Source organism: Amphiura filiformis, chromosome 14, assembly GCF_039555335.1.
Source record: "Amphiura filiformis chromosome 14, Afil_fr2py, whole genome shotgun sequence".
In the NCBI taxonomy this organism is placed as follows: domain Eukaryota; kingdom Metazoa; phylum Echinodermata; class Ophiuroidea; order Amphilepidida; family Amphiuridae; genus Amphiura; species Amphiura filiformis.
This window is the reverse complement of record NC_092641.1, coordinates 56324043-56380569: the sequence shown is the minus strand read 5'-3', so window position 1 is coordinate 56380569 and position 56527 is coordinate 56324043. Positions and strand designations below refer to the sequence as shown.

The window sequence follows — 56527 nt, the reverse complement described above, 5'->3', positions numbered from 1 at the left end:
ACACAAGCACGTGTCAAAATCGATATAATGTATTGTCCATATAGACGCCCAGTTATCATGCTTATCGTTGGATTTTTTGTATAAAACACGCAGTTAACAACAATTGAGCGCTAATAATACACATAAATGTTTTTATTTGAAATAAAATTCCAAAATATGGTACGTTTTCTGCCTATGTTGAAGTTGCGATTATATCTTCAAATAAGTTTCAAATGAATTCCAACAAGACAAGTGGACGAGTGGTCTAAGGCGCTGGATTCATAGTGTGGCCAAAGCAGTCCGCCGCCGTGAGTTCGAACCCCGCCTCCGCCAATTTTTAATGAAGTAAAATTAAAATTAAAATTTTACTTTAAAAAAATTTCATATTGGGGAAATGTGACTGGCAGAATTTATGTATGGCGTGGAGTGGTGTGGACTAGAGGTGTATCTCAATTCTCGCTATTCGCAATAAGGGCGCCGCCAGCGGTTTGCGATGTAATCGTGATGTATCATGGGAAAATCGTGATGTATCATGGGAAAAGGTCGACATCAAGTCCGCGCAATACGAATATTACCATGCTATTACATAGGAACACGTGACAATGTTTTTAATTTGTCAATATAACGGTATTACACAAAAAAAAATAAAAAAAAAATTAATTGTGCACATTTCAAATCACATTATTAAGTATTATTGAGTATCGATTCGCGTGTAACACCTTTATTTTGACAAACTAAAAAATATTGTCACGTGTTCCTATGTAATAGCATGGTAATATTCGTATTGCGCGGACTTGGATGTCGACCTTTTCCCATGATACATCACGATTACATCGCAAAACTGGCGGCGCCCTTTATTGCGAATAGCGAGAATTAAACCTCACTACAATACCCATTGAACATAACCAGCAACCTAATGTAATCAAGGTTGAGGTTTCACGCCCAAATAGTCATGTATCAAAACATACGCAGCCAGTAATAGCGCCCAAACTTCAAATCGGTGTTTGGAATGCACGCTCTATGAACGAGAAAATGACATCCATATGTGATCTGATCATGGACAAAGATCTGGACATCCTTATCATCACCGAATCTTGGTTATGGGGAAATGGTTATGATGATACTATCATTGCAGATTTAAATTCGACATTACCGGACTACCAACACTGCCATGTACCTCGCCCATCACGTGGAGGAGGTGTTTGTGTGATTTACCGAAGTGCTTTGAAGGTGACATTGAATGATGCGATACAGTTCAACAGTTTTGAGCATATGGACCTTTCGGTGACCTACAATTCATCTGTGTTGAGGCTGTTTGCCATATACAGGCCTCCGCCTTCCACCGAGAATAAACTAACATCTGTATTTTTCTTACGCGACTTCTCGTCTTTATTGGAGGAAACAATGACAATATGTAGTCATTTCAGTATGACTGGGGACTTCAATGTCCATGTTGATGACCATACCGATAGGGAAGCTGTATCTTTTTTTTTTACTCATAAGGGCGGTCACACCTTAGATCTCCTAATCACTCGCAAGGTTGACCACCCTGTGTGTGCTACTAAGCTGCTCCCAGGTCAACCCTCGGATCATGTTGCATTATTTGCAGTGCTTGACTTTCCTCGTCCTTCAACCTCAAGAAAGAGCGTGACTTATCGCAAACTACGCGACATAAACATTGATCAGTTTAAAGACGACATTCGATCATCTCCGCTTGCTTTGGCTACTGCTTCTAATACATCTGCATTGGCTGAGCAGTTTAACCTGGTGCTCCGTGAACTACTCGATAATCATGCCCTGAAAAGACCAAAACGTTACACTGAGACCAAATGCACCATGGTACTCGGAAGAAGTTCGTGAAGCAAAACGGGTTAAGCGACGTCTGGAACGCAAAATGATCAAGTCCAATCTCGAAATTGACAAGCAACTTTATGAGGAACAATGCAAGACATATAAAGATCTTATTGAACAATCCAAATGTCGGCATTACCAGACTGAAATTTCGGAGAGTGATGACAAAGATCTCTTCCGTAGTGTAAATAAGCTCTGTTCTCCCAACTCTGCACAAACTTTGCCTGAGCACACCTGTGCCAAAACCCTAGCTAACAACTTTGGTGTCTTTTTCCATGACAAAGTGAAGTCAATAAGTGACACTCTCAATGCAACCGTTCCACCTAAGATCAGTGTGGACATTCCAGAGAGCTGCAGCAGCCATTTTACAGAGTTTTCTCAGGTATCGGAAGAGACTGTCCTGAAGATAATCAAAGAATCTGCGTCAACAACATGTGACTTGGATCCGGTACCGACATTTCTACTGAAAGACTGCATTGACGTATTACTGCCATACATTACGCAGATCATGAATGGTTCTTTGAAATCGGGGGTTGTGCCATCAATTTACAAAACGGCACACGTAAAACCGCGCATCAAGAAACAGAACCTTCCCATAAATGATCTCAATAACTACAGACCAGTGGCAAATTTAATGTTCACCTTTAAAGTTCTAGAGAAAGTGGTAGCATCCCAGCTGAAAACCTACCTGCAAGAAAATGGACTTTTCTCGACAGCACAATCGGCGTACCGTCAATATCACTCCACGGAAACCGCGCTGCTTCGCGTGATGAATGATCTGCTGCTAGCTGTTGATGCTGGCAATGAAGCGGTGTTAGTATTGCTAGACTACTCAGCGGCATTTGATACCATCAACCATTCTATATTCTTCGAACGTTTGCAGAGCAGATACGGATTAGAAGGAACAGTGCTGAACTGGTTCATGTCATACTTACAAGACCGCGTTCAAGCTGTTGTAGTGGACAAAGTTCTCTCTGACACATTTCCCTTCCTTGGGGTACTCCTCAAGGATCGGTTAAGGGTCCTCTGGATTTCATCTTGTATACTGGACCATTAAGTGATGTTATAAGTGCGCATAGTGGTATCCAACATGTTATCTACGCCGATGATACACAGGTGTATATGGTCCTGAAATCATCTGAACATCCTGTGGCTGTCAATAAACTTGAAATGTGTGTCGCCGATGTAAGAGCTTGGGCTATCACCAACAAGCTTATGTTGAACGATGCGAAGACTGAAATTGTGCATTTTCATTCTCAACACAGAAAAGCTTCTTCTCTTCCTCCACTATGTATTGGTGATGCCAATATCAAAGCATCTGATTCTGCCAAAGATCTTGGAGTTGTGTTAGACAGTACATTACTTCTGAAGCAACACGTCCGTAACATCTGCCGTGCTGCTTCCTTCGGTATTCACAAAATTGGAAAGATACGTAAATATCTTGATCGACCTGCCACTGAGCGTTTAATCCATGCATTCGTCACGTTAAGACTGGACTGTAACAATAGTTTGTTGCATGGTCTTCCAGCTGCTCAGATTGCATCATTGCAACGTGTGCAGAACGCGGCAGCAAGACTTGTGACTTTGACTAGACGTCGAGAGCACATAACACCAATACTTCGCCAGCTTCATTGGCTTCCGATCCAGGATCGCATTTGCTTCAAGATCCTACTCACCGCTTACAAAGTTCGCCATGGTATTGCACCCAAGTACATTTGTGAACTATTATCGGACTATACTCCGGCAGTAAATCTTCGCAGTTCTTCGCAGCTCCTCTTCAGGCCCGGGCCTCGCACCAAGACCAAGTACGGTGATCGGGCCTTCGCCGTCGCAGCACCCCGATTGTGGAACAATATCCCAAAGACAATCCGGGGTGCTTCATCGGTTGGCAGTTTTAAATCTAAATTGAAAACATTTTTGTTCAAATAATTTGTCGCCATAACATTATTTGCCGTGTGTCTGAAATACGTTTTGTTTAAGGTTACATTACTGTTACATTTGTGTGCATAAACTGTTGTTTTTAAAGGATATTTTGTTCAAATAATTTTTGCCATAACATGTCGTGCGTCTGAAATATTATGTTTTTGCGTAAGGTTACATTACCAAGCCAAAATAAACGAATTTGTTGTTATGGTTTATTCATTTTCCAAAAGACAAACTGGAAAAGCTGATATGATTATCTTGTGTAAGTTTAGGGTTTTCCAAAAATAAAAACACACCGAGACAGTGTAATATTCTTCCCGTGTGTCCTGCGTTTGAGTCTACAAGTCTTATCTAGTGTCAATTGAAAGTGATTTAATCAAATCAATACAGCATTGATTTTAACCGGAGATTCTATTCAATTCACTTGTGGTCATGTCCCACTCGATTATACATATTCGTAATATTAATAATGAATATGTAAATAGTTCAAAGGTCAAAGTGGGTGTGTTTTACCTAGACATGGCGGTAACTCATTTAACACCATAGAATTTATATTTATCTTTAATATACTTATAGAACAAATGTACTGAACCAAATCAACGCATATTCAAGGGGGTGACACTAAATTCACGGTTGTTCTATTAGCAACGCAAAATCTATGAAAAATTCAGCTGGTTTACTAGCTAGAAAGTGAGGCCAGTTATCGATCCGTTATAGCTCGTTATGAATAATTCATGTTCGACCCCTTGGATCATGTTAATTGAGTTTGGCAAATAACCACGTGGTTAGTTTTGCGAACTGTGCCTGTTCAATGAGAGTATAGCGCGCCCCCAATACATCTGGGCACAAAACAGGCGAAAACGATCCAGTTTAATGAAATGGCGGACGGGTATTCCCATCAGGCACCAGTGATATGTTTTTCAAAGAAAGTCTACTAATTTGATATGAAATGACATTTTGCAATAGCAAAGTCAAAATTAGGACTTGCTGTCAATAATATGAAGGAAATATGTGACAGAGGCAAGGTGGGAAATACAAGTAGTATTTAAGTTATAATAACCTTTGATACCCGACCTGACCTTCCATCATGGCGCCTTATTCGTCTTTATGTATTTCTATTATGCTCTCAAGTAAAATAAAATACCAATCTGCTCTGAGCAGACAATGTTACTTGGCTCCCAGCATGAATTATTGATTTTATACGGAAGTAAAGAAATGCACAGTGTATGTGCATGATGTGCAAGCATACTCCAAATATTTACGGTAAATCTGAATAGTGGTCACATGTTAACATATCATGTGTTCGGGAAATCACGTGGCAACATTTTAAGATTTCAGGCTTGTTTACTAGTTAATTGCCATTTGTACTCTTTATTATTTATCTTTGTTAATTCACATATATTTTAAATGCTGATAAATCGTGGTTGGCTACCCATGATATCTGTTAAATTCAATGTTTTATGAATATAATTCTACCACGCAGAGGGGGGTCACGCAGCAGAATTTCACATCACCTGACTTAGGTACATTTCGAAGCTCTGCTCTTCAAATTCATGTAAATTTCAAAGTTTATACATTTAATATATTTAATATGATACTAATTTTTTGTTATAACTAACTGGTACACGAAATATACTCGCTTATTACCTATACAGAAAGGTGATTATCAGCCTTCACTCAGCAAATTGACATGCCCGGCAGATGCAGCCATTCTCCGTCTGGATAACATGACTGTCGCCCTCAATACGTCTGGGCGCAAATTTAAATAATAATACGCTATTTACATATCAATGCGGCCTCATGCTAATTAAAGCTGCCCCATCCAGGAGTTCATCTATGGCATATTCCTGGGTACCTTCCTCGACCTTTTTTGGTTGGGGTTAGGCCGCAGATTGTTGTAGTTTTTCTACATCTAGTCTTGTGGCCTGTAATGTACTGCATTTTAGGTGCAAAATATCCTTGGTTGAACTTAATTTGTAAGACCTCATGGCTCTTGTTTTGTTACCTACTTTGTCGGAATCTGCGTTATTTGGGAGAGGGGGGACAAAGGTAGATTGACATCCTCGTCCTAATTATACAGGCTTTAAAACATAATACAAACTAATTTGCATTATTCAATAAAGGTGTTCTTGGTGTCATTCAATACACACAAGTATTGTTTACCATCTTCATTGAAATCTAAAATGCATAAACTTGCATAATAATTTATGCTGATCGTGTAAAATATATTAAACTTAGATGCATTTTAAGTTTGTTGAAATGTCCAAAAAGTCAAATAATGTGGCCAGTGTTTCTAAATATGAACATGTACTTCTCTTGTTCAAAATTTATTGACCTGACCAAGATTATCTTGACCTGACCAAGATTATCTTGACCTGACCAAGATTATCTTGACCTGTCCAGATTATCTTGACCTGTCCAGACTATCTTGACCTGTCCACATTACTTGATATAATCGACAGTTGACCAGACTTTGAACAAAAGAAATACAATAGATAATGGAACAAAAGAAGAGGGCTAGACGTATATGTGTGCATAAATTGTTGTTTTTAAAGGATATTTTTAAATAAGTTTTCTGTGCTGGTTCATAGTGTTTTATAAATTGTTTTTAAATATTTACAGTGGTATACTAAGTTGTCAGGCTATGTATCTTGATATTTGTAAAACTTATTTTGTTATTTTAATGTACAGCGCTTTGAAACTGCGTTTATAGCGCTTTATAAATGTATTTTTATTATTATTATTATATAAGCCCCTTTTTATAAATCCAAAATTTATTTTTATTTTATTTTTTTAACTGGACCTTTGTCTATTCAATTGCTTGTAACTTTACTTCTTGGGGTCACATTGGATTCAATGTGGTGTCATAATGTGCAGGATTAACTAGTGCATCTATTAAAAAAGCAAATCTACTCCAATATTGTTCAGTTTTGAAATTGTGATTATTTTTCTAAGTGTAAGGATACTTTATTGGCGCAGTATACATGCATTGCTGCCTCCAGTTGTGTACATGCAGTAGACAACAAACACATGTATATTGTGCAGTGCGCACATAAAGTATTCATACACTTAAAACAAGCGATTTTAAAGGGTCTAACTTAAATTATCAAATAAAGTTATTAAGGGGGCACTACACCCCTGCCCAATTTTGTGCCTTTTTTTGCATTTTTCTCAAAAATTATAGCGCATTGGGGACAAGTAAGATATGTATATTATAGGGGCAAGGACTACAACTGCTGCATTGGAAATTTTATTTCAGCACAGACAGCAGTTGTGGAGTTACAGTCAAAAATGAGGGAAAACCAACTTTTGCTCAAGAAATCAATAACTACTTGCTTTGAGTTGCTGAATTTTTAGTACAGTAGTTGTAGCACTTGCCCCTATAATATACATATCTTACTTGTCACTAATGTGCTATAATTTTTGAGAAAAATGCAAAAATAGGCACAAAATTGGCCAGGGGTGTAGTACCCCCTTAATAGATGGAAAATGTACATTGTTCTGCGTATTTTGACACCTCATTCAACATGATGCTATTTTATTCCCCCCTCCAGTTATACCATTTTGAATGAAAAATTAGAGCATTTCAAAAGTGACATAATTCAATATTTCCTCCTTCAGGGTGATTCCAGCTGGCTTTTGTAACAGCCTTATTACAACATGACAGATTAACACCTGTGTTTTGAGAGGGAAGTTTATGCAAATTTTGTCACTTTTGAAATGCTTTTTTCTCCAAATTGGTATCAGTTACAGAAATAGTGTCACATCGATCATGCCGAATTAGGTATCAAAATATGCTGAACAAATTTTCCCATCTATTGACTACATTAATTCTGGTAATTTAGGTTTATTGCTGTTGCTTTTAAATGCGATTTTTGTGTGCAGTTTATTTGCCATCTACAGTGGACAGAAAAAATACATGCATTGCTATCTACAGTAGACAGCAAGTAAATACATAGACTTTTCCGTAGTCCACTTGCCCATTGTGCATATTCTGGCTATTGCATTTTTACTTAAAACTCTGATTTAATTAATTTGTGCACAATTGAATACCTGAGTGGAAGAAGGGCCCAACTCCAATTTTTTACAAAAATGAGTTAGACCCAGCATTTTATTGCCAGCAGACAGTTCTTCCTTGTGTGTGAAAGATGAGCCAAAATCCACTCTCTAAATAGTCTTCCACGTACACTTAATCATGGTTTTCACAGAAGAAAGGCCCAACTCCATGGAGTTGGGCCCTTCTTCCACAAATATTGGGTTAAAGTGGAATTTTGTTCATCCATGAAAACTGCTTTTCACTACAATAAACTTTCTTGCTAACATATCACATGTGCAACTAATGGATAATTATCAAATTTCTGTAGCTTTTTATAACACATCTGGTTACGGAAGTGGCACTTACAGTATATTAGTGGAAGAAGGGCCCAACTCCAGCTTGTATTAAGACCTGTACCGTTGCCATGGAAACATCATATATAATTTTGAATGTATGTAATATTGTATATTCATGTGTTAAAGGTCCCCTGAAGATGACAACATTATGTCTATAAAACTTTTCCAAATATTAAGTTTTTCCTTAATATCTCAAAAACAGTTTTGATGGAGTTGGGCCCTTCTTCCACTCAGGTATTCAATTGATAGATGTTCATATCTGATCTTTAGTTCAGTCACCGTACTCCCTCTGTTTGTTAGTTTCCCAAGTGGACTACTGACTTTGACTTGTGGTTAACATTTTTAACATGGGACTCTATGGAGAGTTAGGCCAATTAGGCATAGTCTAGTAAATGCATTGCTATCAAATTAGGGGGTGACCACATTCGTGTATACAGTAAAAACTCGATAGTTAGCATATGTGCTTACTATCGAGCGCTTTTAAAACATGAAGTGCACCATCCACAAAAGTGTAAAGGGTTTTGAGCAAATCATTGATACACATAGTTATATGCAAACAAGTAAACCTGCAAATTTGTGTCTCAAACCCATTGGCCCAGTTGGTAAAGCGCATACGACTTTGGTACAATTTCATGTTTTCAAAGCGCCGATAGTAAGCACATATGCTAACTATTGAGTTTTTACGGTATATATATAGATAATTCTGGATGTTTGGGTGCATTGTATAAGTGACATACTTAACAACTTACAATAACCCCAAAAAATGGATATACGCAACATATATAGAGGAAAGAATTCATAGTTTATTATTCTATATACAACTATACAATATATTCACACAAATATATATACACAAATATATATAACAAGTATAATTTTTCAGGTGACTAACTTTGGAATATATATACATATTTTGCCAAACAGATTAGATATCTATATGACCCTTCATAAATTTAATATTTATTAGTACTGATACTATGATCAGCTCGTAATAGAATGATTTGATTTTTGTTACTGCGAGAGTCAATAAAGTCCCCAATTCACAAAAGCGTGCATCGTTCATGCAATGTGCAGTTCACGTAAGTGCTGCGCCAAGCTGTGTGTACGCCATTCTATATCAATCCACGAAGTTATGAGTCCCGCCTATTACGAGCTGATCAGAGTATAGTGAATATACAATGTGCTATTGGTCTATTTTAAAATCCATACTTGCCTTTTATGCAAAGATACTTCCCCCATTACTTTGTCCACATAACATGGGAGGGTGTTCAATATGAATTCAAATCTGATGACAGATGAATGAGTCAAATGCTGATCAAAATCTAAATTCAGTTTTCAATTTCATTACATGAGCTATTTTTAGAGCTTTATTTTGCTGAATACACCATGATAATTAGACTTAAGGTTCCAGAAATATGGTCATTTTAGTGTTTCTCAGAACAATTTTCAAAGTAAGTTTGAAAGCAAAATTAAACTTCTACGTACGCTACTCAAATTTGGTATATTCACCAGAGACTATTCACTTCCAATAAATGCCCCTGGGAAGTTTATTACTGACAATACGGTACTAACCATGGTTGCAAAGTACTGGGAATGTGGTGCGTCAAATCACTGAAAAGTCGGTAATGACTCTCTATACGGATGAAACAGGGGACTGAAATGTCCAAATGTCCCAAAATAGAGCTTCAAAATTGCAGATTGGTAATTATGATACTACCATGCAACACAAAGAATTGCATTCATTCGTATCATTAGCAGTTTATTTCAAAAGATATTTTTAGTCATTTAATATAATAATGATATAAAGTTTGCTAATTGCGAAGCAGAGGGGCATATTTTGATGTGATATATCAAAAATAAATTTCATTTTTAATTGATATGCTACCTTTGTTGCCCTACTCTTTAGATCAATTATAGGGATCCATTCTTTTCTCATGAAATTCAAATCTTATTTGTAGTATACAGAGCTCTCAACAATTTCAGTGTGTATTCTCTAATTAGCATGATGCTAAATCCATTTTTACTGGTTGGCCCCCTTAAGGGTACATACCACAAAATAGCTTTCCATAGACTTTACGTGCAAAATAGGGGTCACGTTTTTAGGCTTTAAGTCGAATTACGTCTTACTTTGAAATATATATTTGATATCATCTTAATCAGAACAAAATTCTGCATAACATATCTGAAAATGACACCAAATTTTAGGTCTACTTTTTGAGAAAAATAGCGCTATATAAAAAGGCCCGATTTTTCCATGTTTACGTCCGACTGCTAACCGCGTTTTGACCTTGTGTGTTCATGCGCTTATCATCGTAAACATCACTCAAATTTTCGCATTTTCTGTTCAAATTAGTAGAGATCACATTCACAAGTTCTAGCAAAACACGATTTGCAACACTAAAATTGTTAATATTGTACCGATTTTGCACAATTTTTATGCAAAGTTGGGACTATAGGCATGATAAACTTTTGCCGGAAACCGCTTCACAGGCGGATTTAGTGGTATGAACCCTTAAGGCTATTTGGCAACCATACATTTATGACCCCACTGCTAAGTAGTTTTATTTAAAAGACATGCCCATAAAATCTGCAATTAACTTTTGAATTAAAAAAAAAAATTAAATTAAAGATACAGTATGGGATTAAATTACTAGTGTATAACAGGAAATTTTCATGAGGTGTTTATTTTGAGCTTTTCAGTTATTTTTAAGAGCCCTCAAAAATATTTGTTAACCAATAGGCTTTGATATGTAGCTGTTTGAAACAACAAATACCTCCAAAATATCCGCTATACATGTACTCTAAAACTGTTCTCTGAACCTTGTTATAAGATTTTGCTGCATGTTGTTATCCATCACATATTTGTAAATTCTACGAAAGTCATGTCAGATGAATAAGGTAGAACCAAAGAGTATAAAGTGACTCCACCATGTTTGTGTGTCACTCATGGAGGGCAAAGTGTGTACCTCCGGACAATTTCGATCTCAGCTCGCCAACCTTCGATTCCAAATGTGTTGTTGTTTTCATTCAACGCCTTAAGCCAAGTGCCTAGTCCACAAACCTCAAGCTTAAAGACGCAATTTACCATTCGATTTTGGCTCTTGCGAGAAACCCTGAGAGTACATTATTTGCCCTCATTGAGCGATAAATTAAATCGGACTTACAACAGCGTTGCATACAAGGCAATTCTGAGTCTGTACTCTTTGGGTAATCTCTCCGTGTCAGATTCAGTTAGAAAACTTACGAGGGGGTATCCAAAACTTTTTGACATCACCCAGAAGCGAAGGAGCTATATCGATGAAATTTTGTCAGTGTAATTACTGGTCCTTATGTACATTATGGTCCAAAAATGGTCTCATAAGTATGTTTACTTTTTTTACAGGTGGCGCTAGATGGGCAGTAGGTGCATAACCTGTAATATGGTGAAAATTGAGGCACGCAACGTGATTAAGTTCCTGCATTTGAAGGGTTAGGCCTACAATGCTCAGAAAATCTATGATGAAATGAAAGCTATCTATCGGTGATGATTGCCCATCATATGGCACTGTTGCTTTTTGAAAAAGGAATTTCCAAACTGGCCACATGCCCCTCACAGAGGAGCCAAGAAGTGGACATCCATCACTTTCCACAGTGACGAAATCCAAGAAAGTGGAGGATCTTATCATGAAAAGGTTATGCGCCTACTGCCCATCTAGTGCCACCTGTAAAGAAAGTAAACATACTTATGAGACCAATTTTGGACCATAATATACATAAGGACCAGTCATTACACTGACAAATTTTCATCGGTATAGCTCCTTCGCTTCTGGGTGATGTCAAAAACTTTTGGATACCCCCTCGTATATGGTCAGAAAAGTAGGATCACCTGACCCATGTTATGTCCTACGCTTCAAATGTTGATGCTAATGGTTTGTTCATATCTTTCTGCATGATACTTTTATCTTTGAGTTTAGCTTGTAAAAGAGACTGCTCCACCACTCCTAATCTCACGTCCATCTGTGTGACTTCATTCTTCAGACGTTGTAAAGCTTGCTTGATCTTCACCAGAGGCGCTGTTGAGAAAAATTGACAATTACAATTCATAAACAGTGGTGTAATGAGAGTAGGGTTGCAGAGTATCCAAATGGCTCTTATTAATGAGCTGGCTAGCTTGGGGCAAGGACATTGTGTATGCAATTCAGTGTAAGGTCAATAGACGCAATGACCTATACATAGGGGAAACAAAACAAACTCTACCGAAGCGTATTTACCAGCATATAAGAGAGCTAGCACTGGATACAGAGACTGGTTGCGGAGGGAAAGCAGATGGTTTGAGAGAGGTCAAGGAAGTGATTTATGTCAAATGAGAGGAGCCTTCACTTAACAAGGGAGGCGGTCTACGTCACAACTTGGCAGGAGCCTATAGTTCACCTATCAAGAAGATCCTGTAGAGGCAGGGTTCGAATTCGGCTGTATCGCATAGCAGTTTGCTCCTTATTTTGAAGTAACTGCTACCCAATTTTGCATTTGTATAGCACTTTTTATAGTGCTTTAAGTATATGGAAGTATCCTGATTATGATGAATTAGCCAAAAACTGCTACGCAAAATTTTAAACAATTCAACCCTGCTTAGAGGTTTGGCTCATCTTCACCTATGACACAACATCCCCTTCACAGGTCAACAAACTTTTGCCACTTTAACATCAATTGGTCTGATGATGCATCAGAGATAGGATGTGAAATATTGCCACTCATAAAATGTAAGTCCAGTAGATCAGATTATAATCTAAAATTCATAGTTATCACATTAAATATTACGCTACATTTAGGGGACATCCCCAGCACTGAGACCATGTTACTGAAGGCACAATTACGTTGGGCAGGACATGTGTATAGAATGGAAGACCACCATCTGCCAAAGGTCATCCTGTACAGCGAGCTGACATCTGGGCGACGTAATGTAGGGGCACCTCTAAAAAGGTACAAAGACTGCCTTAATCATCTCTGAAGGTCTGCAACATGGACCCCGTGCACTGGTCTACCTTGGCTGCTGACCGTGTTGTTTGGAGACACACTGTGCAGCAAGCTGTCTCTCACTTTGAAGTTTCAAGAAGAACCCTGTTGGAAGACAAGAGAAAGCGGTGGAAAGAGAGCAGCAACAGGACCCCCACCACTGATCAGACTTTTACCTGCAACTACTGCAGTCGGTCCTGCCTATCCCGCATCGGCCTATTTAGCCACCAGCGAGCCTGTAACGGAAAATGTGGACAAAAGTCTTAAGACTGGGGGTCTGGATCAATTCAGCAATGTGCGGACAAAGCCAAAAATAAAGGTTCATGGAATTTGCCTAAATCTTGTGATAGGAAAGGTATTTGGGTCTAATGATTTTGTAACTTGATCAAAAATTCGAAAATCCCTTGTTGCCATGGTAACGGTTCTTTGAAGATTGCCACAGGAAAAGTTCATTTTTTCAATTTTACAGTTCGAAAAGACACATTTTCTAGCTAGCACTAATGAAATTGCTAGAAGTATGGAACAATTTAAATTGCTGCTGATAAATACCTATGTATTAGACGTTACAAAAATAGTATTGCCAGTTTTCTCACCCACCTGGAATATTGTGTAATATGCAATGCAAAATCCCTCTTTTTTTGCAATTTTTTTCATTAGTAAAAGTGGTATAACTTTGAAATTCAATAACTCTCAAGAAGAAGTTTGCTGATTAAAGTCAGGGGTTGGATGAGAATGACTATGAATGGGGATGATCAACCAACCAATAAAAAAATTGGGGTCTTTACCCCATAACGAAGTTTTACTTTGAAGAAAGTTCGCTATTTTCGATAAAAATGAGCTAATTACATAGCACTTTCACAGTATAAAAAATCCTTTATTGGCTTGTGATTTGCAAATAACATACCCAGAATAGTTCATTGACCCATCATAACCATTGGTTATCATTTATTTAAGTAATTTTTACTTAGTAAACTGCCAGTGACCCCTCCCCCAGCCATAAGGTTTAATGCATGAAAAATGTGCAAAGTTGGGCGCAAAATGGTTACCATGGGCATTAATTTCTTGGTGGTGTGGTTATCTGTCTTTTACAATCTCTACTCTTCTTAAACAATGGATAAATCGATTATAACTATTGAAACCAAATAAAACACATTCTTAAACACTTGAGAACGTTCCTGCGATCCCATTGGTTCTTACCCGTGTGATATGACACGATATCACACGGGTCAGCTGCCAGTGCATCAACGCGATACGCGTGATCGCTATTTGAACCAATCGGGAGGCGCATAGCAACAACGGGACTGATCGATTTTAAGCCCTAGGTAGTTCCTTATAAAATGTAGGATTTAATTTGATTAAAATTTGTAATATACTTATGATATTTCTATTTGAATTGAAGTGTTTAAGAATGAGAATAAAGGTATTGTTTTTAGCCGCTGTCATGCATCTATCGTCTCATATAACACGGGCGACATCATTATTTTTGGCGTAAAACAACTCGGCTTTGCCTCGTTGTTTTACTTAAAATAATGATGTCGCCCGTGTTATATGAGACGATAGATGCACTCCAGGGCTAAAACCAATACCTTTATTCTCTAATTATATTTCAGTTGGTCACTACTCTGGAGTAGGCTAGGGGTTTTCCATGTATAATAATCATTTCTACTTCTTATTTAGGCCTATATTCACTACTGGACTCATTGATTGACTTTATCTGAAATACCTCACCAATAATCTAAATATGGTTTAAACATAATGAGAATGTGATAATTTCGTGGATTTATAATATCTGGGGTTTATAGCAACAACAGCAACTGACATACCAAGTAACATTTTTCTTTGTTTTATACAATATGTTATCTATAAATCTAGTTCTAAGACTGCATGATACTGAAAACAAATCTCAAATGTATAAGAAAGATCAAACATTGTACAAAACAATAGAAAATGTTTATAAAAACATGGGGACTGGACAATGCACTTGAATTATTGTTTTTAAAATGCAATGTCACATTTTTTTTAAAGTTAAATGTGGACATGGTGAAGCCATTGCCAACCCACCATAAAGTGATGCTCAAGTCTTTACTTTGTGTAGATTGTTGTTAGAATTATAAACGGAGTCGCTCATGTGTGGGATTTTCTAATGAGATCATGAACAGTGGCTGACAGATGTCTGCGAGAGTTTTGATGCTGACACTGCTAAGTTTGTCATCTTGTACTCTAAATAATCTATTTGTCCCCAAATTTAAGTAATAGGAGTAATGGGATGTATAACATTCTGGTTTCTGCACCGTTTGCTTTAGGCACTCTTGATATACCATTGTTATTTGTATCTGCAGGATCTGCAAGTTCATCATTGATCTCTCGGAAAAAAACTACTTGTGTGTTGTGGGGTCAGATACTCGTCTCAGATGTAGGCCTGCTAAACATGCTAAATGCCCTCTTGTTGCTATTTTACATCCGCCAAAAAACGCATTTGCTTAGCAACAGCAGAAGGGTCTCTCTATTCCCATCCCGGATTCCCAGTGACCTCTCCATGCTCATACCCATCAATAATAAATTCTTTCTGCTTCTTGGAAATTGGGTTTGTTTGTTTCTTGCTGACTATAGGTTAAATACCACTAATTATGTATTACACGGGGTTCAATGGCAAAATGGCTAATTTCGGGGGACGTTTCTCATATTCAGAACTCTCACAGTTAAATGCCACTAATATCAGGTGAAACTATATGATTTAGATGCCAAATGATCAAAAACTCAACATAGGTTGACCTGAGACTTTTCTTGTTTTAACGCACTGAACCGTAAACACCTCAAAATGGCAGTGCGCACTTTCGAAGCTGAAAGTTACAATATGGTAGAGCGAATATTTACTAAAAACCGTAGCCGTACGTATGGATTTTGGAACTATTGCAACAAAAATGTCATATAATGAGAGAAAATATACCATTTTGAAGCATCAAACCCTAAAAAGTACTTTTTTGGCTATATTACTTGGTCAATTCCAGCGATTTAAAGCAGTCTTTTCAGATGCCATGCAAACAAATAGTTACTCGTCGTATTTCCATGTATAGCCCAGGCCTATTAGTGGTATATAACCTTTAGGGCCAATTCATGACCTAATCATATCTCTGATTCAGAAAGAATGCATTGCTGTCCGTTTGTATTTCCTCTTATCTTGGCTAGAAGGCTTTATAATTTTGATGTTTGTAATTTTGTCATATTTTCCTGACTGAATGTGAGCTACTAGCGTCAATGCTTCAATGCTTTATGTATGTCGATGTACATGTTTCCTTGGGTAACTGAATAGCGTTTGCAATACCTCTTGAATCCACATCAGAGCTAGTAGATTCATCTACGGTACTGAAGATAAAGCTTCACATACATGTACTTCCTATTGCTGATTGGTGTTCTCGTAGAAAAGGTGAACACTGTTGATTGTACTGGGTTAGTACTAGTCGCTGCCTGATGTTAAAAGCAGCACATAGTTCATGATGTTGATGATTGTCAAATGTTTCTTGGTTAACATTTTCTGATGTTGAATTCCCTGAAGATCCATCTGCACTGTTTTTCTAAGCCCTTATCAGAGCGTGTCTGTAGTATAGTCTGCCCCGTAAATGTGCTCCAATGTCCATTGCCACCACCTAGCTTGCAGTGGCAAACAAAAACCTGGGCAAATCATTATTGCACAGCCCCTGATTGGTGTTCTCGTGAGAGTTGGTGAACTCTGTTGTTTGTACCGGGTATCTATATAGCTGTCTGATGCTAAAAGCAGTGGCAAACTTACAAAAACCTGGGCAAATCAGATATGTCGTTTACGGTATATTGACACTACCCTATGAGCTCCTCTGCGACGGCTAGGAACCATGGTATAGGTTCATTTGACCTGCCAAAAATTGCTCCCCCCTGTTTGGGGGTTGCCCAAAATTCTTGGACACCCCCATATTTACCCTTCCTACAGGGCTTATCATTATTGCACAGCCCTGATTGGTGTTCTCGTAAAGTTGGTGAACTCTGTTGTTTGTACTGGGTAGCTAGCTGTCTGATGCTAAAAGCAACCTGTCTTCCAAGCGCTGCCCTCTATAGTGTATTTGAATAGCGCTGCGATCTGTCTAATCTGCTTAAAAGGCCTGTATGTATAATATAGCTTGTTTGTACCATTTAAAACTGAGACTCAAATTTAAGAAGTCACTTAATCTTTTCATCAATAGAAATATATTCAATAATTATTTCATTACGATTATTTAAACACAATCCTTTTAAGCGAAACTTGTCTTTTTTGCCATAAATTCCCCTTAAAAAATACACATTTTTTCAAAAACTTGGTACTTTTAAAAAGCCAGAACTTCTTTAGAAGCTGAGACCCCAATTTTTTGAAACTATATATCTGTCAGCAAGGGTTCACTCTAGCTATGCCACCATACAATTACAAAATATCAACTTCTTCTTTACAGTTACACCCCTTCAATGTTGGGGTAAAATGACATTTACAATTTTTGCCCAAAAATGTGTTTTTTCTACTTAAAATTAAAGGATCTTTTAAAAGAGTGACAAGCTCTTTCTTCATTTGCAAGGACTACCAAAGCATGCCCCTATATGAAGAAAAAAATTAAAAAATTATATCACATCTTATATATTTGTGGCATTCGACCAAACTTTGCCCTTTTTCAAAAATGAAAATTGTAAATTTTGGTCATTTTCGACTAATATTTGTTTTGTCTGTTACCATGCCAACAGGCCAAATGCAACTTTTTAAATGTCATTTTAAAATGTCCCCCTAAACCCTTTCCATGCTAAAAGAATCAAGGATTTCTATTTTTTTGAGTTTGTCCACATATTTAAAATTTTGCTTGACGGTAACAGACCCCTAGTCTTAAATCTTCGTTAGGCCAATGGAACTTGATTATTAGTTTCCGATTGGATGTTCAAAAAAAAGGACGAGGTCGCTATTTCATTATTCATTATTCGGTCTCTTTTCATTATCCATTATGTTAACAAAATCGATGATTTTATGAACAGTAAGTTTCTCCAAATTTAGGTACTCCACCAGTACCAAAGTATATAGGGGGCCTATTGTTGATGAAAGACCATCTCAAAACAGGTATTAATGCTTAGATCATCTTTACAGACATTTTGCAACAGATTGAGAAAAGATTTGAATTTGTTTTCATAAAATGAAAAGAAATTAGCAATTTTTGTAATCACTAGAAACATGATGAGGTAATCCTTAAATTTCCATTATTTACTACATCCTCTACCCCTACAACTAAGAAAAAGTGCTGATTATGATCAGCAGGGGATGTCAGACATTTTGAGAGTTTCAATTTTTATTATTTCCATTTCAATGTTCAGATAATTGACTTTTTTATGAAAATAATGAAAGTTTTGGTCAAATTGAAAAAGTGATGCGGGCGGTCAATAGGAAACTAACAATCGAGTTCCATTAGCCTTAGCGAAGTCAAGCCAAGAGAGAGAGAGAGAGACATTTAGAGGACTACTTACATCCATCAGTCATGCTGGATCCTCTTTCCTCCATATCTTGTTTAATCTTCTCCAAGTCTTCTGTGATTTCAGCTAGATTTCTTGTCCTGTCTGTCACTCCACCACTTGCCTGACGATATTGCTCCTTTGTCTACACAAAGAGAAAACAAAATAATTCGTTAGATACAGCATCAGTAAATACAATTTTGGCGACGATCAGCAAATTGATTCCCTCAAATATTCTCATTTAACCCTGTGGGCAATAGTGCTTTCAATGCCCCTGATTTTTATGAATCTGCGAAGGTAGAGGAAAAATTTGATGCAAATGTTATGAAAATCAGAGCAACTTGAAATTGTGAGCCCTGTACAATGTGAAGATTGACCTTTGACCCTGTAAGTCCTAAACCATAATGTGTATGAAATCTATATTTTTTGTAATTCTTTGGACCAGAGGAATAATCTGATATGATTTTGAGTGAAATCGCAGCATTTTGAATTTTTGTATTGCCCATAGAAATGGTGGCCTTTTTTTTAAATTTCATTTTTATGGTCAACACTCCGAAATTCATTGAGCTTGATAAACATTTTTTGTTTCAAATCAGCACCCTCAAATCATCCTAAATATGTTGTTTATTCACTTTTAACATGAAATGCCTACACCATTCACTTTTACTGAAAATCCAGACCCATATATAATTCCAACAAACTGCTAACTTCCAACAGTAGAGTGCAATTAGAGTGATCAACTTCTCAGACTCAGATACCACAGGCCTAAACGTTGAAAATTGTTCATCCCATCCATTGTGGCAAATTGTTCATATTTTGAGGGGCCGGGCGTCCAGGTCTCGCTCACAAAGAGCAATGTAGTGCTTTAATGTTACTTCTCTCTTGGCTATATTTGTTCTACCAACCAAGATGACACATATACCTTAAATATTCACCTAATGGCGCTATAGTGTCACTAGACATAAGTGACACAACCTAAAAGTACCCTCCCATAAAATTCCTACCAGCAAATAATTCTTGTTAGGATTTCAGACTCAGAGGAGGGAGCCCTCTATCCAGTGTTGTAGTCAAGACCTCTATGTCCGAGACCGAGACCGAGACCAAGACCTGCCCTCCGAGATCGAGACCGAGACCAAACCTTCCGAGACCAAGACCACCCCTTCCGAGACCGAGACCTCTAAGTTCTGAGACCAAGACCGAGACCCGAGACCTTGGTTTAATCCCCTGGGATACTCAAGTTTGGTTTGGGTAGGGGTGTGCCGCTGAGAATTTAAAAGGGAACCCATCATTGTACCAACTGTTCAAGAAATTTGGACGACCTGCAGTTAACACTTTTGTCTTAATTTTTGCAATTTTTTCTCCAAATTTTGGGAAAATTTCAAAAATGTTGGCGATAGTGGAGGCAAAATTAGGCTAGTGTGTGAAGGGTTGGAAACAACAGTGTGCTGAAGCACGCAAAGTTGAAACAATTTTACCATATTTGGGCCAAAAACACACTTGTTTTTTGTGCTTAAAAGAAGATGCACACTGCACAGGGCAACTATTTGTTCCTCTGTTTTGCTTTTGTGGAGAATGTTCCCCTTGCAAAAGTTAAGTGGGATCCTCACTTCCACCACCTGCCCACCTATGTTTAATCATGAACTGAAATTGGAAGCTCACATCCGAACAAGCTCACTTATGATTCATTTATATCTTTTTATAACCTTATAAAATGATTTCTGTATCGTTATTCTTAACAATTTCTTCAACATTCATTGAAATTTAGGGTAAGGAATAAAAGTATCGTTATTCTTAACAATTTCTTCAACATTCATTGAAATTTAGGGTAAGGAATAAATAATGAACAAAAACAGAAAATCATATCTTTTTCTTCAGGTCTCGACAGGTCTCGAAAAAAAAAACGTTCGAGACCGAGACTTTGAGGTCCGAGACCGAGACTTTTGAGTTCGAGACCGAGACCTTGACATCCGAGACCGAGACACTACAAAAAGGTCTCGAGATGGTCTCGAGACCAAACCTGGTCTCGAGACCTACAACACTGATTTGAACATGAAATGGACCTCAAGGCAAAGAAGCCCAAGTGCACCATAGGCAAATCTTTATGGCATAACAGTGATGTTATCAAATGAAAGTTGATTAATTCTTTATTTGTACCTCAGCAAGGCTATCTTGCATGCCTCTGAATTCATGCAGTAGATGTTCTAGTTGGTTGTTAATATATTTCTCTCTGCTGGCAATCTTCTCTAAAGTTCTACTGATATCCTGATGGAGTTTACTGAGATGTCCCTGTCAGAAAAAAAAAACCAATATGATTAGTGGTTTTAACAGAAAATGTGCATGCTTCAAAAGGGTTCTAGAAAGTAAAACACTGGCATATACCGTTTTGTTCTAGGACTGGCTCCAGTTCCTCGCGCCCAGGTGAGGGCGGGGGGCAGGGGATGGGGGGGTGCTATCCTCCTTAAAAATCCAAATAGACAAAAAATACAGCAAAAATTGCCCTGTGCATCTTCTGTTTTAGAATGAAAAACACCCATGTTTTGGGCCAAAATAGGGCAAACAAAATAGGGCAAAATTACTCAATTTTGTGTGCTTCATGCACATTGGCCATTCAAATACTGAAAATTACCTTCATTTTGGGCAAACATAGTTTGAAATTGACAATTTATGGTGCAAAGCGCACAAAGGTCCCAGTAAAACCGGCACAATATATGCCCCACCGCAACTGGCCCCGATGCACGATTTTTGTGAATTTATGTGAGAGTAAGTTGTGACTCAACTACTGCACGCAGTATAATAAAGAACTAATAGTTTTTGCCTATTATGAGTTGAACAGAATATTGAAGTAAGGAAGAATTCTGCCAAACTTTGTATAACTAGACAATTTGAGATGGAGTAACTCTATAACTTGCTATGTGAATGTAGAATTCACATGTTTAAAAACTGCACAATAAACTGTATATTTACATCCGCATGATAGGATAACACTATATATGAATGGGATATGAATTGTGCTGAATTGGATGGTGTTGCTTCATGGTCACACTTTATTCTCATATTGTAATGCAGACATGACCTTAATCTCTGACAGAGGAGTTGTAAATTTCAATTGGAGTATTCCATTCAGGTAACCCCATTCACATTCCCTATGTGGGAGATTAAGGTCATGTCTTCCATAGAGGATGCATGGATTTCAACACTCTAAAAAAAGCGAAAGTGGATATTTAAAGTGATGAAAAGCAAACCATTGAACAGTGATCATGCAAAAATTATTATTATTCATCATAGTTTCTCTGTTACAGATTGATAGTCCAAATTCAAAGAGTCATTAATCCGGATATCCAATAACCCTAAAGTTCACCCTAACCCTAAATCTACAACCCAAGCCCTAATCCTAAATCTAAACGTAACTCTAAACATAACCCAGGGGTAGACATAAGGAACAATAATCAGCTGGCCTTTGAGTCAGATGGGAAGGTTTAGGGCTGGCCCAAGGGCTGGCCCAAGGGCTGGCCCAAGGGCAAATCCACTGGCCCAGATTCTACTTAATTGTGTTTCTTATATTGTAACATGTCATAAATTCATAATTATGCCAAAATCTCAACTTGCCCATCCAGACGGAAAATCTCCTGGCCCGACGGGAAAACTACTGGCCAGAGCCAGCGGGCCAGTGGCTAAATCGACCCCTGGACACCTACCTTTGTTTCTGATAATGCAGTATTGATACCATCTCTATGTGTATGCATCTGGTCAACATGCGTCCTCCAATCTTTGTTGTCAGTACGAATGTGCACTTTCAGAGATGGTGTGACTCTTTCTACTTCCAACTTCCATTCGCTGGCATCAACAGTAGATTCCATGATTTCCTCTGGTCGAGATCCTTCTATTGCGTCCTGCATAGCAATAAATTAAAACACATATTCAGAGATATTGTATACAAAGTTGTTTACCTAACTGCTTCACAAATTCATCAATTAACTTGAGCCACTTGCTAACAATGTGTGACTGGACACCACGAATCAGCCGTAAAAGTCGGCCCCCGGTAAATTTTGCTTTATTTCGTGTTTAGAAAATATGTATCATAAGCTTTAAAATGGTATATCCAGAAGCGGGGTTATGGTTTGTTGAACTCTGTTCCTTCAACAAAATTGTACCTTTTTTTTTCTACATGTGACTGTTTTTCCACATTTCGGTTAATAAATATCAAACCGTTATAATTGGCGGTCATTTCAAATCATCCCCAAGTCAACGAGATTCAGGAATATCCTCTCATTGTTAATTGTAGGTTATACATACCTAGACAAAATACAATGCTTTGTTATCCACCACTTGAACAGGATTTAGCAAAAGCAAACAAAGACAAGAACTATTCTATAGAAATAGGTAGAAGCTTATTATCCTCTTCAGCAATAGGATTATTGATTGGTTTAAACAGTGTTTGAAGAGATACTTGTCGCAATGAATAGAAATACCTATGAATACGACCTTCACACACATTTTACACTGTAACTCAGAATGCAATTTGACGAGTTTATGGCTCATTCGTAGTGTCCACTCACATATGTGATGCAGCACATCAAAAGGGGAGACTTTGCAGGTGAAGTCAATTTTGAGTTCAGGATTTCTGCTTTGAAAGCATTTTGCAAGCTTTAAATTGACACCTCATTTGCTCAAATTGATCAAGGCATTCAAATTTTATAAATGAAAAAGCATCCTAAATTCGAAATATTTCCGTTCTTTTTTTCTGTCTATTTTAATCTGTATCTTGAAAAGCACTTTGCCTCAAAGTCATGCTTTTCCATAAAACAGGTTAAGTTAGGAGTACCCTGTAGCATTACACAGCCTACAAATACGATCTAAATGAGCACTGTGCTTATTCATTCAAAATTTAGTTTTACTGTAACAATAACACTTGTATATATATACGGTATATTTAGCACACTGGGAAAGAAAGTTATATTTAGCACACTGTACTTGGATTTAAACTCATCAACATAATATTAAACATGAGCTGTAATTTAAGAAGGGCTTTAAGAATTTAATTTACCTTTTTAGATTGCAGATTCCTTAGGCCTTCAAGATCCATAAAACTATCTTCCTCATCTAGATCATCATCAGCTGCCTGGGAACACAAATAAATTGATATAAAAAATAACAATGTTAGTATAGTGATGTAGGTGCATATCTGCTGCTCCTAGTATCAAACTATGCAAATTAACCTAACCCCACATGAATATATATTTAGGACAACGATGGCTTGTTGGCATGGCTGTGGCGAGACCGCCATATAATCACTGACGTCGCTACCATACCAGAGGTGGAAAAAAACATATTCTGAAGAACATGTCTGTTTTATCCTTAACTGAAATAAATCTTATATAAAATCAAACACAATGGGTGCATATGACTCCACTGGAGCAGGATGGGTTCTGGCAATGCTATCACTATGGACCACAATGGCCTCATCCCAATGGCATAGTTCATAACCTCAATTAAACAATCATAGTGCAAAATTTGACCTCAAATTTTAAAGTATGAGTTTCTGTACCCAAATTTTCAAAGGTCATTTAATGAATGTGCAAATGTATTGGGGTTAAAGAACTGTGCCTTGATAGATGAGCATGTTGTGGATCCTAGTGTATCTTGTGATACTTACAGCAATATCATCCTCTACTTTATCAAGTTTCAACTCCACATCATCATCAATATTGGTTTCTTCATCCGTCTCTTCCTCCGGGTATTTAGGTCTACAAATAAGGACAAGAAATGGTACATGGTATGAGCCTGAGAAAATCATGGGTAACAAATCTCATGTTTGCGCACTTTAATTGTACTACTTGCAGGTACACTACAATTCTTACGTGATACGTTCTTACAAAATCAGACAGAACTGGACGCAGACTAATTTGATCTGATATTCTTGTTTGGCTCTAAATCAAGCAATTTGATACGTTTCTTTTAACTTAACCCCATGAGAACTACCTGCTGATTGGCCAAAAAAAAGTTTTCATTATCAATTAGCCCAATCAGCAACATTGTTAGAATAGTTTCACCACACAAAAAAAAAAAAAAGGGGAATTGGGGTGAATTATTTGCAAAGCTCCATTCTGATTGGTGATTAAAGTGAAAGTATCATGTAATTGACCAATCAGAGGCAATGTTAGATCAGCAGGGAGTGCTAAGGGGGTTAATGCAGTCCTTTCAATTTGTAGAATCTTATTTTAGCACCAGCAGCTGCATTGTGGTATAGAGTTGGGCGACTAAGTCGCCAATAGTCGTTAGTTGCGACTATTACTGCTAGTCGCGACTACGACTATTGAAAACCAAAAGTCGTCAAACGCAACTATATTTAAATATTACAAAATCATGTTAAAAGCGCCAAATATCCGCACCAAAACCAACCAAATACTTACATATAAACTGTGAAAATGTGATAAAAATGTTAGTACTTGTCTTACCAATAGTAACACTATACAAACAAGTAATCATAAAGTCCATAAATCATCATTAAATTGGTCTTGTTGACTTGTTATTGTAAACTTGCACCAAACTTTCACCCAATTTTTTGGTCCAATTCTGACCACAGATAGTCATAGTCGTGACTATTTGCTGCCGACTAGTCGACTATGAAAAAAGTGATAGTCGCCCAACTCTATTGTGGTACATGAGCAACAGGGCACATGTTTGATGGTTTTTTTTGTTTGAAGCAGGTACAAACTCTGTATCCAGTAACATGTAGGTCCAGTTTTGTCCGATGATGACAGAATGGGTCACATTTATCTAATAGAGGCCATCAGCGTGACGTCATATGCCACCATCTTGTGGGTACACGCTGCGATGGTCGTTCGATCTCCATGTATGAACAGCAAAATCACTGCATCGACGCGTGATAACAGCTGCATGACAAGCTGCATCCTGCATGTAGTGTCCGATGCATGAACACACAGATTATTTGTACCCACAAGATGGCGAAAGGCTGACGGCCTTTATACACAGTTGGAATATTATTACATACTGCGAAAATATAACTTGAATTCTGAAAAAAGAGTTCTATACATATCTGCAAATAAAGAGTTCCGATGCAAATGGAGATACACACCAAATTCAATTTTATAACATTTTAATTGCTACCCTACTTCGTACTTTCAGCGTTGGACATAAGATATTTTTTATGCGTAGCATTATCAGCTTGCACACCTTGATTATTGTTACATTTGCACACTTCACTGTATAAGTCTATGGCATAAAATTCCTACATATTTCCAAAATTGTGTAGCAAAGTGATCAAAATTGAGTAGTATTTTGCCCCGTGATACCAGCTTTGGCCAACGCTGCCTACTTTAAAGAATCTGATAACGGTATATAATTTTGAAACTATGATAAAAAACCAGGCAACCAGCACATTATTTTCTTATTATGTTCATATTGGACGAGACAAATTGGCCTATGTCTGAACACTTCAAATTCTCAAATAAGAACATTTCTATTTCACCATGTAATGATAAAGTATAACTAGTCTCATATTACTGCCAAAAATACACTCAATCTCTTTTACTTGCTGGTTCAAAAAGTGTGGGGTAGACCTAGAAAAAATTTGCATTTCCCGGGGAGATGCGCCACATGAGATTAGCCAAATTTCCCATGACAATTTAACATGTTTTCCTCTGTTGAACTAAACTTCCCGCCAAACAGTATAATTTCCCTCCAATTGACAAAATTTCCCGGGAAAAAAATAACCAGAGGCACCAAAGGCAATTGCCCTGGGTGCCCTATGCCTTTCCGTTGGTGCTCCTCAAAATGTGTAACTTTGGATGTATTCTTAAGCATGTGATTGCCTTGGTGCCCTAGCAGGCCTTAGCAGAATTTCCTGGCTGCCCTCTAAATGCCAAATTGAACTTTTTCCCCTGAATTTCCCTTTAAGAAGCTGCCCGGATTCCAAAATTATCCAGGCGTGATGGGGAAGGGAGCTCAAACCTGCTTTATAGCCCCCACCTTCTGTCAGCACTTAAGTTAGCTCTTGATCAGAGCCCTCGCAGTACCTTAGAAGATCCAGAGATCCCCAAGTAAAATAAACCCAAGCAAGTGACTGGTATTAGTAAAGAAAATGTATATAGGCCAATCCATTCTGTAAAAAATTAATACCACTCCCATGCATCACCCAGCAGTACATGTATTTGTACAGAGCTTGCCGAAGGCAAGCTTCACTATAGGCAAGTCACAAACAAGTAAAGTAGGACCACTTATAGATCACTGTCTACCTGAGATATTGGTCTACCCTACACACCAACCATGAAAGTCCAGTGACCGGCGCCAGCGCGAGGCCGGTCTTTACTATAGTGTCAGAGGGCATATGGCATGGTTTTTTTCATTTTTTCTTTCAATTGGATGGAAAATAGGTTGGCTTTGGAGCAAAGCTAGTGTCAGAGGGCATATGGCATGTTTTTTTCATTTTTTCTTTCAATTGGATGGAAAATAGGTTGGCTTTGGAGCAAAGCTACACTTAAGTCAGCTTATCAGGTAGCTAAATAACAAATAACACATACCTTCCCCATTTGAACTTTGTTTGCCTTAGTGCTTCATCAGCTAATTTATCTACCACATAGATGCAGTGTTCTCCAAAACCAGGCTTGAGTTTACCAGGTGGGAAATCAACTGTTGCTCCTATACGGCGCACCTCGTCAAGGATGTTGGAGATGGTTGCGTTTGGATCATCATACTGTAAGAGTTGTTGATAAAGAATTAATTAGCAGTGCAAGAATTTAGAACCATTGTTGGTATAATTAATTTTTGGAAACAGGTGTATGTGCCAGGTGTCATGTCAATGAGTGTGGGTACTTTGCAGAGCCTCCTACCTTATCGACTGGCTGCTTATAGTCAGTTATGCACCAGAATTTTTATTTTTTTTTTGGGGGGTGAATTTCAAGGAAAAATTGGCAAATTTTGAGCATAATTGCTGCAAAAAGTTGAAATTTATGTAATTTTTGGGTTTTGCCTCAAAAGTGGGGGAAGAAAAACATAGGGGGGTGCAGATAATAATGCATGCAGCATGCATAGTTTATACGCCCATGATTCTCTTTGACCAAGTTTGATATGGTACCATTTTGTGCCGATTTGTCACCTTATGACAATATTGCTTATTTTTATGTAATGTCTTTGATTTTTATGGAAATAAATATGAATGAATGAATATGAATGAATCTTGCATTTTAATTGGTTGGTGAATAAACCTGGGATCTCGACTGGGTTTAGGGTTTATTATAAAAATTATAATTTTAATGTAAAGTAAAGTATACATATTGACTGCGTCGCTTGAACCTCTTGTGTACATCTTGGCTGTGCTGATGTCACACACAGGGAAAACATCTTCCAAGCCACTGTCCCCAATGCCAAGCTGCTTGAGCACCTGAAAGTGTGTGCAACTAGGGGACAAGATACCTGGATATCCAACTGCTATAATACATTTCCAAATATGTGTACATCCATATCAAAACGATGCACTTGTCGGCTGCTACATGTGTCTCATTTTACATAATAGCTAGGAATAAATACCAGACTCATCTCAAGTGGAGGTGTATACGTGCAGCCGACAAGTGCATCGTTTTGATATGGATGTACATATATGTGATGCAGCACATCCAAGGGGATTTTGCAGCAAACTGCTTTTCAACTTCAGATAGAGGTTAAAATAGACAGAAAAAATAAGGAAAATAATATAAGAATTGGTTATAATTTTTCACTGAATGCATTATCAATTACAGCAAATGAGGAATCATTTTAAAGCTTGCAAAATGTTTTCAAAGCAGAAATACTGAATTCAAAATTGACTGCACCAACAAAGTTCCCCCTTGTGTGATGTGCTGTATCACAAAACCAATTAATATGAGTTTATGAATGATAGGTACACTTACTTCTTGTGGGGTATCAAACTGTTTTCCTGCTAAGTTAATAAGCCATGAACTTAGCCTAGTAAACATGTAGAACTGTTCTCCTGGGTTGGTTTGAAGTGCAAAATAATGCCTGCAATATGGAAAGGTAAACAAGAGCACAAAAGCATTTGGTTTAATGAGATTACTCTGATTAGCTCAGCTCAGTTCGGGGACTGTGATCCCCATCCATATACATGGATAGCTTGCTAGTTATCCATCCAGTGAGTGAAGTGAGATACCGCTATGCTAGAGAAGATTTATAGGCGATCCCATGATACTAGTGAAACATCCGGGTACTTGATGAGAACCAGTCTACTAGAAATTTCAATTGAATGAATACAGCTGCCAAAAGCTTGACGATTCTCTGCGTACACTGTGTGATGAACGCCCGCGTGTGCGTAACGCGGAAGTTAATCCAACCTTGCCAACGCACTCACGATTGGTTATTATTTTTATTATTGTATCCATGGTTGTGCGTTCGCGTTGTACTTTGAAATACGCAACATACGAAATCGCTCGCATCGCGTACAGCTGTTGGCAGTTGTGTACATTAAAGTGAAATTTTTACTTTTAGTATACCGATTTCTTGTACTTTCAGACTTTTATTCCTTATTCAAATGTGGGTCGATAGTAACAACAAAGAGCTCATTTGAGCAAGGTACCAATGTTCTTTCCAGGGATCATCTCAAAATGCTTATCGACCCAAGTTTTGGACATATTTTGAGTGTTTGAAAATCGCGTCTTTGGAACGGGAATCAACAGCGAGCAATTGTGTGAAACTCTATTTAACTCTGTCATTACTAGACTGGTTCTCAAGTACCCGGATGTTTCAGTTGTATCATGGGACTGCTTATAAATCTTCTCTGCCGCTATGCTAGTTGGGCTATCTCTGAGCAACTGCTAATCTGAAAACTTTATTTCCAAGTCCAATACGACACGTGAAGCACTTAAAATGTAAAAATTGAAAATACACATAGCTTAAGGTCAGCATTGACCCAAGAACAGAGAAACCTTAAATTATGGAAGGTGTATTCTTTTACTTAAAAATTTGTTCAAGCTATGACTTAACGGTACAATTGGTTGGCAAAAATGGCTACAAATTATTGATAAAATTGAATCTGACAAAAAAATGATCAAAAATAAGTCTGTATATTGCCAATATAAAGTCTGCACAAAAAAGTAACTCAGCTGTTATAAATCGCAGAGCCTATAGAATTAGAACAAATAATTGTTTTCACAATATTTCAACATAGAGAGAAGGATGGTTTATTAACACGCATTTTGATACCCCATTCGTCAAATATCGTTCAATATTAACAACCCAGTAGTGCTTTTGGTCGAATGTCATGAATTGGTCATCTTTTGTGTAACATTTATAATGTAAAATGAGGAAAATATCACCAATTTTGATTCACTTCAACACAACTTTTAATAAATACATTTTAGACCATTATAAGTATATATTTCTGGAAAGCTATTACAAGGATGCCAAATCAACAAAATATAACATCATAATACAGGGTGGGTAAGAAATACAGGGTGGAACATCAACAAAATGAGCATTTTTCTTGTCACAGTGAACCCCATATTTTTCTTTTCTGAAAGCTATGTAGCTCAAAATAAATATGGATTCAGAGAGACATTTCATCAAATTCATGGGCCCTTCAAACAAATTGGGAAGAAAGAGTTTGGTATCCCTTGTGTTAAACATACAGGGTGGTCAAAAATTGTAAAATAATTTTACAAATTTTTTGACATTTATCAATCAAAACTTTTTTTCTTCATTTCTGGCACTAAAACTAATAGCAATTGAATTCCTCATCAAATTTCCTTAAAAATATGTGTACTTTTGAATAAGCAGGATGACCTGGGCCAAAGATGGGCCATGTAGAAATGTCAGAGCATTACGTGTTCACTTTGTATAGTAACATATAGGGAAAACTGTCTTAATTAGCATTTAATTAGGCAATTAATTAGTTACATCTTTTATTACAGTTGATCTACTATGAGGTAGATCTACAATCCAGGATGATATATGTGCAATTTGTGGTCCATGCTAGTTGTACTTTTCAAGATACAAAGGTTTGAAGTTTGCCATATTTTCACAATTTTGTGTACAACCCTATGGGGCTCCCCCGCCCCGGCTCCCCCGCCCCGGCTCCCCCATTGACACATCTTACATAATGAAGAATAAATCTCAAAGTAGTTGCCCCATTGACTTGGGTTTTTTTGTATTTGACAAAGAACATAATTATCTACAATTAGTGGGTTTTTAGCGGGTTCGCCGTCGGACAAGTTTAGAACTGTCAAGCTTTCGTCAGGAGTAGCTCTGACTTCTTCAGGACAAAGTACCTAAGAATGAGACATGTAGACCGCCCCTTGTCTACTGATGACTCTGAAAAGAGCCGTTTGCTGAAGACTGCCCCTTGTCAACAGAAACTAGCAGATCTCGCCTATCTGCTGATTTTGTAAGTTTTGGTGGCTCTGAAAGAGCCGTTCAATGACGACTGCCCCTTACAGAGGACTAGCAGATCTCGCCTATCTGCTAATATAAAGGTTTTGGTCCATGAGTGGCCAAACGGTTCCTGGTAAGTCGTATACTTCTATTACAGTATATGCAGTCTACATGTTCTCTGTTGACAAGGGCAGTCTTCATTGAACAGCTCTTCCTCAGAGCGAACAAACCTTTAATTTAGCAGATAGGCGAGGTCTGCTTGTTTTCTGTTGACAAGGGGCAGTCTTCAGTGAACGGCTCTTTTCAGAGCCACCAAAACTTACAAAATCAGCAGATAGGCGAGATCTGCTTGTTTCTGTTGACAAGGGGCAGTCTTCAGCAAACGGCTCTTTTCAGAGCCACCAAAACTTACAAATTCAGCAGATAGGCGAGATCTGCTTGTTTCTGTAGACAAAGGGCAGTCTTCAGCAAATGGCTCTTTTCAGAGCCACCAAAACCTTTATATTAGCAGATAGGCGAGATCTGCTAGTTCTCTGTAGACAAGGGGCAGTCTTCATTGAACGGCTCTTTCAGAGCTACCAAAACTTACAAAATCAGCAGATAGGCTAGATCTGCTAGTTTCTGTTGACAAGGGGCAGTCTTCAGCAAACGGCTCTTTTCAGAGTCATCAGTAGACAAGGGGCGGTCTACATGTCTCATTCTTAGGTACTTTGTCCTGAAGAAGTCAGAGCTACTCCTGACGAAAGCTTGACAGTTCTAAACTTGTTCCGACGGCGAACCCGCTAAAAACCCACTAATTGTTATGAATTCCCGTCGTAAAAGCCTATCCCACAATATAATTATCTACAAAATGACACCAAACTTTCCAAAATAGGTACGATACTTTTAGAATAAACCAAACTTGAAGTGTGAAGAAAGCATTTTCATGTTACGGCTCCTCCATTTTTGGGTGACCTATTTGTGACATGCGACCTTTTACAGAAAAATACCCGAATTTAAAAGTTGCAGTTTACAGCGATCAATGGTTATAATGCCAGCACTGTAAACACGTAAAGCCCGCCATTATCTTCAAGCGCTTACTTCAAATCAATACAAATAACTGCAACTTTTAAATTGGGGGTATTTTTTTTCAAAACACAGCTGTATTGTCAATATTAAACAAAATTGTCCAACTTGGGTATCAACATGCGCGTAAATAAATCATCCTTCTTTTTTTTTTTTTTTTTTGTGAAAACAATTATTAGTTCTGAAGCTATAGGCGTATTTATAACAGCTGAATTACCTTTTGTGCAGACTTTATATTGCCATAATAGGATGATCTTACCTAGATAAAGGCTTGAATCCAAGACCTTTGAGGAATTCTTGCTCATAATTGAGTAGTTTTAATTTATCCAGCATCTCCTCCATCAACACAAACTGCATGTAGGCATGTCCTGGTCCTTTCTCTCATGCATCTTCTCCCTCTCCTCCCTTCTTCTGCCATTGCTTCAATTCCTTCAGATACTACTTCCTGTAGGTATGTCAGTCACTGTCTTTAAGAATGATAATTATAATAAATTAGGCCATTTTTACAAACAGTGGTAAGTACTTTTTTATGAATTCACACATACATGTATAATAAATGTGCTATTCCAGTTGAAATCCATAGAAGATATGACCTTAATCCAAAAAACACCTGGCCTCAATATTGTGGTCTCGGTCACTGAATGGTGTTATACGACAGCGATTTCAGTGACGCTGATCATGCGTATGATTCAGTGATCTGCAAAAGCGATTGAGTATATTATGCATCTTTAGAAATGACCGGCGATTGTGTGTTCTCAAGTGGGTTTTGTCATGTTTATTAGCGATCTGACACACATTTTGTATTATTTGTATTTTAATCAAAATATTTTGCATTCACAAGCATTTCTGACTCATTATTTCCGCCAATTTACTATGCTGTCTTGAGACATGTGACTTTTTAGAGTTGAAAAGAATGAAACAAATCAAGCATAAATACGAGTAAATATTTAGCAAGTGGTATTTTATCAGTTTCAAGTGAAAGAATACATCTTAGTGTTGATAAATATCAAGAAATCTCAAATTCGGGTGTGAACGAATGTGTCTTCCATTACTCTGGCCTTAAGTAAAGAAAGCCAAAACTGAAAACCTTTTTGTCATAGCACTTTCCGTGGCAAAGTTACATCGTTTCCAAGATCGACTTTCATCAAAAAAATTCTGCTAGCAAAATTCCCCAAAACAGCATTACGCCACAGGGAAGTTTAAGGTTTTTGGAATTTATATGATCCTTGTTAAGTATGTTAATAATGTTAAAAGGTAATTGTCTAACAAATAATAATTTATGCCACAATATTACGATATTATAGTTAAATTTAGTAATATTCAAGATTTAATTTGTTGAGTTAGGCTGCCGAATTTGGCACCAGTTACAAGCCTAGATTTTCACAAATGTAATTTCGCGGCAATTTAATTTCGCGAATCCGAGGTGCTTGCGAAATTCGCGAAATTAAATTTCTACCGTTTGATTTTCTGAAAATTGGAAACGTAGGTTACTTTCCTTAACCATACGGTCATATATCATAGTACTTTGTATTGCTTTTCTCTAAAATGGATACCAGCATTACGTTTTCAATCATGAATTTTATTTCCACGCTATTGACATTATAAAGGCAAAACATGATACCTAAATTGATGAAAAGGTAATCAAGGGTTAGATAACATGTAGGCCTACCGGTAACGTAGGTTACACGGAATATTGCGGCAAATTTCAATTGTAAATAAATCATCTTTTAAAATTTAGGGATGTTTTTTTTCCTTTTTTTCCTTGTAGGAATACACTATAAATTACATTTTAATACTATTTCACGGCATATTCATTGTGTTCCTTTTAACTTAAGCACACATTCACAAATATGTGAAGTTCATGATTTGCGAGATAGGGGTTTTGACCACTCGGCCAACTTCAAAACATCGCTACTTCCAAAATAATTCGATTTGAATGATCAAATTTTCAGATATTATAGCCTGTTATGTGTTTAAGATATTCCATGATCATTTCCTTATACTATCCACATTGGTACAATATATTAAGTTGAATGGTTGCGACAGGATTTTCGCTGAATTGTTCATTTTTAGTGGTTTTGACCCTGAATAAAGACTGTTTTAAGTACAGTTTTATTCCCAGAACTTTGGTTGACTGAAACTCTTTACCCAGCAACTTAACTACAATCCCGGACAAGGAAAACTTCATAGAGGCGGTGAAAGAATACTGCAAATCAACAACAGCAAGAAAGTAACAAGTAAACCACATGCGCACAGTTGACTCTTTTGAAATAAAAAGGGTGTTGGACAGTACTATCAACAAAGTAAGAAGTGTGTGCTGAAAATTATAGAGGATTGATGTTATTGCATTGGCTATAGTAGGCCCTATAGAAAAATTATCAAATTTGTGGACATCGTGGAACATTGAACTACGCTTGTTACATCGCGACTAATCATGCTAACTACACGCGCGTACAACGCTACTCTACACGTCCATATTAGCGAGGCTATCTGCGTACAACTGCTTACTACGCACAGCCATGCAAAGTGTATGTTCCACGATGTCCACGAATTTGATAATTTTTCTATAGTAGTACTAGTAGTGTCTGCATCTGCACAAGCGGCTACGGGACGACAGGTAACCTTCCAGTCAGCTATTGTTGTCACACAGTAAATTCGTTGACCGCTATCAGGATCAATATAATTGATCGATTGATCCAATATCCGATAAATATTAATAATAAAAAATATTCTGATTGTGAATTGTTCTTTCTTTATTTTATTTCTCATCATTTATTGCTTTTCTTTTTGTTATATAGCCCACACTTTATTTTCTTCTTTCTCTCTTTCATTAAAGTTTGTTATTCTTCTCAAAATATGTAGTTCTTGTCATTCTTAATATTTGATTTTTCTTATTTTCTTCTCTTTAATTTTGCTTTTATCTTTTTCTCTTTAGGCCCTATTCATTTCTTTATACGCATTTGCCGTATTTGTTTACTTTATTAAATGTTTTTTTCTTCCTTTTTCATTTGCATACCACTAGTAATTCTTTATATTATTCTTTATTTTAATTTAGATTTTTTAAATTTCTGTTCTCGTTGTTTTTCTGTCTATTTCTTCAAAAATATATTTCTTTTCTCCTTATGATTTTTCTTTCTTTCTTGATTTCATAGTATTCCTTTCCTCCTGATCCTTTCCTTTAACATTTTTCTTCATATTTCTTTATTCATTCGAAATATTTACTTCTTTTACTTTGTCTATACTGTTTTTCTATTATAATACACAATTCATTTCATTATAGACCTGTAGGCCTAATATTGTACTTTTTCAACCTATTAAAAGACCTAGGCTAGGCCTATGATCATGATGATGTATTTCAGTGTTATTTTTTTTTTTATTTTATTTCGTTTTTCTGTTATTTTTTGTATCAATGCATCGTGCCTGACTTCCGATCGATGTAATTGAGTGGACAACAGTCACAGGCACGGAGAAGCTCGGAGAGAGAACAATAGCTTGAGTGTTTGATTGACAAGGTTACCTGTCGTCCCGTAGCCGCTTGTCTATCTGCGACTGCGTGCACATGCACGTGATGCTCACATCATCATCATGCTGAATGCAACCAAATAGAACAATTAGATTGAGACACGCACCATCCGCGACCATGACCCAAAAAGTTGGTGAACTGCAACTTAATAATTTGTATCTACCGACTCAACCAAGAAGAAGAGAAGATTCATGAAATTTACTTTTCAGGTTGTTGAATTCGACAGTCATGACAGTTTTGTCAATTCATAATCTGCTATCATGTTAATAATGCTAGTATTTGCTACCTACAAAATATCTGGACATTTTTTACTTAAAAACTAAATCTTAACCTTCTGCTCTCTACGTACGTTATCGTGGAAATACGTTAATCCTATATAATTGCGTGTTTTTCTGTGGTTTCACCTCTGTAAATACAGCATCAAAACAGCGTCCCTGATTGCCCTGGAAATATGCAGATGCAGCTCCCGGATGTAAATAAAAACACACTTACGCATGCGCACATGCTTGGAATATAACATAGACTCAATCCTTCATCGTCTACCAATACGCTCCGCATACTTTTACGTAAATTGTATGGATGTAGTAGTACAGTCACCTACCTGGACAACCGATTCTTTAGAAATGCTTAGTCGTGCTAAAAGTCGATCGATACATGTTAAAATCAGCACAATTCAGAGATCCACCTTTTTGCTATGAAATGAATTTTCTCGGTCAAATATAAAGCAATATTTTTTTTTCTTCAGTAATGTCAGTTAAAAACTTGGTGCTTGGATATACATTTTTTTAAATCCTGGTGTTAAAATTAAGCATCAAATTGTATCTTTTAGTGTGATATTTTTGATTTTTATAGGCCTTGAGTTCGCCTGCGAGCTTTTTACGGAATTGATTTTTTAGCGTCTCAAACTAATATAGTTTGCTATTAAAAGAAAGATATTTCCCACCTCTGTAAAGCACATCGTGTGGGTCTATATATTATAGTTTTGTCAGAATTTCCGTTTTTATTTTACCATTTTTCCCTTCATGCTCTGAAAATGTCAAACTCGGTGCTTTTATCTCGTGCGCAACCAGCAGAAATAGTCGATATTTTCATTGTTGTCATCCAGGGCAATTTTCCATTGAAAAGCAAAGATCATGAAGATTGCCCGACTAGCGATTTGGTAGCCCAAATCCCCAATCCGTATTAAGAGACGCACGCTTGAGGTTCATGAAAATCCACGGTCCAAACCTAGAAAAATTAGCGTGTTATTATAGGGGATTTTAATCTTCTGTCCCTCCTATCTCCATGTGAATTTTGTATGACGCGGGTTGCCATTTTCATTACACCCTTCAGACTTGTGTTCGGGTTTCTGTAGAGATTCATCAGTGTTCGGGTTTGTTTTTAATTTGACATGTAGGCCTATATATAGGCCTAACCATATTTGTCATAATTAAGCGCTATACCTAAATGTATAGCTATGCTATATATTATTATGTAATATCATGTACATGTAGGCCTATAGGGTGGGGTGGGTGCAGAGGTGTGTGAGGTGGGCACTGGGTAGTGGGGGTGTATGTAGGGAAACTTTGGTGTGGTAATCAACACACTTTAACCATGACTTTCAATGCAAGGCTTATTGTTGCCACAAATGTTTTTTTTCCTTAAGGTTATTTAATAAGTTTTTATAAACTTCCATGTTTAACCTGGTATTGTTTTGGCTGCTTCATTAGGGCCTATGACTTTCGGTGGGTTTCCAAAAGCAGTTTCAAACAAACACAAACAAAAGGCACCATACCCAGTCACCTTCATGACAATTGAAACACTACGTCAAGTATTAACATCCAAGTTATTCTGTTTTTAGGCAAGCAATTTTAAATAATTGCTTGAACAGGTTTTTGTTTAAAAACAAAAACCTGTTTAAGTTAACAATGAAAATGAATGGTTCTTATAAGGCACAATCTCTGATGAGGAACTCAAAGCGCGTAAAGCACGAAATTTACAAACAAACATAAAAACAATCAATTTATAAAGATGTTTAAAAACAAAAACCTGTTTAAGTTAACAATGATAATGAACGGTTCTTATAAGCCACAATCTCTGATGGTTCTTATAAGGACAATCTATTTCTGGCGTTTAAATAACGAAAGTCTGGGGCGTTACGCCGGGGCGTTACGAAGGTTATTTCTTTGGAAGTGTGTTCCAAACAGTTTGCTTGATCATAAAACATACAGCGTAATATAATGTTTTGTAAAAGAAAGTTTTGTTTAAAATATTGCCCAATTGCATGTAAGCCTTCGGGCAAAGTTGTTTTGAGGAGAAGCAAATTTCAACACATTGGTCCGAATCACTCACATGATGATGAAATATCCTCATCGTGCTATAAACATGATCAGTATAGGAGCGCTATTAGGCCTGCTGGGAATTTCGTTGCTATATTGAAGTTCTGGCAACACTGTATCATGCCGGTATCTATACTATTAAAGAGGAACTTGCCGATAATCGATACTAATCGATACTTTGAAGATTATAGATAAATCATCTCAGAGATTATAGATAAATTATAAATTGATAAATAGATAAATAAATAAGTTCTAGCATTTCCGGATGAATGGTAAATGCATAGATAGATAGATAAATTAATAAATACAAAGAATTATTTGGATTTATTTGGTAGATCAACCAATGGTGAACACGCACGCGTTGCTTCGTTGCTACGGACAAGCTTTAAAATACGCGTATCATATACGCGCATGTTCAAGACAAACACACTGCTCACGGCGGATATTTCATGCTGTAACCGCTACACAGATGATTTTCGAAAAATTTTAAGTGATCTTTTTGAAAGTGATCATAGTTTATCCGTTCGTGGTGACTTTCGATGGAGAGTGGGCATTATTAGCATGGTAACAGCAACCGCTATATAATAAATCAGCTGCATTCGTTTACGATGACTGTTGGTAACTTATTTTGTGATCTATATACTATTAAAGAGGAACTTGCCGATAATCGATACTAATCGATACTTTGAAGATTATAGATAAATCATCTCAGAGATTATAGATAAATTATAAATTGATAAATAGATAAATAAATAAGTTCTAGCATTTCCGGATGAATGGTAAATGCACTAACCGCTCCCATTTACTCATCTGGCGGGGGCCCGCGCGAAGCGCGGGTACCCGCTAGTTCCTATTAAACCCAGGGATATCGATCCACAATGCTAGTATTATTAGCCTTATATTTCACGCGTTGATTTTGAAAAAATTTCAGCCGGTGAAAAATGGTGAAATCAAAACGTAAATTCTGACAAAACTATGATATATCGCTCACGGTGATGTGCGTTAGAAAGTTGGGAAAAATCCTTCATTAGCGAACTATATTACTTTGAAAAGCTAAAAGGTTGATCCAAGAAAAGGCTCGCGGGCAGAGTTTAAGCCTATCAAAATCGAAAATCTTACACGAAATGACTGAATTTCACGCCTAAGTTTAACACTAGGATTTGAAAAAAAAAAAAGTATCAAGCACTACAATTTGACCTGACATTTACTGAAAAAATAAAAATGATTGCATTTCATTTGGCCGAGAAAATTAATTTTACATTGAAAAGGTGTAACTCAAAATTTAGCTCGTTTCAACACCAAATTCGATCGTTTGTATTGCCACATTAAATGACTGAGTGAGCCTTGCTAAACAAAAGAATCTGTTGTCCAGGTTGCTAACTGAGTACTAGTACTAGTAGTAGGCCCCTAGTAAAACTTTATTTATTCAGGGCAAGGGTAAACTCAATTCAGTAATACAATTATATACTAGTCTCCCATGAGACCCTGATACAAAACAAATTTAACATCATACAATTTTATAATTACATTAAATTATAATGACTGTAACTGGTTGAATCCAACCAAAAGTGTCCACGGGTCAAAAATAAAAGTCGAAAATAAAATTGTCTCTACAATTTGTTCCTTTTGCCCATTGATTTATGGCATGTTGGCCTTATAGGAACCAAAAGTGCCACCACTAATCTTGAAAAATAAATCCAGGACGTGTGATAGACTAAATGTGACATCAAAACCTAATGTTACCTACGAATACCACTAGGATGCTTTCACTATCGCAATACTAATCAACCTAAAACAAATGGAAAATTCCCATTAACACTTTTTTCGTGTAATGTAGACCACGGGGTGTCAGGAAAATGCTAGCTCAGAAATATTTGGTTTTATTTTTATAACGCGATCAAAATGATCTTAGCCAATTTATGCTAGTTTATTTTTGAAAATGAAGTTTTGGTCAGTTTCTGTATTTTATTTATCAAATGAGTATGAATAAATTTACATATTGTATAAGAACGAGTGGGATATCTGTTTTCAGGAATATTATATTAGGAATTATAGGCATACACCCAATGCATTATTAAATGATAAGTGAAGAAACCCGGGTATTCGTAGGTAACATGAGCGATTTAACAATTTCTATATTGAGTTTAGAGGTTCAAATTTTGCTATTATGATAATGAATGGATAAAATGGTAGTTTTTAGATCTCTTTCAGATGGTACGTCCAAATGAATAAGTGCTTTTACCTTAGTTCAAAAATTTGTTGATGCTTTTAGCAAGATTTTGAACACTTCATTTTGATATAGGCCTACAAGTAGTTGAACAGAATTTACATAATAAATAATTGTTAAATGAATCCGTATATGGGTAATAATATTGTCCGGGGGTACCGCTTAAAGTTTTTGACAATTAATTTCCATTGGTAGGGACACTTCATTACACATGTCATGTATTATGCTGTATTCGTAAGTAACATTTCAGTAAGAATTAGACTTTTGGTGGATATCGCAATCAAATCTTAATTTTATAAAGCACTTTGAATGTATTATTTTCTTTATGTGCGTTTATGGATACTTGAGACCCTATCATGTATATTTAATGTCGGTTCGCAGTGGTTGAAAGAGGATTGAAGTAAGAAACAAAGGCACTAAAGTGACTTTAATTTGCTTAATTGCACACAAATCGCTTAAAACCGTTATTGCAGACTTGTGAAGTCCACCTTGGAGTCAGTTACGTCTTGTGGCCTTTCGTTTGAGGCAACTATAATTAGCTTAATACCAGGGTCCACCACTGTGTTGTCTAGATCATGAGACAATGAGAAAAGTCGTTTTTGTCCATGGTATTCGTAGGTAAGTTAGCGAAAACGTCAAAAGTTACCTTCGAATAAACCAATTTGGACACAAATTACTCAGAAACCAGAAGGTCGGTAAACGTTTAAAATGAAACACACATGACAGCTGACAAATCCAAGTATTTATCCCTTCTAACCTTCTTCGAATCTGATTTTTCTTTCAAATGAGCAGACCGTCGTCTATTTCAGTACATATTTTTCAACAATTAAGCCGTAGGCCCTATTCAGTTTTGCATGGTGGGCATGTAGGCCTATGTGAATTCGCAACTTTCATTGACGTATGATTTGATAGCAAACATACAGGCCTTCGTTATGTAACCAATATGGGCATTGGCATGAATGGTGGTGTTTCACAATAATGTCATGATGTCAAATTGTATTCGTAGGTAACATTCGGTTACCGAAATTTACCTACGAATACTTGCTTTTATTGTTGACATCTCAGAAATATTTAAACGCAGGCTATTGAAACTTGGTAGAAATAAAGAGTGTATTACCCTGCTCCTATTGCTTAACTATTGTTTACTATTCTCTCAGTTTGTGGAAATGACACAGCTTTTAACATGTATTCGGAGGTAATGCATATTTTTTACCAAACCTACCTTTGTGCCATTTATAATTTCTGGCAGCTAAACACAATAATAAAGATGTACGAATGCAATGCATTTCAGTATTGGACATATCAAAGCTTGTATCAATTGCGCATTTATATAGTGATTTCCATTTTTTAAAGATATATCTAGTGCAATGAAAAATTGTATTCGTAGGTAATGTAAAAAAATACCACTTAAAAAATATCACAAAAAATTCATAATTATGTACAAATATGTGAAAAATTGAACAGGCAATCTTTGAATACACACTTTTCAGGAAATCAATTTAGATTCAATCCAATGACTTCTTTTCATAACTGATTTAGATGTTTTTAAAAATACCCTAAGAAATATTTTGAAAAAATGGGTAAAAATTGCATGTTTTGGGGTCTCTGTGTCTAAGTTTTTCACAGAATGGGGTCTTATTATATATGGCGCGAAGCGTATGATCAAGGCGAATGAACACAATACAAAAACGAATGCCAATTGATTAATACTTTTAAGTTATGGCCCTGAATATGCCGTGTACACTTTTCGTTGGATTCGACCAAAATTCACATTGATATGAATGATGAACCCTGGAATTATGAGTCTATATATGGAAACTTTCGGGCCTCATAACTTATGAATGGTCTAAAGTATATAAAAGTATACAAAACACTTCTTTATGACACAGAGGGACAACCATGGGTAAAGAGGGGAGTGGACAATGCGTTCGATGTCGCAATGGGCGCGTATGACGGCGCGGAGATATGTGAAATGGTAGGCTTGTTTATCATTTCTCCACAACCTCGAGAGTAAGCTCAACACAGCTGGCATAGGCCTCTACAGGGATGACGGGTTGGCAGTCCTCAGAAAGTGCTCAGGCACACAATGCGATAGAATGAGGAAGAATCTAATACGGATCTTCCAGTCATTTGGTCTAAAAATAACTGTGCAGGTGAATCTCAAGAAAGTAGACTTCCTGGACGCAAGCATGGACCTAAGTACAGGTGTTCATGAGCCGTTTATGAAGCCTATAAATACTAGATCTAACCACCCAAAATCCATTGTGAGACATATGCCAGCTGCTATTGAGAAAAGAATATCCACACTATCTTCAAACCAAGAAGTCTTTGACAAAGCTGCCACAGCGTACAATGATGCGCCTTATAGCAAAAGCGGTTACAAGGAGAAAATAAAGTATAGTAAAGGCAGTACAACAGATGGAAGCAGTAAGGGAAAGAAGAAGAACAGAAAGAGAAAAGTACTCTGGTTTAATTCACCTTATAGCAGAAATGTAAAATCTAACTTTTTGGGTACATTTCTAAAACTATGGATAGGCACTTTCCAGGAAGCAAGCTTCACAAAACTTTCAACAGAAACTGCGCCAAAGTCAGTTACAGTTGCATGAGCAACATGGGTGCAATAATCAAAACGCACAACAACAATGTCACCAAGAAACCTAGCAAAATGCAGAGAAAATGCAACTGCAGAAAAAAAGATAGCTGCCCCCTGCAGGGAAGTGCCTATCATCACAAATCGTGTATAAAGCAGTAGTAGAATCAGATAGCATGAAAAATCATATGTAGGCTTAGCGGGAGGGACATTCAAAGAGAGATTCAACAACCACACAAAATCGTTTAGGCACTTAAAATATGAAAAAGAAACAGAACTAGACTTAGCTGTGGTCTAAGACCACGAACACAGCCGTGTTGTGACCGCTTATTGACCTTTGACCCCAAAATATATGAAAACGCCCATAGACATTGGCTAATGTCAATGCATGTGTGCACGTGGCATCACTTTGCCATGTTACTTGGGGCAGAAGACGCATTTGGAAGGTTTTTCGTCTCAGACCGGAAGTGACCCCTTAATGACATTTGACCCCAAATAAAAAAATACCACATATGAATTGGGTAACCACAAATCATGTGTGAACATACCGTTACTGTCCTATGTTTTTCTTAGCAAATAAAACATTTTGAAGGTTTTTCGTTTTATACCGGAAGTGACCCCTTAATGACCTTTGACCCCAAATCCGTGTACACCCCATATACACTGGGTAATAACAATGCATGTGTGCAAGTGGCGTCACTGTCCTACAGAATCTATGGAAGAAGATGCATTTTAAATGTATTTCGTTTTATACCGGAAGTGACCCTTTAATGAGATTTGACCCCAAATAAAAAATACCACATATACATTGAGTGACTGCAGATCATGTGTGAACATACCGTTACTGTCCCATGTTTTACTTAGCTAATAAAAATTTTTGAAGGTTTTTCGTTTTATACCGGAAGTGACCCCTTAATGACCTTTGACCCCAAATCTGTGTACACCCCATAGACATTGGGTAATAACAATGCATGTGTGTAAGAGGCGTCACTGTCATACATAATCTGTGGAAGAAGATGCATTTTAAAGGTATTTCTTTTTATACCGGAAGTGACCCCTTAATGAGCTTTGACCCCAAATAAAAAAAATACCACATTATACATTGAGTGACTGCAGATCATGTGTGAACATACCGTTACTGTCCCATGTTTTACTTAGCTAATAAAAATTTTTGAAGGTTTTTCGTTTTATACCGGAAGTGACCCCTTAATGACCTTTTGACCCCAAATCTGTGTACACCCCATAGACATTGGGTAATAACAATGCATGTGTGTAAGAGGCGTCACTGTCATACATAATCTGTGGAAGAAGATGCATTTTAAAGGTTTTTCATTTTATACCGGAAATGACCCCTGTAATGACCTTTGACCCCAAATCTGTGTACACCACATAGACACTGGGTAATAACAATGCATGTGTGCAAGCAGGGTCACTGTCCAACGTAAGTTGTGGGAGAAAATGCATTTTTAGTTGAAATCACGTTTTTGACCCCTGTGACCCCTGCATGACCTTTGACCCCACAAGTTTCATGTGACATGTAGGGGCACGGTCAATGATCATTGTGACCAAGTTAGGTCAAAATCGATGTAAGCATGTGAGTGCTAGAGCAAATGTAATGGTTGACAGAAGAAAGAAGAAGAACTAGACTTAGCTGTGGTCTAAGACCACGAACACAGCCGTGTTGTTATCCCTAATGACCTTTGACCCCAAAATATATGAAAACCCCATAGACATTGGCTAATGTCAATGTATGTGTGTACGTGGCATCACTTTGCCATGTTATTTGTGGCAGAAGGGCATTTTGAAGGTTTTGTCTTAAACCGGAAGTGGCCCTTAATGACCTTTTGACCCCAAATCTGTGTACACCCCATAGACACTGGGAAATAACAATGCATGTATGTAAGGGGCATCACTGTCCTACGTAATTTATGGGAGAAGATGCATTTTAAAGGTATTTCGTTTTATACCGGAAATGACCTCTTAATGACCTTTGACCCAAATAAAAAATACCATATATACATTGGGTAAACATAATTCATGTGTGAACATACCATCACTCTCCTACGTTTTTCTTAGCTAATAAAATTTTTTGAAGATATTTTGATTTATACCGGAAGTGACCCCTTAATGACCTTTGACCCCAAATATGTGTACACCACATTGACACTGCGTAATAACAATGCATGTGTGCAAGTGGTGTCACTGTCCTACGTAATTTGTGGGAGAAGATGCATTTTAAAGGAATTTAGTTTTATACCGGAAGTGACCCCTTAATGACCTTTGACCGCAAATTAAAAAAAATACCAAATATACATTGAGTAACTGCAACTCATATGTGAACATACCGTTACTGTCCTATGTTTTCCTTACCTAATAAAAAAATTTGAAGGTATTCCGTTTTATGCCGGAAGTGACCCCTTAATGACCTTTGACCCCAAATCTGTGTACACCCTATAGACACTGGGTAATTACAATGCATGTGTGCAAGTGGCGTCACTGTCCTACGTAATTTGTAGGAGAAGATGCATTTTGAGTTGAAATCACGTTTTTGACCCCTATGACCCCTGCGTGACCTTTGACCCCACGAGTTTCATGTGACATGTAGGGGCACGATCAATGATTATTGTGACCAAGTTAGGTCAAAATCGATGTAAGCATGTGAGTGCTAGAGCAAATGTAATGGTTGACAGAAAGAAGAAGAAAGAAAGAAGAACCTGTAAGAAAAAAGACACAGCCGTGACTAACGTCACGGCTGTGTAACTAGACTTAGCTGTGGTCTAAGACCACGAACACAGCCGTGTTGTTACCCCTTAATGACCTTTGACCACAAAATATATGAAAACCCCATAGACATTGGCTAATGTCAATGTATGTGTGTACGTGGCATCACTTTGCGATGTTATTTGTGGCAGAAGGGCATTTTGAAAGTTTTTGTCTCAAACCGGAAATGACCCCTTAATGACCTATGACCCCAAATAAAAAAATGCCATATATACATTGGGAAAACACAATTCATGTGTGAACATACCATCACTCTCCTATGTTTTTCTTAGCTAATAATTTTTTTGAAAATAATTCGATTTATACCGGAAGTGACCCCTTAATGGCCTTTGACCCCAAATCTGTGTACACCACATTGACACTGGTTAATAACAATGCATGTGTGCAAGGGGGGTCACTGTCCTACGTAATTTGTGGGAGAAGATGCATTTTAAAGGTATTTCGTTTTATACCGGAAGTGACCTCTTAATGACCTTTGACCCCAAATAAAAAAAATACCACATATACATTGGATAACTGCAACTCATATGTGAACATACCGTTATTGTCCTATGTTTTCCTTACATAATAAAATTTTTTGAAGGTATTCCGTTTTATACCGGAAGTGACCCCTTAATGACCTTTGACCTCAAATCTGTGTACACCTTATAGACACTGGGCAATTACAATGCATGTGTGTAAGTGACGTCACTGTTCTACGTAATTTGTAGGAGAAGATGCATTTTGAGTCGAAATCACGTTTTTGACCCCTATGACCCTGCGTGACCTTTGACCCCACAAGTTTCATGTGACATGTAGGGGCACGGTCAATGATCATTGTGACCAAGTTAGGTCAAAATCGATGTAAGCATGTGAGTGCTAGAGCAAATGTAATGGTTGACAGAAAGAAGAAAGAAGAAAGAAAGAAGAAAGAAAGAAAGAAGAACCTGTAAGAAAAAAGACACAGCCGTGACTAACGTCACGGCTGTGTAACTAGACTTAGCTGTGGTCTAAGACCACGAACACAGCCGTGCTGTGACCCCTTATTGACCTTTGACCCAAAAATATATGAAAGTCCCATAGACATTGGCTAGTGTCAATGTACATTTGCATGTGGCATCATTATGCCATGTTACTTGTAGCAGTAGGGGCATTTTGAAGGTTTTTCGTCTCAGACCGGAAGTGACTCCTTGATGACCTTTGACCCAAAATAAAAAAATACCATATATACACTGGGTAACCACAATTCATATATGAACATACCGTTACTGACCTTTGTTTTTCTTAGCTAATAAAATTTTTTTGAAGGTATTTCGTTTTATACCGGAAGTGACCCCTTAATGACCTTTGACCCCAAATCTGTGTACACCCCATATACACTGGGTAACACCAATGCATGTGTGCAAGTGGTATCACTGTCCTACGTAATTTGTGGAAGAAGATGCATTTTATAAGTATTTCGTTTTATACCGGAAGTGACCCCTTAATGACCTTTGACCCCAAATTAAAAAAATACCACATATACACTGGGTAACCACAATTTATGTGTGCATATACCGTTAGTGTCCTCCGTTTTTGTTAGCTAATAAAATTTTTTGAAGATATTTCGTTTTATACCGGAAGTGACCCCTTAATGACCTTTGACCCCAAATCTGTGTACACCCCATATACACTGGGTAACACCAATGCATGTGTGCAAGTGGTATCACTGTCCTACGTAATTTGTGGAAGAAGATGCATTTTATAAGTATTTCGTTTTATACCGGAAGTGACCCCTTAATGACCTTTGACCCCAAATTAAAAAATACCACATATACACTGGGCAACCACAATTTATGTGTGCATATACCGTTACTGTCCTACGTTTTTGTTAGCTAATAAAAATTTTTGAAGATATTTCGTTTTATACCGGAAGTGACCCCTTAATGACCTTTGACCCCAAATCTGTGTACACCCTATAGACACTAGGTAATTACAATACATGTGTGCAAGTGGCGTCACTGTCCTACGTAATTTGTGGGAGAAGATGCATTTTAAAGGTTATTTCGTTTTATACCGGAAGTGACCCCTTAATGACCTTTGACCCATATAAAAAAATATCACATATACACTAGGTAACTGCAACTCAGATGTGAACATACCGTTACTGCCCTATAGTTTGTTTAGCTAATAAAATTTTTTGAAGGTATTTCGTTTTATACCGGAAGTGAGCCCTTAATGACCTTTGACCCCAAATCTGTGTACACCACAGAGACACTGGGTAATATCAATGCATGTGTGCTAGTGGCGTCGCTGTCCTACGTAAGTTGTGGGAGAAGATGCATTTTTAGTTGAAATCACGTTTTTGACCCCTATGACCTCTGCGTGACCTTTGACCCCATGAGTTTCATGTAACTTGTAGGTGCACGGTGAATGATCATTGTGACTAAGTTAGGTCAAAATCGATTTAAGCATGTGAGTGCTAGAGCAATGTAAAAATTGACAGAAGAAGAAGAAGAAGAAGAAACTAGACTTAGCTGTGGTCTAAGACCACGAACACAGCCGTGTTGTGACCCCTTAATCACATTTAAACCCAAAATATATGAAAACCCCGTAGACATTGGCTAATGTCAATGCACGTGTCCATGTGGTATCACTTTGCTATGCTTTTTGTGGCAGAAGGGGTATTTTGAAGGTATATCGTTTTATACCGGAAGTGACCCCTTACTGACCTTTGACCCCAAACGTGTGTACACCATATAGACACTGAGTTATAACAATGCATGTGTGCAAGTGGCGTCACTGTCCTATGTAATTTGTTGAAGAAGAAGCATTTTAAAGATATTTCGTTTTATACCGGAAGTGACCCCTTAATGACCTTTGACCCCAAATAAAATAATACCACATATAAACTGGATAACCACAATTCATGTGTGAACATACCGTTACTGTCCTACGTTTTTCTTAGCAAATAAAATTTTTTGAAGGTTTTTCGTTTTAAACCGGAGGTGACCCCTTAATGACATTTGACCCCATAGACACTGGGTAATAACAATGCATGTGTGCAAGTGGCGTCACTGTCCTACAGAATCTGTGGAAGAAGATGCATTTTAAATGTATTTCGTTTTATACCGGAAGTGACCCCTTAATGAGATTTGACCCCAAATAAAAAAATACCACATATACATTGGGTGACTGCAGATCAAGATCATGTGTGAACATACCGTTACTGCCCTATGTTTTACTTAGCTAATAAAAAATTTTGAAGGTATTTTATTTTATACCGGAATTGACCCCTTAATGACCTTTCACCCCGAATCCGTGTACACCCCATAGACACTGGGTAATAACAATGCATGTGTGCAAGTGGCGTCTCTGTCCCACATAATTTGTGGAAGAAGATGCATTTTAAAGGTATTTCTTTTTATACCGGAAGTGACCCCTTAATGAGCTTTGACCCCAAATAAAAAAAATACCACATATACATTGGGTGACTGCTGATCATATGTGAACATACCGTTACTGTGCTATATTTTACTTAGCTAATAAAATAAATTGAAGGTTTTTCGTTTTATACCGGAAGTGACCCCTTAAGGACCTTTGACCCCAAATCTGTGTACACCACATAGACACTGGGTAATAACAATGCATGTGTGCAAGTGGGGTCGCTGTCCTACGTAAGTTGTGGGAGAAGATGCATTTTTGGTTGAAATCACGTTTTTGACCCCTGTGACCCCTGCGTGACCTTTGACCCCGCGAGTTTCATGTGACATGTAGGGGCATGGTCAATGATCATTGTGACTAAGTTAGGTCAAAATCGATGTAAGCATGTGAGTGCTAGAGCATATGTAATGGTTGACAGAAGAAGAAGAAAGAACTAGACTTAGCTGTGGTCTAAGACCACGAACACAGCCGTGTTGTGACCTCTTAATGACCTTTGACCCCAAAATGTATGAAAACCCCATAGGCATTGGCTAATGTCAATGTATGCGTGCACGTGGCATTATTTTGCCATGTTATTTGTGGCAGAAGGGGCATTTTGAACGTTTTTCGTCTCAGACCGGAAGTGGCCCCTTAATGACCTTTTTGACCCCAAATCTGTGTACACCCCATAAACACTGGGTAATAACAATGCATGTGTGTAAGTGGCATCACTGTCCTGAGTAATTTGTGGGAGAAGATGCATTTTAAAGGTATTTCGTTTTATACCGGAAATGACCACTTAATGACCTTTGACCCCAAATAAAAAAAATATCATATATACATTGGTTAAACACAATTCATGTGTGAACATACCATTACTCTCCTATGTTCTTCTTAGCTAATACATTTTTGAAGATATTTCAATTTATACCGGAAGTGGCCCCTTAATGACCTTTTGGCCCCAAATCTGTGTACACCACATTGACACTGGGTAATAGCAATGCATGTGTGCAAGTGGTGTCACTGTCCTACGTAATTTGTGGGAGAAGATGCATTTTTAAAGGTATTTCGTTTTATTCCGGAAGTGACCCCTTAATGACCTTTGACCCCAAATAAAAAAATACCACATATACATTGGGTAACTGCAACTCATATGTGAATATACCGTTACTGTCCTATGTTTTCCTTAGCTAATAAAAAAATTTGAAAGTATTTCGTTTTATACCGGAAGTGACCCCTTAATGACCTTTGACCCCAAATCTGTGTACACCATATAGACACTGGTTAATAACAACGCATGTGTGCAAGTGGCGTCACTGTCGTACGTAATCTGTAGGAGAAGATGCATTTTTAGTTGAAATCACGTTTTTGACCCCTATGACCCCTGCGTGACCTTTGACCCCACAAGTTTCATGTGACATGTAGGGGCACGGTCAATGATCATTGTGACCAAGTTAAGTCAAAATCGATATAAGCATGTGAGTGCTAGAGCAAATGTAATGGTTGACAGAAACAAAGAAGAAAGAAGAAGAAGATCCTGTAAGAAAAAAGACACAGCCGTGACTAACGTCACGGCTGTGTAAAGAAAGAAGAACCTGTAAGAAAAAAGACACAGCCGTGACTAACGTCACGGCTGTGTAAGAACCTGTAAGAAAAAAGACACAGCCGTGACGTTACACGGCTGTGTAAGAACGAGATCTGATTGCGTTCGCCTGCGACCGCGAGGATGCACAGCCAGCAGTGACAAATGAGTTATGACCCCGAATCTGTGAGAACCGGAAGTGATCCCTTAATTACCTTTGACCCCACAAAAATATTACATAGTGCTTAGGATGTCATAAGGAATATTCCTGGTGAATTTCAGCTTAATCGGAACTTATACATTGATTTTGATTTTTTTTTAAAATTTATGATTGACCTTTTGACCCCCTTAATGACCTTTGACCTCAATGAAAAAAAAAAAACTTTACGTACACCAACAAAATGCATTTTTCCAGTTTTAATTAAAACATTCTACTATGTTTAGTTGTTGAGATAAAAATTCTTGAAGTTATTTAGCTAAAAACAGGACGTGACCCCTTAATGACCTTTGACCCCCAAAATAAAAATACTATTCATACATCAGGTAACACTGATTCATGTATGATGATTATATTATTCTGGTCTGTTTACATTTTGAGATAAAAATTTTTTAAACATTTTTGATAATTTTGGTTTTTGACCGGAAGTAACCCCTTAATGACCTTTGACCTCAAAACTGTAGGCATCCTAAAGACCCTGGCTAGTAGCGATGCATGTGTGCTAATGGCGACTCTCTGCTATGTAATTTGTAAATACAGTGATTTTTTGAATATTTTTGACAAATTTTTCAGACTTTTACCGGAAGTGACCCCTTAATGACCTTTGATTCCAATTTTGTGGTATAACTTTTAGACACTGGCTATAGATGATGCATGGGTGTAAGTGACGTCACGGTGCTATGTAATATGTGGGAGGAGTAGCATTTTTAGTGAAAATCCAAGTTTTGGCCATTGACCGGAAGTGGATGACATTTGACCGGAAGTTGATCATGTGACATCTGTGGCACCACCAAACGGTTCTACTGACCAATTATGGTCATCATGCCTGAAAGCATGTGGCTACGATGGCTGATTATGATGTTGACAGAAGAAGAAAGAAGAAAGAACTAGATATGGTTGCGGTCGCCTGCGACCGCGAGCATGCACAACCGCCAGGTATTTTAGAAGGTATTTTGTTTAACACCGGAAGTGACCCCTCATAACCTTTGACCCTAAATAAAAATCAATAATGTAAACGAGATCTGATTCCGTTCGCCTGCGACCGCGAGGATGCACAGCCAGCAGTGACAAATGAGTTATGACTCCGAATCTGTGAGAACCGGAAGTGATCCCTTAATTACCTTTGACCCCGCAAAAATATTACATAGTGCTTAGGATGTCATAAGGAATATTCCTGGTGAATTTTCAGCTTTATCGGAACTTATACATGGATTATGATTTTTTTAAATTTATGATTGACCTTTTGACCCCTTTAATGACCTTTGACCTCAATGAAAATAAAACCTTATATACAACGACAAAATGCATTGTTCCACTTTTAATTAAAAAATTCTACTATGTTTAGTTGTTGAGATAAAAATTCTTGAAGTTATTTAGCTAAAACAGGAAGTTACCCCTTAATGACCTTTGACCCCCAAAATAAAAAATACCATGCATACACCATGTAACACTAATTCATGTATGATGGGTATATTACTCTGGTTTGTTTACATTTTGAGATAAAAAAATTTAAACTTTTTGATAATTTTGGTTTTTGACCGGAAGTAACCCCTTAATGACCTTTGACCCCAAAACTGTAGGCATCCTAAAGACCCTAGATAATAGCGATGCATGTGTGCTAATGGCGATTCTCTGCTATGTAATTTGTAGAGACAGTGATTTTTTGAATATTTTTTACAAATTTTTCAGACTTTTACCGGAAGTGACCCCTTAATGACCTTTGATTCCAATTTTGTGGTATAACTTTTAGACACTGGCTATAGATGATGCATGTGTGTAAGTGACGTCACGGTGCTATGTAATATGTGGGAGGAGTAGCATTTTTAGTGAAAATCCAAGTTTTGGCCATTGACCGGAAGTGGATGACATTTGACCGGAAGTTGATCATGTGACATCTGTGGCACCACCAAACGGTTATACTGACCAAGTATGGTCAACATGCCTGAAAGCATGTGGCTACGATGGCTGATCATAGTGTTGACAGAAGAAGAAAGAAAGAACTAGATCTGGTTACAGATCTGGACCTAGCCAGGGCCGGAAATGCCAGTCTTAACTTAAAGTTTGACCTTTGACCGGCTATTACGGACATCTCACACCATTAATGGTGCTTCACTGTAGCATGTAGGGGCTTTATCCGTCTTCCATAGACTGAGATACAGCTACTGTTCCGTAATTTTAAACATTTTTTTTGCAAATTTGACGTTTTGACCTCCTTAATGACCTTTGACCCCAATATAAAAAAAACCTCATATACACCGCGAAAATGCATTTTTACAGTTTAAATTAAAAAAATCTACTATGCTTAGTTATGGAGATAAAAATTCTTAAAATTATTTAGCTTAAAACCGGAAATGACGTCTAAATGACCTTTGACAAAAAAAAATAAAAATACCGTGCATACATTGGGTAACACTAATGCATATATGAAGTTTATGTCACTCTGGTCTGTTTACATTTTGAGATAAAAATGTTTTAAACATTTTTGATAATTTTGGTTTTTGACCGGAAGTAACCCCTTAATGACCTTTGACCCCAGAACTGTAGGCATCCTAAAGACCCTGGCTAGTAGCGATGCATGTGTGCATGGCGACTCTCTGCTATATAATTTGTAAAGACAGTGATTTTTTGAATATTTTTTACAAATTTTTCAGACTTTTACCGGAAATGACCCCTTAATGACCTTTGACCTCAATTTTTTTAAATAAGTTTTAAGCACTGCCACATGTTGATTCATATGCATGAGTCACATGATCATTGCATGTAATTTGCGGAAAGAGAAGCATTTTTTGTGAAATCAACATTTTTGACCATAAGGTCAAGGTCAAAGGTCACAGTCAGGTTAAAGTCAAATGTAAGGTTTGGCCTAATCCAGTGGTCATTTGGCTCAAGTATGGTTGAAATCTGTCAAAGCATAAGAGAGCTAGGGCGAAACGTGGCAAGTCACGCAAAATGTCACGCTTTGTTGCCAGAAGAAGAAAGAAAGATCCGATAGCATCACAAGACCTAGCCGGTGTCCCGGCTAGGTAACTAGACTAAGCTGTGGTCTAACCCACGAACACAGCCGTGTTGTTACCCCTAATGACCTTTGACCCCAAAATATATGAAAACGGCCATAGACATTGGCTAATGTCAATGCATGGGTGCATGTGGCACCACTTTGCTATGTTATTTGTGGCAGAAGGGGCATTTTGAAGGTTTTTCGTCTCAGACCGGAAGTGACCCCTTAATGACATTTGACCCCAAATAAAAAATACCACATATGAATTGGGTACCCACAATTCATGTGTGAACATACTGTTACTGTCCTATGTTTTTCTTAGCAAATAAAAATTTTTGACTGTTTTTCGTTTTATACCGGAAGTGACCGCTTAATGACCTTTGACCCCAAATCTGTGAGGACCCCATAGACACTGGGTAATAACAATGCATGTATGCAAGTGGTGTTACTGTCCTACGTAATTTGTGGGAGAAGAAGCATTTTAAAGGTTTTTCGTTTTGTACCGGAAGTAGCCCCCTTTAATGACCTTTGACCCTAAATAAAAAATACCACATATACACAGGGTAACCACAATTTATTTGTGAACATACCGTTACTGTCCTATGTTTTTCTTAGCAAATAAAAAATTTTGAAGGTTTTTCGTTTTATACCGGAAGTGACCCCTTAATGACCTTTGACCCCAAATCTGTGAGGACCCCATAGACACTGGGTAATAGCAATGCATGTGTGCAAGTGGGGTCACCGTCCTACGTAATCTGTGAGAGAAGAAGCATTTTGAGTTGAAATCACGTTTTGACCCCTATGACCCCTGCGTGACCTTTGACCCCACGAGTTTCATATGACATGTAGGGGCATGGTCAATGATAGTTGTGACCAAGTTAGGTCAAAATCGGTGTAAGCATGTAAGTGCTAGAGCAAGTGTAGTGGTCGGCAGAAAGAAGAAGAACTAGACTTAGCTGTGGTCTAAGACCACGAACACAGCCGTGTTTTGACGCCTTAATGACCTTTGACCTCAAAATATAAAACGCCCATAGACATTAGCTAATGTCAATGTATGGGTGCAAGTGGCACCACTTTGCTATGTTATTTGTGGCAGAAAGGGGCATTTTGAAGGTTTTTCGTCTCAGACCGGAAGTGACCCCTTAATGACCTTTGACCCCAAATGAAAAAATACCACATGTGCAATAGGTAAACACAATTCACGTGTGAATATACCATCACCCTCCAATGTTTTTCTTAGCAAATAAAAATTTTTGAAGGTTTTCGTTTTATACCGGAAGTGACCCCTTAATGACCTTTGATTCCAAATTTGTGAGGACCCCATAGACACTGGGTAATAACAATGCATGTGTGCAAGTGGCGTCACTGTCATACGTAATTTGTGGGAGAAGAAGCATTTTAAAGGAAGTTCGTTTTATACCGGAAGTATCCCCTTAATGAACTTTGACCCTAATTAAAAAAATACCACATATGCACAGAGTAACTACAATTTATTTGTAAACATACCGTTACTGTCCTATGTTTTTCTTAGCAAATAAAAAATTTTGAAGGTTTTTCGTTTTATACCGGAAGTGACCCCTTAATGACCTTTGACCCCAAATCTGTGAGGACCCCATAGACACTGGATAATAACAATGCATGTGTGCAAGTGGTGTCACTCTCCTACGTAATCTGTGAGAGAAGAAGCATTTTGAGTTGAAATCACGTTTTTGACCCCTATGACCCCTGCTTGAACTTTGACCCCACGAGTTTCATATGACAGGTAGGGGCATGGTCAATGATGGTTGTGACTAAGTTAGGTCAAAATCGGTACAAGCATGTAAGTGCTAGAGCAAATGTAGTGGTCGGCAGAAGAAGAAAGAAGAATTAGCTGTGGTCTAAGACCACGAACACAGCCGTGTTTTGACGCCTTAATGACCTTTGACCTCAAAATATATAAACGCCCATAGACATTGGCTAATGTCAATGTATGGGTGCAAGTGGCACCACTTTGCTATGTTATTTGTGGCAGAAAGGGGCATTTTGAAGGTTTTTCGTCTCAGACCGGAAGTGACCCCTTAATGACCTTTGACCCCAAATGAAAAAATACCACATGTACAATAGGTAAACACAATTCACGTGTGAATATACCATCACCCTCCAATGTTTTTCTTAGCAAATAAAAAATTTTGAAGGTTTTTCGTTTTATACCGGAAGTGACCCCTTAATGACCTTTGATTCCAAATTTGCGAGGACCCCATAGACACTGAGTAATAACAATGCATGTGTGCAAGTGGCGTCACTGTCATACGTAATTTGTGGAAGAAGAAGCATTTTAAAGGAATTTCGTTTTATACCGGAAGTAGCCCCTTAATGACCTTTGACCCTAAATGAAAAAATACCACAAATGCACAGAGTAACTACAATTTATTTGTGAACATACCGTTACTGTCCTATGTTTTTCTTAGCAAATAAAATTTTTTGAAGGTTTTTCGTTTTATACCGGAAGTGACCCCTTAATGACCTTTGACCCCAAATCTGTGAGGACCCCATAGACACTGGCTAATAATAATGCATGTGTGCAAGTGGTGTCACTCTCCTACGTAATCTGTGAGAGAAGAAGCAGTTTGAGTTGAAATCACGTTTTTGACCCCTATGACCCCTGTTTGACCTTTGACCCCACGAGTTTCATGTGACATGTAGGGGCATGGTCAATGATAATTGTGACCAAGTTAGGTCAAAATCGGTGCAAGCATGTAAAGTGCTAGAGCAAATGTAGTGGTCGGCAGAAAGAAGAAGAAGAAAGAAAGAAAGAAAGAAGAAAGAAAATGTAAAAAAAAAGACACAGCCGTGACTGACGGGAC

General features: G+C 37.5%; 2 protein-coding genes across 5 annotated transcripts; one reads left to right on the top strand and one right to left on the bottom strand.

The window, feature by feature from the left end:
* Positions 1 to 2952: 2952 nt before the first annotated feature.
* LOC140169516 (uncharacterized) lies at positions 2953 to 3759 on the top strand. Its single transcript, XM_072192777.1, has one exon. The coding sequence runs from the start codon at positions 2953 to 2955 to the stop codon at positions 3757 to 3759; it is 807 nt and encodes a 268-aa protein (XP_072048878.1).
* Positions 3760 to 9349: 5590 nt separating this feature from the next.
* LOC140170339 (intraflagellar transport protein 57 homolog) lies at positions 9350 to 36053 on the bottom strand. 4 transcript variants are annotated; one of them, XM_072193707.1, is made up of 11 exons: positions 35940 to 36053; positions 32327 to 32530; positions 28530 to 28638; positions 27165 to 27337; positions 24278 to 24368; positions 23669 to 23743; positions 22320 to 22514; positions 20779 to 20910; positions 18640 to 18769; positions 11988 to 12197; positions 9350 to 11388 (listed from the first exon to the last, which is right to left on the bottom strand). In XM_072193707.1, the coding sequence occupies exons 2-10, from the start codon at positions 32422 to 32424 to the stop codon at positions 12028 to 12030; spliced, it is 1173 nt and encodes a 390-aa protein (XP_072049808.1). In that variant the 5' UTR covers positions 32425 to 32530; positions 35940 to 36053; the 3' UTR covers positions 9350 to 11388; positions 11988 to 12027. The 4 variants fall into 4 exon arrangements, with proteins under 4 accessions (XP_072049808.1, XP_072049809.1, XP_072049810.1 ...); XM_072193708.1 differs by having other exon boundaries at positions 32327 to 32534; positions 35903 to 36051; XM_072193709.1 differs by having other exon boundaries at positions 32327 to 32534; positions 35940 to 36051.
* Positions 36054 to 56527: the final 20474 nt, after the last annotated feature.

What these genes read in the sequence shown, in the direction of transcription:
- LOC140169516 (XM_072192777.1), top strand. Translation starts at nt 2,953, where the DNA reads ATGGTCCTGAAATCATCTGAACATCCTGTGGCTGTCAATAAACTTGAA.
- LOC140170339 (XM_072193707.1), bottom strand. Translation starts at nt 32,424, where the DNA reads ATGCAGTTTGTGTTGATGGAGGAGATGCTGGATAAATTAAAACTACTC. An exon ending in CTGCATTATCAGAAACAAAG is followed by an intron (nt 20,911 to 22,319) that starts GTAGGTGTCCAG and finishes TTTTTCTGACAG; the next exon opens with GGACATCTCAGTAAACTCCA. An exon ending in ATCCAGCATGACTGATGGAT is followed by an intron (nt 12,198 to 18,639) that starts GTAAGTAGTCCT and finishes TTTTCTCAACAG; the next exon opens with CGCCTCTGGTGAAGATCAAG.